The 72,089-nt window shown below is 42.7% G+C and overlaps 3 pseudogenes across 1 annotated transcript; 2 read left to right on the plus strand and 1 right to left on the minus strand.

Annotated features, from left to right (window-relative positions):
- Positions 1-13,529: 13,529 nt before the first annotated feature.
- Positions 13,530-15,702, minus strand: LOC147887583 (uncharacterized; annotated as a pseudogene).
- A 234-nt stretch (positions 15,703-15,936) lies between these two features.
- On the plus strand, positions 15,937-17,739 carry LOC147887584 (uncharacterized; annotated as a pseudogene). Its single transcript, XR_015543167.1, has 4 exons — positions 15,937-16,608; positions 16,675-16,760; positions 16,874-17,052; positions 17,175-17,739. The product of XR_015543167.1 is annotated as an uncharacterized LOC147887584 (transcript).
- Positions 17,740-22,482: 4,743 nt separating this feature from the next.
- On the plus strand, positions 22,483-32,062 carry LOC147887585 (brassinosteroid LRR receptor kinase BRL2-like; annotated as a pseudogene).
- Positions 32,063-72,089: the final 40,027 nt, after the last annotated feature.

Genomic DNA, 72,089 nt, shown 5'->3' on the forward strand with positions numbered 1-72,089 from the left:
TGGAAGACATCAAACCATGGGTCTCCTCCACAATTAGAGAAATTTGGAGAAAATAATCTCTAGAATATGACTTTAAAAAAACTATGCAAGTTTTGAATGGCCATCTTGGTTGATCTTGTTAATAGTTGCCATTTCGAAGTGAGTGTAGACCATGTTCACCTATGAATAAATATTCAATATTAAATTGGACACAATTGAATATCCAAACTTTTTAAATAATGCATCTAGTTTTGATTAGCATCCAAGACCCGTTTCTTCCCCATGGACATCCTCTTTAGACATATTATGTGGATTTTGTTTCAAATCATGTCTACCAATTTGGGAGAAACTTCTTTCTCATTCTGAAAGTTATTTGGAACAAAATATTCTTGATCTACAAAATTATTTTGTACTCTTTTTGTAATGCCAGTAGATAAAATGAATGATACACATCATGCACACAATCTAGTTCCCAAGGTCAAACATTCAATAAAAAGACTAATCACTAGTAATAAAACTCATCAAAGAAGGCAATGCAAGTCTTGCGAGGTTAGTTTCTCATGAGGCCCAATTCTTATGGCATCTCTTGACTTCATCATTGGGCTCAAATGTTAGTTTGAGCCTGTTTACACATGTTTTAAATGAAGGAAAGTGTGGTGCACCATGTGTTCATGAGTCGGTCACACCAAGGATGAATGCCCCACCAAATCATGCAATACCTGTGAAATTTTTAGAGGACATGAAACTTACTCAAATTAATACACGTGCAAAGTTGCATATCTATCTAACACTTGAACCTTCCATGAAAGTCTAGAGATGCATTTTTTTTTTTGGACCTATGCACCATGCATGTGATGAACTAGGAAATTTCCAAAGCCCACCCACCCATACGTAATTGACATGAAACTTTTCAAGGACATGAGAAATACTTAAACTAAGATGTGAACCCTCTTGTTATATGTATATACAAATTTTGCTAGAAGGTTTTCTTTTCAAATTCATGTGTAAGGATATATGATACCTTAGGTATTCTTTGTACATTCAAAATCCTTTTTAATGTTCTTCAAAAATGACAAAATCTTTCTTTTGTGTTATTCACAAATGATAGAATCCTTACATTATTTTATATGCATGCATCTTGGATCAAATATAAATGAAGCTTTATTCCATATCTATTTTTATGGTAGCATAAGCGTGGGTAAAGGCTAAATAACAATTGATGTAGACTAATCACCCTTTCAATATTATGCCACTATTATGCCCAATAAGAAAAACAAGAAGAAGAAGGTTTCTGTGTCTATTGGTTTTCCTTGGATCCCCATAACTCATAGGGCTTTCCTCAGTTTTGCCTTCAGCCCATCTTTCTTGGTATTTTTGGGTCCCTCATTGGACACCTAGATCTTCTTCTTCGACTTACATTTTATGGCCCCGTACTTCTCCATAGCTACTACTCGATCGAGTAAGTCCTTGTATGTTTTTGTTGGCTTTACCACCTTGTGAGAGCACACATCCAATTGTGTACACCGTATGATCAACCAAGATCTTAATGATTTATCATTAGGTGGGTTGCTTAGTTGATTCACCAGTGCCCGTATTTTGAGAATGAAGTCCTGCATTGACTCGGTCTCTTTTTACTTGAGCTCAATCAATTTTGTCCACACATCCCCCTCGTTGATCTCTTGGCAAAATCTCAAAAGGAATGACTTGGACATATACTGCTAATCCTAGAAATAGTCAATTAGAAAGTGATTGAACCATCTCTGAGAAGTTTTGATTAGAGTACACGGGAAATACTTTATGTACTTGTCGTTTGTTCTTGCCCCTTGGATGTGGCACACTTGTAGAAAACTCTGCAAGTGGCTATAGGGTTCTTCATCCTTTGCTCCTCAAAATTCGTGAAATTTTACTTTTATAGGCATCTTCGAGCTTACTTGTAATGCTTTCGGACTCGAGACCACTCCCACTGGTCTAGAGCTTCTTGTATCGAGGATCCTTTTTCTTGCACCCCTTCGAGTTTCTATTTTTTAGTGGAATTCCCACTAGTAGCTCCTCTCATGGTACTCTCTCCTTAGTTTTCTCTCCACTATGATTCTCCTTGGTTCTTCATGAACCGCAGTTCATCTTGTTTTCCCATCAGACAACCTCCTTGAGACTCATGTTGCTGGTATCCTTACTGGCCTCGCTTCCTCGTGCTGGCTTCAATGGTACCCATCGTTTGTACCATTCGTGGATTTCACTTTGTTTTCATTGATTTCTTGGGTGACACCAGAATTTTCTCGTATGCCTCTTCCTCGTACTCAAACACTGGTTCGCTATTCCTTGGTTTCCTTGTTGAAACTTTCTTCACCCGAGTTGTTTTTGGCTCGACGTTATGTTCAAGGTTTTATGTCATTGTGATGAGCATGTAGACTCTAAAATACAAGCAAATCATCTATTTGAAGCTGGGTCCGTGGTTAAGGTTGAATAGAATAGGACCTTTAAGTTTCAATTCTTCATCCTCAATTGTTGGTGCCATTTTTGGAATGTTCTACAACAACAAAATGATGAGTCTATTGAAGTGCATGGTGGCGACATAAGCTGGATCTAGCACATCGGCATATTTGTCATTGAAGTTGGTCAACTGTTGCAACATGCCTTCTGTGATCTTTGGGGTGAATGAGTAGAACATCATAAATTTAGATCTGATATTTTCATTTCGTTCTCTCATCTTCTGAAAATTTTTCCAATACCACTAACGTCCTGATGACATTGACAAGGGATGGATTCTTCTTTCTTGTATGTCATCACAATACCACTTCCAAGCTAGATGGGTGCTTGTTAGGTATTTCTTTCACCGTTCGAGTTGTAAGCCCATCTGCTCATCCGTTGGAGGGAAGTGATTTCTGTTTGGCAATGATCCATTTTTTGTAATCCTTGGACACAAACTTGGTAAGTGTTCGTGTATCCATTAGAATAACTTTGCATCTGTCCTGTCCATCGGCTCAAATCCTGAATATTTTCTAGAGCTCTAAAAGTGAATAATTCTTTGTGTATTGTATCTGGTGTTGCTATGATTTGGCTTGGATTTACATCTTCATTTTCATCAATCGGAAACCTCACGGCATTGAAGTGTTCTTTCTCCTACATCTCAGGAAATTCCATGTGCTGTAGCGGTTGAAGTAGTACCCTACGGTAGCCCCAGAGACCGGTAGGTCCTCTTTTTGTTGGCCTAGTGAATGTAGGTCCCTGCTTGGCAAGTTGTCCTTAGGTGAGTGCTTTGTGGTGGAAGGGTTGGGTGTTGTGGATAGTGTAGTTACTGTGGAGTGGGAACTAGTCGGATAAGTGCTAGTGGTTTGTTTTTTGGCTTGATGAATGCTTTGAATTGTTTATGGTGGTGGGGGTTTAGCAGAATAAATAGGGCTAGAGCCATGTAAGCCTCCTTCTCCATTAAGGTTTTGGGGTAGGCTACATGCGTCGTGTACTCATTTAGGTGCATTGTGCACATAGCACTTAGTGCCTCTATAATACAACATAGCACCAAAATACCAGTGGGAGGGTATTGTCTTTCATTGCGGCTACTCAAAAAATTGTAAGTAGCATTTGTCTCTAAGCATCCGATGTGTTGTAGCCAAATATGGAACTCGCCGAGTACATTTATTGAAACTGGGTAATGTGCAAGATCTTTTGGCTTGGCTAGGTCTAGGATGGGCTCGATAGGGGGGAAAATTTGTGATTCTTGTATAATCCTACACCATGCCCTGAAGTTAAGTACTATGTAAGGGCAGGTGGTAGATATCCTCTAAGTATTCTAAGGCAAAATCGCCACTATAAAAAGCCGGTGTACGCGGAATGTTTTTCTGGGAGGGAAATGATGTATTGTGGGGGTAGTGGTGAAGTGAGGTCTAAATGATGTTGTACGGATGCGGCTGTGATGGATGTGAAATAGTAGTGAAAGGTTTGTGAGACAGTACGTGGGTGTAGGGCCAAACTTGCCAAGTCGGTTACCACATTCAATAACCCTTCATGTTCTTCTTCATAGAGGCCACTTACCTCCGGGGCTAACCGTGGCGCTGCCGTTGCTGTTGCGAGCTCTTCTCTGACCTTTAGCACCTCCCTGTCCTTCAATGCCATTTTCTCATTGATTTCTGCCGTTGATCTGGTAAGATCTTGAGCATGCTTCTCAGCATCATCTTTTATCTTCAAGGATATTGTGGTTGTTAGCCGGCTCAATCCAAGTGAGCAGCCTTAACACCCTTGCTGGCTTCACAAGCACTGGCCTTCTGATATCTTTAAATGGAATGCCGCCTCTGTGTTTTTGCATGTTATACCACACCATACCTGCTAGTGCTTTATCAATATTGCGGAGGTAATGGAATGGTTTTTTAACCATCGAAAAGTTATAGGCACTTCTTACTGAATCTATCTCCATCGTAAATTCTTTCACCTGTACTTTTGATCCTTCTATTCTAGTGGTGTTGTTGAGGCTGTTGTAATTGTGGATAAATTGTGAGGTCATCTTCAAATCTAGGTGACACGAAAGTTTCCACCGCAGTGTTGACAAACCAAGTTCTTGTAAATGAAGCACAACCTCTGGATCTTGCAAAGCCTTATAACAATTGGCATTATGATAAATTACTTTAAAGTCTTAGGGCCTCTCTGTTATGAACTTGCTGTGGATGACCACACCGTCCAAAGCATTTACCCATTCTGACCCAAGCGAAGAATGTGTCTCCCTTCTCAGCTGGTGCTCTCTGTAAGGTGTAGGGGCTTTTGCCTACGGGTGGGGCCTCTTCTTCAACTTTTTGCCGCTAAATGGCTAGACATCTGTGGTGCATTCGTATCTTATGTCTGTTGCTGGGTAGGCTGTGTCTCCTCTAATTTCTCAATGTCGATCTGGCCTGGGAAACTTACTGTAGGGGTGCGGGATGAAGAAGGTTGGCTATCCACCTCAACCACAGGTGGCTGAGATGGTTCTCCAATGGGTGGGTTCTCAAGTGGATTGCCCTCCGTATCATATTGCACAAACAGATGGGACATGGAGTCACCATTGTTGTGAGACATGACGGGCAGGATTATGGAAATTGGAGGTTGTGGGGGCTGGAAATGGTTAAGTGTTGGGCAGTTGAGATTTTGACAGAGTTTTGTGTGCATCGATAAAGCGACATCCTACAGTTAGGCTATTTTATAGGGGGTGGGCTGGTATAGCAGCATGCTACTATAGCTTTTGCCTTGTTTTGGTTCTGGTGACATCTAGCCTTGTCCTGAATGTGATCCTGAACATCTTTTGTAAAAACTTCCTGTACACTTTGATGATGTGGCACCTACTATGATTGATTACTTGTCGGGCTATAGCAGCATTATAGTTGTCAGGGTCACTAATGTGGGAACTGATGACAACTGGTCTTCAATACTGAGAAAACAAGTAATATTGAACTATACTGAAGACCTATGACTTGATGATTTTTGCTGATGTGGACTTTTGGCCCAGGTTGCTACTATAGCTATAGCAGCACTCTATCAATTTGTACTTCTTGAAGATATTTCTGAAGTGAAGTAAGTATAGATCTGGCAATAAATGATGAGATCTGTGGCAATTGGCAGGAGACACATGACTTTAGATGATTTGCTATAGCAGTGTGCTGCTATAGCCTATGACAGCATTTTGACAAGTTTGGACTGGGAGTGAGGCTTGTTGGAGATAAATTGATGTCCTAAGGAATGTGCCTAGAGGACATGGTCATGTGGTCAGTGTGTGCTAAGAGTCAGTGCCTGTGTAGGACATGAGAAAGTTTAGGGGCTTGGTGGATTGGTAGATGGAAGACTTGGGGGTGTTACTGATGGAGATAATCAGGGAGTTGATTGTGGATCTGAAGCCACCTACTCAGGGGCATTCTTCTATATGTATCTCTCTCTAAGAATGAAAGATAACCACTCATTGCCCACACTTGTGTACTTGTCCATTGCCTCCATATTGCTCATAACCCCTTTCCCAACATGGTATCAGAGCCATGGAATCCTCCTTGAGCCTATCCTAGCCTAGATTCTTCTAGATTCCATTAGATTCTTCATCTTCTCCAAGCTTCCTCATTCTTTCCCCTTTTTAACCCGACCTTGTATCTTCGAATTCTCCACATCTGACCGTTAACTTTTGGAGTCCTCTTAGCTGGAGCTTCCCTGTACTTGGGTGACCTTCACTGGAGGGATCTTTAACATTACGCTTATGCTTCCTGTGCCGACCACTTCTTCGCCAGCACTGTTTTGCAAAATTCCGGATCTGTGCTAAACCATTACCAAAACCCTTTTACATGAGCATGGGCGACCTCAAGATGAAGAGAATGAACCAGTTTGCAAGCCATTTGGTTAAGAATTGAGGGAGATATCGCCATTTTACTGTTTAGACTTGTTGCTTCTCTCCCGGGCGACAGTGTATAGAATTTTGCCTCTGCTCTCTGCTGTTTGTTGGCTACTATAGGGGAAATTATTTGCCACCAAAAGCCCCTTGATTGTTGCTTCCATGAGGGCGAATTTCGGCCTACAGCTCTTGATTGCTCAGTTTGGGGACAACGATCAAAATCGAGGTCAACAGTCAAAATCCTGAAGGGGCAAATAGGTTAAAAGTTTCCTTGTTATTCATATTACACTTTCTCTGTTGACCATCTACTCATATAAGGTATTCTAGCATAGATTCAAGTTGAGTCTTTGGGGTGCTGTCCTAGTTTGACCATGTTTGACTATGCATATGCTTGGATGATGAGCTTCATTGACAACTATAATGTTGCTTACTTGATATTCGAAGCATGTTCAGAGATGTTTACAATTCCTATCATGATGTATGAAGTATATTTACATTTGGATGATTGCATTTTGCCATACATTTATAAGATATATGAGCTTCAATGTACAAGAGTAGACACTGCCCTTGTTTTATCAACAAGTGGTAAGACCCTCTTCCCTGTGAGTGCCTTTTTTGGATTACAACATGAGGATACATTTAATGTTGATCAAGGAAGGTATGCATATGCATATGCATTTGAGGCTAACTTACTGGAGGCTATTCTTTTGGTATCATACTTCACTAAGAAAGGAGCAGTAAAGATCAAGGAGCAAAGAAGCCACCTTGATATGCTTGTGCTTTCGTAGTGTGTTACTACAACTATGAAGACCAAGAAGAAAGGACTAGATTTGAAGGCCAAGATGATTAAGAAGACTACATCAATATTGAAGATCAAGAAGAAAGTCAATGACGCTACAATGACCTCTATCAGTGAGGCATGGACCACGGAGAATTTCATCAAGGGGGCATTGGTCCTACCATCTAGAACCAAGAATGTGTGATTGAGTCAATAAGGTACTCTGCAATGGATAGTCTATCCTAAAATGATATGTTTTCATTTTGAGTTTGTTGAGTCAGTCATGTGTGTTTAGACCAGATGTCCTAGAGGTCTATTTCCAATGGCACAATAGGAGAAGTCATTGAGACCCACTTATTGTAAACCGAGGGAACCAAATTTGGGGTAAGGACATATTGGAGCTAGAAACTGCCAAATGCCTACTACCAATGCAATTGAAGTGAGTACAGGGTTGGGAGCATGAGTATTGACACATGAAAGTGGGCAAACCATGTGGTGTCCCATGGTCTACTGTCAGGGTTGAAGGTCATCAATTGAAGGGGGGTATGTTGGAGATAAATTGATGTCCTAAGGAATGTGCCTAGAGGACATGGTCATGTGGTCAGTGTGTGCTAAGAGTCAGTGCCTATGTAGGACATGGTGTAAGTGTGTGGTAGCACATGTGGTAGGTATGTCAGGTGACTCATTAGTTAGGTGTCACCTAGTTTGGTGTGATGAGAAAGTTTAGGGGCTTGGTGGATTGGTAGATCGAAGACTTGGGGGTGTTACCGATGGAGATAATCAGGGAGTTGATTGTGGATTTGAAGCCACCTACTCAAGGGCATTCTTCTATATGTATCTCTCTCTATGAATGAAAGGTAACCACTCATTGCCCACACTTGTGTACTTGTCCATTGCCTGCATATTGCTCATACCCCCTTTCCCAACAAGGCTTTCGACTGGAATTAGAGTTTTCTAGGGCACAATCATGCAATTAGGGGACTTACTGGGGCTTTCTGGCATGTAACTTAGGCACTATTATAGCAATGCGTTGCTATAGGAAATGGCCTATATGGGCTTGAAATTGGACTTTAGGGTCACAAATGGCTTGCACTAGACCTAAACATGACATGTGGCATGATAGATGCTGATCCACACTTACTGGGGGCCATTGGTATAGCAGCATGCTACTATAGCCAGGGGGAGCTTTGATTGTAAGAATTGTCCCTAGGGTGTACCTTGACCGTGTGAAGATAGACTAAATTTTGGACTTGAGGAAATGTGTTTTCTGAGCTCTGTTGATGCTTTAGCCCATGTGTCCAGACTGTCGAGGACTAACCATATTAGAGTGGAATGAACCCTAGATTGGTGCCTAGACTCTCTAGTTAGTGTGTTTGTAGGACTTGCCCCCTTTTTTGAATGTGACATGGACCAACATAGATGCTTTATCGACACATGACCGAACCTATCCTAGGTTGTACGAGGGTTGTACACACCTATCTAGATGCATTGTTGATATAATCATGAGCCACGGAGTTGTACATGGAAGTGAGCCATGATGAATACTTGATGTATGTGTCTTTGAATTGTTGCTTTACTCAATGTTGACTTGCTGATGAGAAGATATTGTTGGTGAGATCAAAGTGCAGCTTCTCTTGCATCTTGATAGTTGAATGCCTTGAAGTTGATGCTTTCACCTGAATTGATTTAGTTTGTCGAGTAAATGGTTCTTGTGTGCCTAATCCTTTTTTCGAACTAGATTCTTATGGTTCTTCCTCTCTCTTCGGTGTTTGTCTTCGGTGTTGTCTAGGGTTTTTGATAGTATCCTTGGGCCTTGAGGAGGTCCTTGGGTATCCATCGGGTAGAAACGGTCCTTGTCTTTTGAGAGGTTTCCCTTCTTTTATAGCGGGGCTTACGGGTGTGGTTTGTTGATCGACGAGGTTGACAAGGTTTGCAGGGTAGCCATACTTGGTAGTTACCCTTGTAGTAACCTTGAGCTTTTAATAGATCCTTCTAATCCAATGTTGCTTTGGGGTCCTTGAATTGACTGGAGTCGGTGGTACTTGGTCAGTTTGAAGGCACATCTCTATTGGCTTATCTGTCAGAACTAACACAGTGGTTGGTTCATCTTCCTTGATTAGCTCGATCACCGATGTCTGACCATCATTTGTAAGAGTTGCTGTTCTATTCCACCAATCAATTTGACGGTTGACTTGGTAAGACCAAGTCCTTCCCAATACTATGTTCTCATTAAGCATACTTGTAGGCATAACATGGAATTTGCAAGTTAGCTTGTGATTATTCACACAGATTGGTAATTCTATCACTTTTAAAGTATTTCCATTAATTGAACGTACTGGAACAGACATAGAGGTGAGAGGTACTTGAGGTAGGCTTTCCCAAACCTCTTGTGATATGAAGTTGCTGCTGGCTCTCGGGTCGATTAGTGTGTCGAAGCTTACCATTGATTTGCTAGAAACGTGTAACTCAACCATTAGTTTGGCAGGATTAAGAACAGGTTCTTCTAGTGGTTTTGTAACTTGTAGAGTTGCTTTATATAGGGTCATCCTTTTGTTTTGTTGGTTTTTTGCCATCCTTCTTTTGGCTTTATTTTGAGCTTTTTCTTTCAATTCCTTCTCTTGTTTCTTTTCCTCTTGGTCACGATGAATAGCCTGCAAGGCTTGAAGTGTGAGTGGACCATAGAATCTTTTCAATTTGCTTATGTTTAAGTAGCCATCCAGGATCACTCCATCTAAAGTGGCAATCCTTACTGCCTCTTGTGGCATTATTTCCACCGCCTTATATGGTCCCATGCCTTGATAATTCAATTTCGTGTTCCAAACACTAAACAACAAGGCAAGGTCACCTTCTTGAAGGTCCTTGTTCTTCAAATTCCTATCAAACCATCGCTTATGCCTTAATTTCTCGACACGCATGTCATAGGCTGCTCGTAAGCAGGTTTCCTCCAATTGTTCTAAGTCCTCTAATCGATCAACTAGGGCCTCTTCTGTAAGTCATTCCTTTACTTCTACCCTTAAGCTCGGCACTAGGTATTCCATGGGCATTACTGCCTCAACACCAAAGGCTAAACTAAAAGGCATACAGTTAGTGGCAACCTTATACGTAGTTCTATAAGCCCAGAGAGCAGCTGCTAGCTTGTGCTCACAATCTGTTCGACTAGATTCCTAACATATTCTCTCTCTACATGTAGAAGTCGTATGTAGAAGTTGTAACACATTCTCTTTCTACATGTAGAAGTCGTATGTAGAAGTCATAACACATTCTCTTTCTACATGTAGAAGTCATATGTAGAAGTTGTAACACATTCTCTTTCTACATGTAGAAGTCGTATATAGAAGTTGTAACACAAAGTTGTAACACATTCTCTTTCTACATAAGTCCATGTTGGCATAGAGTCAACATATTCCCGGATCCATTTTATTACCCGTCCCCGAGTTATGGCTGATTGCGAGCATGTACCTAGGTTGCCATGCTTTTTGTCCAGTGGCTGTGGAACTTGTGTTGTGCCAGTTGCGATCCTGCTGTAAAACCTTAGTGCCATACAATGTTTGCACAGTTTCTAGGTAGCGTGTATCTACCATTTGCTCGAACAGAGATATGTGGCATGCTTCGAAGAAGATCACTCTTTGATAGAGCCGGCTTGTAATCCGAGCATCAACCCTTTCATTGGGATTAAAGCTGAGTGGAGGCAAATGGGAATCAAAGTAACATGGGACCTCCAGAATGAATTCCAATGTTTTACAGAATATAGGACTTTGGCGAAGGAAGCGATCAATGTTGCCGCGCATTATTTGCTCATGCTGATGAAGTGCTCGGACCATTGTGCCTTGGATATTCCATTCTACACCAGAGTAGGGTTCGATCATTAGCCAATTAATGACTCGATCTTCAGCCAAAGTGTGTATGTTGGATTCCCATTTTTTACACCGTGAAACGGACATCTGAAACGTGAGATTACTTTCTCATACAAGAATTTGGCTGTAGAGCGAGCATCATTTTTCTTTGTTGCTCGAGTTTCTACTTGCTTGGTGAAGTAATCACTCGCAGCAATAATATATCGTGCTTGAGTATTTTTGGCAGCGGGACTGATGGGTCCTACAAAGTCTATCCCCCACTTCTCAAATGGCTGAGTAGCTAGGACTGCTTGCAGTGGCATCATATCCCATTTTTGCAGTTTAGCCGTTCGTTGGCACAGGTCACATCTTTTCACAAATTCTACCGTGTCACCAAACAAAGTAGGCTACCATAAATCGGCTTGCATAATCTTCTTTGCGATCGTGTCGGCTACGAAATGACTTCCAGCTATACCTGAGTGTGCTTCCTCTAAGATGCTTAAAAAGTCATTTTCACCTACACACCTCCAAAGGATTCCATCCTTCCCAATCTTGTATAGCTAGCCCGCGATTAAATGATAAGGGGCTGCATTCCTAATCAATCCTCTAGCTCTTGCTTGGTCTAAGGGCCTATCCTAGGGTAATCCATTAGTGAGGCAGCGTCCTATCTCATCCACCCACTCTAGAATCAAATCAATTTGGAACCGTGGTGCATCGGGAAGATCATCCTCCACACCTATCGGTGGTTCCCCATTCAGTATCCTAGAAAGGTGATCTGAAAGAATATGAGTTTTACCCTTCCTAATTGCAACCATCCATCTCTGATGCATCCCGTCATGCATGGTTTGTTCACTAAGTACAATAAGGCTTGATGGTCAACGAAGAACACAAATTTATTGGGCAAATAATGCCTAAACTTTTTAACGGCATACACCATTGCTAAACCCTCTCGTTTTGTTGTTGTGTAATTCCGTTTAGCCTCATTCAATTGATGACTTGCGAAGTAGATTGGATGATCAATGTTGTGATCACTAGGCTGTGCTAGCACACAACCCACCGCATAATTCGAAGCATCTATGTGAACATGGAATACTAGATCCCAATTCGGTGCTCTCAATGTGGATTAAGTACCTTGGGATTGGTTTTCTTGGTCTTCTTTAAGTTCTTTTCCGAAACCCTTGAAGATCTCGATGGCTCTTCTGCCTGGACTACTCCCACCAGTACAGTGAACTCATGGTCAACGGTGGTAGCTTTTATGCGGTGTAACCATTGTAGATTAGAATCTACTAGCACCACCCTATCTCTTCCTTTCATGTCCCTGCTTATGATGTTTATCATCATCAAGGGTACCGATGGATTTAACGGTTTTCGTGGGGTCTCCTTGACAATCTCCGTACCACACTTATCCAGCAAGTCTATGGTTGCAAGTAAATGCATCCAATTATGTGAGAATTTTGGTTTTGGTAGTGGCGTGTACCATCAACCATCTTGGTCACCTCCTTCAATTCTGTCATTTGTTGCCTCAACTCCATTTATCGGAGCGGTTCTAGCTATGGTGTATTATTCGGCAGCAAACAGTTGACCACCCATGGGATGTTCTTTCCATGTTTCTAAGTCAACTCTTACAACTTGGCTATCCTTGCAAAGATAGATATAATTGTTCCGCCAGTTGTGCACTAATCTTGCTATTCTCATGAAGGGCCTGGTCTTCCTAGGATCACATCATAGGAATCATGTTGGTTCTGGAAATCCATAACCACAAACCATATTTTGTAAGAGAGTTCGAAGGTTTTGATCTTAAGGTCCTTGACTACTCCCACTGGTCGCGTGGTGGTTCCATTTGCCAATTTGACAATCAATGACGTACTATCCATGGGAGGTCTTCCCCATTTTTCCCAACATTGCTTGGTCATTATGCTAACTCCTGTTCTCCATCTAATATGGCTTCCACCTTTTGATTTCTATAGGAGATAGGAATTACTAAATTGGAATCGTCGCCTTCAAAGTACTGACCCAATTGGTTGATCGGTACTGCGGGCATGACTAAAGACCCTTTGCATTCTCGGGTTCTCGAAGCTCCTCCGACTTATGTGGTACTCTTGCCATTGAATCAAGGTTACCAATCATCCAACCTGACAAATCGTACCATAGCATAGGGTTCCCTCTCAAGAGCGTCGCGATAGGCATTTTTACCTCTATTGGTAGAAATGCAGCTAAGCCAAATACATCTCTAGGTCCATTTGCCTAGGTGATGGACTCTGAGTTCTTGTCCATGTTATCAAATAGACAGGCGAGACCTTCTTCCCTTATCAAATAGATAGGCCCTGTCATTGACATCTTAAAGATAAAGCGTCTGCTTTCATCATCAACAAATTGGCCCGGGAAGAGGCCCCCATGGAAAAATCTATAAGCGCATCTTTGCTTCAGTTTTAGGAGTCAGGACTCCATGCCTTCCCCACTTTTGACATGAGCATCGTGAACCATATGCTTGAACCTGAGCCATAGTGTCTATTCTAATACTTGTTATGATGCTTCTAAGAATGCATAGAACACACAGTTTGGGGTAACAAGTACTGTAAGGGCCATCAAGCATGGTGTACCTGTTCCTTTAGATGAGAAGCTCTAGCTCCTCAAGCATTGTCACCAACTTAGTGTCCTTAAGGGTGATGCCTGGGGCATAGATGAGGGCATTCGTCGCTATTTTTTTTGCCACTGTCATTTGAATGCACCTTGGTCCTACTACACTAAAGTCCTTCACCATCTCTTTGACCGTACTCTGTAGCTCTTTCACATGGGCTGTGCAGGTGCCTGTTTGCACCTCGTGCATGTGCGTGCCCATGTGGATAAAGAGCCTTGTCATTTCAGGCCCCAACATCACATAGTATGCCAAACATTCACATTTCTTTTGAAGAATGGGGGATCGTTTGCAATAGAAGCATGCCAAGGTTCCAAAGCTAGTAGTAGACATTCCAACAACAGGAATGATGTTGTTCATTTTGCCTGCACCCAATGATAGACACATTATAACATGCACAGAAGCAAGAAACTGATTTGTATAAGAAATTAGGGGCAATGGGAGTGCAATTGACCAACCTGTCCATGCTGTGCAATTTGGCAATCCGCTGATCGATTACCAAGAGCAAAGGAGTTTGGGCACTCAAACCCCCACACACACCTACTACGATGCACCGTGTCAGGAAATATCATTGATGTCGATAAGGGTTTTGTCCAGCAATGCCCATCGTACTTTTGCTCCATTCCATCCATTGGTTGCACAAGCTTCGGCATGGGGGGCAGCTCGAACACGACATTCCCATTGTACATAGTTGGAACTTCCATCACCTTTTCCACTACGGCTGAATTCTCCAATAGTTGATGAAGAACCCGATGACACCCCCCCGCAAACCTTATGTACGACACCATGCTGACCATTGCGCGCCCCCCTTCCATTGCCAATGTTGGATCATTGTCATCCTCGATTTCTAACGTGCCTTCACCTCCCAATAATGGTTCAACCTCGCTTGAACTTGGCATCTTTGTTCCTGGGCTACCCGTGAGATCTATTGTAGGTGTGACTCTCACTCAGAATGATAGATCAAACTCACATGTTCTCCGTTTCAGATTGACTGAGCTCCTTGTGAGATCAATCGTGCGTGTTGCTTGAGCAGGCGCTACCTTTCCTCTCTCTAAGACATAATCACGCGACACCTCCGTGTTCAACATGTACAGCTTCCCCGAGCCATTTGCACAGTCGCCTTGCAACTGTTTAGTTTGTACATGGCCATTTTCATACGTGATGGCCATCACACAAATTCCCTTTCCGACTAACACCACTTTAAACTTATTAACACACTTTAATTAATTAACGAACTCTAATTAATTAACACCACTCATTAATTAATTAAACTATCCTAAACACATTAACAAAAAAATTTGATTAAATAAAAATGCGAGAAAAAAAGTCAATTTTTGGTGCCCAGAAGGGGGCACCAACTTTGCCCTCTAGGCGCCAAAAATTGACTTTTTTTTCAAATTTTGCTTAATTAATCTATTAATTTTTTAAATTAGTTAATTAATTTAAGTAATCTAATTAACACTTTCAATTAATTAAAACAACTTAATTATTTAATTATTTAAGTATTTAATAAAATTGTATGTTAGTTAATTGATTAATTAAGCTTTATAAATGTATTTTAAATTAAATAATTAGTTTAATTAATGTGTTCAGTTAATTAAACAATTTATTTAATTAAAAAATACATTTTAACTAACACTTTAGATTGATTAACACACTTTAATTTTTACATTAAACTAATTAACACTTTAATCTAATTAAACTAGCACGTTAAATAAATTAACACACTTTAATTATTTAATTATTAAATAATTAAACAATTTACTTAATTAGAAAATAACACTTTAGATTAATCAACACACTTCAATTTTTTATTAAACTAATTAAACAACACCACTTTAAATTAATAAACACACTTTAACTAATGAACTAACACTCTAATAAATTAACACCACATATTAATTAATTAAAGTATCCTAAACACATTAATAAATTAAATTGATTAATTAAAAATGCAAGAAAAAAAGTTCAACATGGACTCTACATTTGTGTTTAAGTTATGAGTGATGTCCTTGCAAACGATGAAGGTCCGGATTTATGTTCCAGAAGGACTTCACTCGACAATTATGGTGTTGCATGAGCTAGTGACACAAGGCAGTGCATTGGGACCGTCAGCAATCGACCCTCAATTCACCAGTGCAGTCATGAATAGAACTGAATCCATCCATCCACCAATCCCAACAAGCAAGTAACATGTACCTCTGTTTGTTTATGCTTGAAAAAAAGGACATTCTAATAAGGAATTCTCATTTGCAGTCGCAGCCACAATACAAGACACTGAAGCATTACGTGGAGACCAAGACAACGAGAAGGACCAACAAGGAGATCCCGAACCATCCACTTGTAAGTATAGTTGGCCAGCAGTAAAACATGCATAAGTATGGTTTGCATGGGAAACAATCCATGCATCTCACCATTTTGTTGTTAAAGCACTATTAACAATATGTTTCATAAACATAGCTAGAGGCGAGGATCAAGAGAGGCCGCTTCATGTTGAATACCCAGCGCATACACACATGGGGAAACGTACAGAGCATATTTTGCCCCAATGGCGGGTCCTTACATGCGATCCATTTGAGGCACGTGAAGCAGTAAAGGACGAGCAGGCATGCCCTGAATTGAACTAGTTATTGGAGTCCCTAGAGGAGGTGAACCACGAAAAGTGCTTTGAGGTAGATGGTCAGAGCACAGACAGTAGATGCAATATTATGGTGGTTCAGCTTCCTAGCGCACTTCCAGTATTTGGGCTGTAGGCTGCCGTGCCATGGTGGAACACATTCCACACGAGGCATTTCTGCAACGCATTTCATCTTGTTAATCGAGTGCTTGCAGATAATGGTATTGTTATATTCATAGGGACACCGATATCAGTGTTTAGCCTTTTGACAAACTTCAAGGATGATGAGCGCCTGTGTGAAGCTAAAGGATGCATACAATGGAGATTACATTGTGAGCAAACCGTACACTCGAAGACACCAATATGTGTGGGGCAGAATAGAGAGGTATGCACTTTGTTCATGAGAGGAGAATATGAAAGGGCTTAACGTGGTGCGTATGCTAGTTGCAAATGTTCTAATTTGTTTGTGTATGTGTCTTATGCAGGTCCACGTAATGCAAGTATTGGTATACATGCGTGTGCACATGCATTACAGGTTCACCCCCTTGGATGACTTTGTGGAGGACAGTATCAGCACCGCAGACTGGGTGCACAATGGGGACAACAAACCTGTGCAAGGTATTGCTTGGCAATTATGTAGTGGCTTTGTCTTAATTCAAAACACAAGTGGTCTTGTAATTATTATTTGATGTTGTGGTAGGTGGCATGCAACGTGGGCGTCTATTTTGGACGAGGTTGTTACAGACCTCAGAACATGGGGACACACTCCTCGATTGCAATGCGGGGTGTGGGGATTTAGTGGAACCCACAGTGTAGGAGGGGCATAGAGTCCTGTGTCTTGTCAAATCGCATGCTGAGGCGCTATTTGTAAGAGGAAAGGTATGGATTCAAAATTGTCAAGTGCATCAATCTTTGCTGAAATTTGATTTATGTACAGTATGTTTCTCCATCTACGCAATCTAGCACTTCTGTAAACTCATCGAGCTTGTGGTTGTGAACAGTTGCCCACAGCTTCAGAAAGCTAGTGATTTTGATTTGAATGGGGTGTTGCTCCATAGGAGGCTGAAGAGTCAAGGTGCCTTGCCGGTCAAGGCATTCGAGGTAGGGTATCATTTGGTCCTACTGAGGCCTGGTGTAGCAGAGTTCCTACTCGAGGTGGGGAAGTAGTTTGATGTGGTGATCTGGAGCTCGGTACAGGAAGACAATCTGCAGAGATTTTGGGCCTCCTAAAGACAGAATGTCGCAAATCAACCAGCCACATGCCCTTCTTTGTCTTTGAGTACAGCCAAAGTAAATGTACCGCACAGGTTACAGATGCAAGAAGACCTAGGGGGCGTGCAAAGGGGAAAGGACTGATGACCAAATATGGGAAATGCTTGACCGCCATCGAGTGGTGACACTTCGATCCATCAACAACATTGTTTGTGGATGATAGTGCAGAGAAGATGGATCAAAATGCCGCAAACACGTACATAATCCCCCCCACCTTTTTGAGAAATCCCATGGACACAACTCTCCTATCAAACATGTTGCCTTATCTACGAGGATTAGCAATGTATGTTGGAATAGTGCATGATTTTGTATCCAAAAATCCCTTCCATGTACCACCCGTGGAAGAATAAATAGAATTGTAATTATCTTTGAAACTATGAATTTAACAATTTTGTATGTACCTGCAAGTACTACGATAATGTTTAAAAGCAAGTAGCATGCACTTGTATCCAGTGTTTGCAAATTGCTTCAAAATGCACGTGTATTACTTGATGGTCTGCATTCATGAACAATGGAATGTAGTACACACATCATCTATGGGATCATGAAAATTCAACATGCATTGTGAGAAAGAGAATAGAGGTTATGCTGAGAGAGAAAGCGAGGGAGGGAGGGAGAGGGAGAGGGAGAGAGAGAGAGAGAGAGAGAGAGAGAGAGAGAGAGAGAGAGAGAGATTATCGGTCTATGTGGTCTTGTAGATTCCATCAGATGAGTAGTGGGTCTTGGGACTTGATTCATAGGGGGCCTTGGAATAGGCATTGTAATCCCTGTAATTGGTATGAAATTTGGGTAAGGAATATATGGCCTGTAACTGGGTACCATCGAAGGTCTTCCCATGTTTTGGACATTGGGCATTTGTCCCTCTGTGAAACTAGGGTACCATGATTCTTCATAAGTAGCCCTCCATTATTGCTCAAAACCAAGATAAGCCTGAGCATTACGGTAGGGGTTTGGGTTTGTCCCCTCTTCCCTTCTCTGTGAGGCACTTGGTTGATCTAGATTCACCTCTTGACGGCTCCAAGAAGTTGGAGGTTGCCAATTTGGTCTTCGAGGTGGTGCTTCAAAAGAGAACCATAAAGGTTCCGTTCTGGTTGGATTATTAGCTCCCAAGGTGGAAATATTCACTTCTTCTCCTTGTTTACTCTAGCCTTGTGTTTGGATAGTGGTGGGAACTGAATCCCTACTCATCGGTTTTGTGATTGGTGGTAATGTCATGTCTCTAGGGTTCCAATTCACAGTGGTTTGCCCTGCAAATGGGTTAACCGTTTTCATTTGATCCGCTAACCCTATCCTTCCCATGAAATTCAACAAAGACCTATAGAGTCTCACCGCTCTAGATGGTGTAGGTGATTGACTTTCAATTGAGGTAGTGTTAGGAGCAATTGTGACCCTAATCTTTGCCGTGTTCTCCATGTTGCTATCAAGACTCATAGAGTCGTCCGTGCTTGTGTCGTCTTCTTGTCTAGGTCCTTGTATAGAAGTGGAACTCCAATCATAAGCTCCTGATCTCAAGGCCGCAAAGCTAGGCAAAAAGCTAGATATACCGTTGTTCGAAGCACTGTCACTAGGTCCAACCTCAATCCTAAGACCTTACCATTTCTAAGTTGCATGAGAAGTCTTCAGGCAAGATTCGAGGTATTGACGCTTGGCACTGGATATAATATTCCTTGCACACTGGGTAGACTAGTATAGTAGCGCACTACTATAGGCTATGGCAACACCCTGGCTAATGTGATCAAGTTTTTGGCAGTTTTAAGTTCTAATTGGTGGCACTGATGCTTCACTATGCAAATTCAGGGTCTTCTGGAGGTACTACACCCAAGAGACAGGCACCTGGCTAAAGCAACGCGCTACTATGGCAGGGGTCCTGTTTGGCAAGTTTTGGTCACTTTGGCAATTGTTCAGGGTTTATGACAAGTTCTAGGCAATTTTGACAGTAGCTAGGCTAGTTGGCTATGGTAGCAACTTGCAATTTTCTCTGACTTTTGGGGGCTGTTGGGTAATTTCTCAAGGTAATTAGGATTTTTTACAATTTTGACATCAATTTAGGCCTTGGGCTAAAGCAACCCGTTGCTATAGCCTTGCCCTATTTTCTTGATTTTTGTAATTTTTGGGGTTTTTCAAGCAATTTTGGAAAAATTTTGATTTTATGAAAATTTTCACTAATTAGTGTCGGTGGTAAAGCAGCGCACTGCTTTAGAGATTATTTTGTCTGACAGCCAGGCTGGCATAATAAATGCTGTCAGAGGTGGCAAGTAATAGCTTGCAGGTGACTGCTAAAGCGGCGCACTGCTTTACTATACTAGCACCCTCTAGGCAGTTCACTGTTTTTCTATGCCGACACACTTTTGGACTCTGTCAAGAGGATTGACTCACATGTCATTGGGGACCATCCAAGCATGCCGCAAGAGAGTGCTCAACTCCTTGCTACTTTCGAGTAGGAGCCAATTGCGCAATCGGTGCTACGAATGTCATTGTCGCAGCCCTCAGCTTATTGCAAATGCGATTCCACAAGAGGAGAGGGAGAGGGGAACGAGAGTAGATGGCGTACTCATGAGCATGGGTGAAGGGGAAATCGTGGATGTAGCAATCGCAAGAGACCATGAAAGGAAAGAAGCATGCGAGGGATCCAACACAAGGGAGTGGAGGGAAGCTTGAGGTTTTTGTATTCAACTTGGTAATCAACAAGTGAAGACCAAAGTCAACAAACTTGGCCTTTATAACTAACCCTCTCTCCTTTTAGCACTCTCTCAGCTCTCTTTTTCTCCCAGTAGCTAGTAGCACAATGTGTGACCCTACTCTAGCTTCCCTCATTTTCTTTTAAGCTCTCTATTTACACGGTCAAATCAGCAAAAATGTAATTAGATAAGTTACAACATCGGGTGGGCAGCCCAAGAGTTAACAGTTGAATATGCAAAAGATAGGAATTTTGGAAGCTTTAAAACAGTGTCGGGCCGAGAGTATATGGAGTGGTCTGAAATGAGAGACAAGATGAACCTTGCTGAAGTAGTGCATGAATCCCAATTTACTTGGTCAGGTCCTTATGTCACAATTCTACATGATCATACAAGAGAGAATTCATGTGTTTAAAGAAAGAAAAAAGGTCTTGGGTATGTTAAGGAATGAAACTCACTCTAGTTCTTTTCTTCATGTTGTGCGTTTGAATGTGTCATTAGAGACATAAATTGAAACCATGACATTAGATTTTCTTACAAACTGATGGACATATGATATCAATCACAAGGAGATAAGTATCCCTAATCTAATCTTATACATGGGATCGTGTTGCTTTTTGTTATTACCAAGAATTTTGGGTTGTTAAAAATCTTATTCAATCTGTAACCTTGGAATATTCTTGCAACAAAATAATATGGTTGGTTAAACCCTCTTCACCCTAACATCATTGATTTGGAATTTAAACTATGAGTGTGTTGCCTTGCTATCTTGAAAAGATTAATAAACTCATGGACTTGCCCTCATATAACCATGCACTCTAGGAGAGTGTGATGCTAATTAGTTCTCGTGTGTACCTTCCCTGAACTTGAAACTACCTTGACTGATTTTTGTCTCCACCCTGGCTAGAACTAAATAACCCTCTGAAAAAGGATATTTATTCCTCTATATCAATTTGGTTAAGAGAAAGATAGCTACTGCCCTAGCTACATGTTTGCGATGCCAGGCACATGCGGAGACAGTACCACACTTGTTATGGTTTTGCCCATGCTCCAAGTTCTTGACTCACAAGATCTCCATGTTTTTATGCCTTAGATTCCTGAATACCAGGTTTGGGAAACTTTTTTGGCTTTCTGGCAAATGTCCTAATCCATTGAGACCTTTTTGTCTCCTCCTTCACTAGATTAGATATTGGGCTCTATGGACCCTCTGGACCGAACACAATATGGCATACTTGCACAAGCAATTCAATCAGCCCTATGACTTCTTCAGAGCTTCCTTACGACAATCTGTTTATGATGCTTGTAAGGAAGGTGGTCTTGATAGGTCCTGCGTGGAGATAGTTTCTTTGTGTTTTTGATTGTGGCTCTCTGATTTTAGGAGTCAGCCTCTCTTTGTATAATCTTAATCCTATAATATAAGCCTCTGGAATTACCCCAATAAAAAAAAAAGTGTGTGTGTGTACATATACATATACTAGATGTTAGATGTTGGAATCTATCTTGCATTCTGATTTATCTTAGGTCAAAATGCAATGGGTGAGCTACATAACCGTGTGCATGCTGCTGCAGCTGCAGCCTCCCGCCGCTCAAACCTCCCCCCCCCTATCTCCCTCGCCACCCCCCCTACCCATCTCTCCCGTCCTTCCCCCTTGCTGTTGCACCACCATCAGGGCAGCTTGTTCAAGCCACTACCTCCCCCCCCCCTTCCTCTCCTCCCTCCTTGCAGCTTCACTCCACCCCCCATCCCTTTTTAGCCGCTCCAACTTGTCTGTCTTATCCCTGCCACTCTGGCCCCGTATCTACTTCCCGTCCCCACAATCCCCCCCCGCCTTGCCACTCCTCGTCCTTCCCCGTCTCTTGCATCTGTCCACTCCTCTTCTCCCGGGGCACTCGGCATCAAGCATTAAGAAGCGATATGGTGGCCTCGGGTTGGAACCGGAGCCCTCTCAGGGCGCTCCCACTCCAAATGCCTATCGCGTGGAACTTTTCGAGCAATAGATTGCATTGGTGAAGGAGAAGGTGGCCAATTACTCGCGTTCAGCAATGTATGGGCGCATTGTCGGCCACTCACCTTCCAGGTAAGAGCTCGGCAACTGGCTTTAGGCCAATCTGGTACTACAGGACAGCCACATCACGGAGGCAGTCCTCATGGGTCGTGGGATCTTGCTGTTGAAGTGCTCTGTGCCAGAGGGGGCGGCTTCCGTTGTGTCCTTCTCCCTCATCTTAGTGGGGGAGAAGCTGATCAGTCTCATCCCATGGTATTGGGGCTTCAACACCTCCGGTTTTGACACACAGCATCACATTCCACGTTACCCCATTACTCTCCTATTTCTTGTCTTAGTTGCTAAGCTGAAGCCCCTGCATGGCAGACTTCGAGGCTCACTTTGGCACAATACTTTCGCATTCCTTCGCAGATGTCATCATCAGTGCCGGAGTTCCGAGAGTGCGGGTAGCCGTGGAGGACCTCTCTGGGCTTCCCTCAGCACTGGAGATAGTTACAGATATGGGAGTTGTCACCCAGCGGGTGATTGTGACTACGGTGCCATGAGTTTGGTCACCAGGCGAGGGGTTGCCCTCCTTGCAGCAAAAGGGAGGACCCTGCCCCTCCTAAGGCACCCTCAGTCGCACCACAGTCCCATGCAGGGGAACCCCCTGCAGTGGAAGGGGGGTGGACGAAGGTCGTGAGCAAGAGAAAGAAAAAGAAAAAGGCGGCCGAAAAAGAGACAGGGAAGGAGAGGGACTCAAAGGAACCCCCAAAGGAAAACCTCGAAGCAGAAGGAGAAGGGCAAGGAACCTCCGAGGAGTGGAAGCAGGGAAGAGGTCACACATGCTGGACATCGGCACCTCCTCTCTCAAAGCCTACACCACCTTCTGATCCCCCACCACCTTCAGACACCCCTGCCCCCGCAAATCCTCCACCACCCACCCTTCAGTCCTCTCGACCAACGCACCCATCCTCGCACCCTACCTCTCCACCATCCCAGATTACCGCTCCACCTCAGCAGCCAGCTACAGCGACTCCGGCACAAGCAGAGAGTTCGAGCGCCACGAGGGAGCATAGTGGCAACACAAAGCGATGACAGTTGAGGCTGCATATTCGTCACTTGAAGCAACTAATGGATGCTTTCCATTACCCCTGTGAGGCTAATTGCAAAAGTGTTGTTATTTGCCCTTGTGAGGCGTTTGTTGTGTTTATAGGCTGCTGTTACAATTCATTTATTTGCAAAATGTCTGAGAATCTATCAACCATTGTCAATGAGAAGCTTGACAAGAATAACTTTCAAGCATGGAAGTTTAGGATGACAAACTTCTTTATGGAAAAGGGAGTTTGGGAGTACATGAGTGGTGAAAATGCAAAACCGGTCTTAGGTGATGTTCCCACTGTTGTTGAGTTAAAGACCTTTATGAGAATGGAATTAAAAAGCTAAGAAATTCATATATTGGTTGTTTGTCAGTGTTTCATACTCCATGATTGTGCATATACAAGATGTAGAGACGCCTAAGGAGGCATGGGATACATTGGTGAAACTGTATAGCACTAATACCAATCCACAAAAAATGCAGATTAAGTAGGAGTTGAATAATGTGCATAGGAAAAATTTGAATGTAAATGAGTATTCCTTGAAGGTGAAAGGTCTTTCACATTCTCTTGGATCAATTGGAGCACCTATTGATGATAAAGACTTTGTGTTTGTGAACTTAAATGGTCTTGGGAAGGATTATGCACAGTTTTGGACATCCATTGGAGTCCGTGAAACATTTCTTGATTTGTAGGAACTTATTGCTCTCTTGTTAAGTGAAGAGCAAAGGAATGGTGGTTCATCCACATCAACTTCTCAAGAGTTTGCCTTCTGCTCGAATACAGGTAGAGGCCATTTTGGTGGCCGCTTAGGCAATCAAAACCAACAATAACAATAGGATTACCAGTCCTGTGGAGGAGGACGTGGTAGTTCTAGAGGAAGGGGGAGCCAAAGAGGCCGTAGTTCAAGGAAAAGGAACCAACAAGTAGATAGCAACATATAATGCTATTATTGTGGAAAACCTGGACACAAGGAGAAGACCTACTATAAAAAGTAGAGTGACATAAAGAGTGGCAAGTTGCAACAAAACAACTTTGTTTTATCAAGCGAGCATGCTAATGATAGAAATGAACATCTTTTTGTGATGCAGCATATGTTTAACTCCATGACAGGCAATACTACAGGTTGCAGTAATGTTTGGTATGTTGATTCAGGTGCTTCTAACCACATGACCAGTCATGGTGAGTGGTTTCCTAATGTCATAAATTTGAATAAGCCAAGTTATGTTTAAATAGGTGGTGATACTATACATCCAATTATGCGGGTTGGTAAAGTGTTGCTGGCTGTGTAGGATCGCAAAACAAAGTACTTGGCAACTATTCTTTATATTCCAAATATCACCAAGAACCTAGTTTCAGTTAGTCAGATGGTTGAGCAAGGTGTCCAAGCCAACGGCGGATGCTTTGTTGAGGACTTGACAAATCAATGCCACTTTTGCACAAAAGGCAACAAAAATGTCAGAATGTTTACCTTGGATGTAGATATGCCTGAGGTGAAAGATGTTATGTTTGCGCATAGGAGAGATTCCATTGTAGATATTGAGATATGGCACAAGCGCATTGGGCATGTGAATATATAAAGGCAAAAATCTATGCAAAACGAAAAACATTGTGGCAGGTTTGCCCAAATTCAGCGTTGATGAAATGCAAAAGGTATGTGAAGCATTCCAAATGGGTAAGCAGGCGAGATATGCATTTCCATAAAATGTTGAGGTAAGCAAAAGAGCTTTGGAAGTGATCCACTCAAATGTGTGGACAACCAAAACCGCTTCTATTGGTGCAAGCCACTACTATGTGAGCTTTATTGATGACCACGCTAGGAAGGTGTGGGTTTACTTTATGAAGCAAAAAAGTGAAGTATTCCAACACTTCAAGTCTTTTAAGACCATGGTTGAAAAAGAGAAAGGTGTGCACATTAAGGTGCTAAGATCTGATGGAGGGGGGGAGTACTTTGCAGAAGAGTTCAATGATTATCTGAAATAACATGGAATTCAAAGGAAGTACTCATTTAGGTCTACCCCTCATCAGAATGGGATTGCAGAAAGGAAGAATAGGCATATTGTAGAAGTAGCACAAGCGATGCTAAATGAGAAAAATTTTCCTGACTACTTTTGGGCTGAAGAAGTAGCAATTGCTGTTTATATTATGAACAGAACCCCCATTGTAGCTATCCATGGCATGATGCCTGAAGAAAAGTAGATAGGCAAGAAACCAAATATTTCTACCTTGAAGGTATTTGGTTGCATATCTTATGTTCATGTTCCTAATGAGAAAAGAACAAAGCTAGATCCAAAGGTAGAAAAATGCATCTTTATTGGATAGGCTCTACAACAAAAAGGGTATCAATGTTATAACCCTTCCACTCACAAATGCAAGTAAGTAGAGATGTTGTGTTTGATGAAATGAGCTGGGAGTATGCACCACATGTAGCGTTAGTAGATGGAGATGCGGGAAATGGTAATGATGCACCAAATGTAGAGCAGCAATCTCAAGTCTTGAGTGGACCTGGAGAGTCCTCTAGTGGTGGATCTAATGCATGGACAAGGAGACTGAGATCTAGTGAATTGTCTCATGGCAGTCATGATGGTGGTGTGCAAGTATCACGCAATGGAAAAGAAAAGATGGACCATGCTCTAGTGTTTGATGCTTGATTTGGTAGCTCTCATGTTGATGGAGAGTCAAGTGTCTCTAAAATGATCCTTGATGAGGAACTTGGGATTCCCTTTGGTGTTACCCCTAGTGCAAGAAAAAGAAGGCATGCTTTAAAGACTCCTGCAAGTGATCCAGTTGTACACGTGTCAAGTATCTAGTTGACAGGCTGAAATATCATGGGTATAAAGCACATCACTATGCTTATATGGTTAAGGTTCTAGAGAAACAAGAGCCCACATGCTTTGAGGATGCAGTAGGGCATAAAATTTGGGAGCAAGTATGGATGAAGAGATGGTTGCCTTGGATGCAAACCACACTTGGAATCTTTGCCTCACGATAAGAAGGCTATTGGCTTCAAGTGGGTTTACAAAGTAAAGCACAATGCTAATGGGTTTGTGAAGATGGTACAAGGAAATATCGGTTGCCAAGGGTCTTGCATAGACATATGGAATTGATTATAATGAAACTGTAAAGAAAGCAAGAGAGAGGGAGGAGACTCGATTGCAGCTTCTTCACAACATACACAAGAGAGGAGACACAAGATGTGGAGGTTGAAACATCCCCTTCATCAAGGCTCATCTCATAGCCACTTGACTCTCCATCAACAGGAGAGCTACCAGCGAAAACATCAAACTCTGGAGCATGGACCACTTTTTCTTTCCCCTTGCGTGATACCTACACGACACCATCAGGACTACCATGTGACAATTCACTAGATCTAAATCTCCCTATCCATGTATTAGATCCACTAGTAAAGGATCCTCCTGGTGCACTCAAGGCTTGAGATTGCCTCTCTACATTTGTTGCAACATTACCATTTCCTGCATCTGCATCTCCTAACACAACTGTTGGTGCATACCAACTGCTTCTTGCATCAAAAACATCTTTTCTCACTTGCATTTTGCGAGTGGAAGGGTTATAACAACAATACCCTTTCTGCAAGAAATATACGTGTGGATCTAGGCCTCGAGATTTGCGCGTAAAACAATGAGATCTGCATGTGGAAGAGAGAGTTCTACCCGTGGATCTGTGAGTTTTATGCAAGGAACTTGACTTCCCCATTGATCGAGTAGACTTTTCGTGGCTCTCTCCCACCTGCGTCGCCGACTATGTTTGGGTGTGTTTTTGGTGTTTTTCAAAATATGTGATGTGCTAGGGGGGAAGGGGAAGACTTGATCTAACTACGAAGCATGAAAAATTATGAAAAACATACGAAACAAGATTTTTGTGATTTTTGCCCCACTTTCCCCCTTTCTTCCATCACAAATCCTACTCTAATCTCTCTTTTTTGACGTTTTTGTTGGTGTTTGGCTACCCTACCACCTCACCAGCATGTAGTATACGGTTGAGAAGGCATGTATATTAATTCACCTTTGCGGATTAAACGGTGCACACTTGGGAATGTCGCGGATGGTGAGTGGTTAGAGTGATAGGTGAGAGTGAGATAGCAAGTAGTATATATATACATGATAGGGTGAGGGTGAGCTACCCTACCACATGTTGTACTATAAGTCACTCACCTTTTTATGACTTAAATGGTGACATGATAGATAGCTCAGGAGTGCTATAACTACTGCCGCGCCCCTATCCCACGGTGGCGCCTCGGGCTCCCGGGTCGGGTCGGGAAGACTCAAACTTACGTCCGGTAAAGCTTTGGTGAAGATGTCTACCAAGTTGCATTGAGTGACCACATAAGACAATTGGATATCCCTTGCTGGCAATCACTCTCTGACATGATGATAGTGTATCTCAATGTGCTTAGTACGCGCACGAAACAGTAGGTTTATGTGTGACGGCCAAGGCACTCGGTGCAGATGATAGTAGAAGAAGTCTAGACAACTACAAGATCTGCAAGCAGTTGTCGGCATTGTGGCTATGAAGGCTGCCAAGTACTTTCATGTGCACACCAATGCCCAGTGACACCCAGCTGCATCATCATTCAGTCATGTGGAGTGAGAACTACCTATCCACCTATTAATTCACCGTTTTTGTTGGTATTTTTTAAACTTCTTGGACTTGTTTTCAATTAATGTGTTATAATAATAATACTGGGTCCTTTGGGATCAAGGGTTTCTTGTGGGGTTTCATGAAATATTTCTCGTGAGAGGGGAAGTAAAGTAGTGATTCTACCAAGGAGCCACGGGCACTTGATTGCATGCTATTGCCGATGATCTTTCAAGTGTAACAAGCAGCCTTTTTTAAGGACCTCACTGCTTGGCAACAACCTTGCTAAACAAATGAGGGGTGTGGCTAGCACTTTTCTAGCCTAGGATCTATAACCTTCAGGCAGGCATTGATCTAAAACTATGACGTGGCTACACAAAATGAAAATGCATCTACTTCTTTCATCGATGTCAACGTTCCTGAGGTACGCATCTCTAACCCTTCTCCTAATTTTGTTGCTAGACATGCACATAATTCTTACAGAGAGAGGTTTAACTTTTTAGCTAGATCTAATTTAAACTCTTTGCATGATTTTGGAGAGGGTCCTATTCGTTGGGCAAATTTCAAGTCTACATTAGTAAGTACTCACTATACTAATAATTCCTTCAAAGCTCTTAAGCGTCCAAGACGTTTAAGAAAGAAACATCTTTCAACGGACCGCCCATGTTCACATGTCTTAGGTTATTTATGTTATTTATAACATCCATGATAGTTCCTTAGTGTATGTTGGCCAAACTTTTAGAACATGTTAGGGAAGCCAGAAGAGTCCTTATAAGAAGCACTTCATGAGAGAATGTCAAACCTCTTTATGCAGCCATTGCTAAATTTGGCTTTGATTCTTTCCGTTGTTTTCCTATTGAGTATATAGAATGCTCTTTCTGAAACTCTAGAGATTTTACAAAGTGGCTTGGCCTCGAGAGCTTTTGTGGATAAGAACTTTGCAACCTTCTTTCCTTAAGGCTATAATTTGGATGACAAAACTTCTTTTCATAAAACCCCTATGTTATGGAAAAGATATCATAAACATCCTTCTCTTCCTATTCCTTCTTTGACTGTTCCTAGAGTTTCATCCTTAAAACAAGTCAATCCTCTTGGCATAGTTGTAGCAAACTCTTATATCCCTAAGGTAGATGTTGTTAGTTCTTCAAACCATAGAGTTTTTGCCTATAGAGACTATAAATGAAGATTAGTGTTCTTAGATAGACTCATGAGTTCAAGCAAGTTCTCTTATAAAGCTTTTGACATGTATAATGTTAAAATTCTTTTAAACTCTTTATACCCTTGAGAACTTTTCTCTTTTGCATTGATCTAGATATTAGTAGTTCTCATAGTACCCAATTGAGATTATTGTTAGGCAAGGTTTTAAATTCTAAATGCTCTACCCCTAACCATCCCTTGATTTTGAGGAAAAATTTGTTTATTACTATCTTTACCTCTCCCGATCTAGATAAAATAGGATCGAGCTCTATTTTACGATCCCTTGAGGTTATGGAAGCTCTTCCCCCTAGTGTCAGGAAAGTTTGGAATTATGGTATAGTAGCCTTCAAATGTGTTAAAACAACCTTGGGACAAAAAGCTTTCAATTATAGTGATATTGGGAGAAACTTGAAAGAGCACAATAAATCAACCATCCTTAAAAGTAAATGCCCTTGTAGGAAGGTTGTCTTCTCTTCATTTGTGGAAGGACATGTGGTTACAGCAGATTGCACCATTCCCCCTAATCCTACACTAAAAAATCTCTTTTCTAAAGGCACTAAATTTAGACTTTCTTCTACAGTTGACTCGTCTTATTAAGGCCATAGAAAAATACATAAATAGTTTTGTAGTCAAACTAGAAGAATCTTTAGGAGTTCAAGGCATTTTTTCTCATTGGAAAGCTACTATTTTGAAAAAGGTATCTGAGAAACTTACAAAATTGTGTTCAAAGAGTACTTCCTCAGTCCAGTAATTCTTTGTCTTCCAGTGATTTAGTTACTCTCAAAAAAATTCATGGAGATTTTGTTATTTCCTACGAAGAAAAGTGCTCTAATAATTTTATTTTTACTTGTAAAAAAATTTACTTAGAATGTTTGTTAGGTGAAGTAAATTCTTCCTCTCAAACTTACTCTAGGTGTTCTCTTTCTTCTCAAGATGTTCTCTTGAAACACCAAGACTTTTGTAATTCTTTTGGTTTTAAATGCAACCCTACTTTGCCTTTTTTGTATACAGTTTGGAAGTTTCATAAGAATCCTATAAAGCCTAGGTTCATAGCTGCTTCTTGCAATACTTCTCTTACGGATGTTTCTAAATGTCTTAGTCATTGCTTCAAAGTTTGTGAAGTTCCACTTGTAGTTTTTAAAAAAATGCAATTGAGTTGCTTCCTTTTACGGAGGTCATCCTCCAACTTAGCTAAAATTGCATTTTAATAGACTACTTTTTCCTTCACATCCAAAATTGCTCTATACTCTATACTAAGAGATAGTGCTTTCGGGCACTTGTGCACTCTTGTTCAAGTATTGTTTTTCTTTGTTTGTGTTTTGTTTTTGTGTTTTGTTAGCACTGCCTCGCTAGAGGCCGCTAGAGGCATTGGTATAGTGGAGAATTGTTAGGTCCTTTGTGAATTTCCAAGTGTAGTTTTGTTAAAAATTCAATGCTTTAGTGCACTTGTGCACTGTTGTTATTTTACCTTTCAATTGCTTTCTATCAAACTTTTCTGCTCTTATGAAGGTATATAATCAGCTCGTGGGCAACATTCCCAAGAGTTTCTGAAATCTCAGGAACATCGGGGTGCTGGATCTGTCATGTAACAAGCTTGAAGGGGATATTTTGCGCTTGGCAAAGTGTGGCTTCAGTGATAACTGACATAACTCTTATTGTCTCACTCTAGCTGCAAGAGTTTATCAAAGCCCCTGATTATGGGCCGATCTGCACTTCACACACCGGATCTTGAAAACCAGGATGAGTTTTTGGTAAACCAGTTGGGCCTTATGCCTATGCTTTCAGGTGTGGCAAAGACATGCAAGGTCAGATGTTCGATTTCTGTTGACTGCAGGCACAACCTAGCAATCTTCAAAGTGGAAAGTCTAGTTCAGGTGCTTGTTTCCGGATCGTCCTGTGGCAATGCATCCGATGATTGCACCCACAAATGCATCGGCCAGGATGGGTTAACAGTCTTGCCATGGGGGAACATCATTGTCCTCAGAATTCTGAACTTTCAAGCATTTGTGTGTATGCTGATTTTGTGGTTGACCATAATAGGCAAACACAAGGATACGGATGTGCTAGGTAGTCTTCAAAAGTCTTGTCACGGCAACAGCATCTGCAATTTCGCGGCAGAAAAAGAGCCACTCAGCATCAATGTTGCGACTTTTGAAAGCCCTTGAGAAAACTTACATTTACGCAGCTCATCCGAGGCCATCAACAGATTCGGCAAGGAAAGTCTGATAGGAATTGGGGATTTTGGGGAGTTTTACAAGGCAGAGCTAGGAGATGGGTTGGCTGTGGCAATCAAGAAGCTACTCCAGTTCAGTTTCCAAGGGGACAGAGAATTCCCCAGAGATGGAGACAGTGGGAAAGATCAAGCATCGGCACTTGGTACCTCTTTTGGGCTACTGCAAGGTGGGAGCCGAGAGGTTGCTGGTGTACGGGTATATGTATGGACTAAGCTTAGACGACATGCTCCACGGGGAAGGTGGGAAAGAGAAGCTGACATGGGATTTGAGGAAGCAAATAGCCAAGGTTGTAGCTGGGGGACTGGCATTTCTGCACCCAAATTGCATCCCTCAGATTATCCACAGGGACATGAAGTTTAGCAATGTGCTTCTGGACAAGAAGCTTGAAGCCCGGGTGTCTGATTTTGGAATGGCGAGGCCGATCAGTGCACTGGATACTCACCTCAGTGTGAGCACTTTAGCAGGGACACCAGGCTAGATCCCCCCTGTGTATTACCAGAGAGGAAGATGTCTACTCATTTGGAGTGATATTGTTGGAGCTTTTGAGTGGCAAGAGGCCAACTGACAACGATGAGTTTGAAGACAGCAATCTGGTAGGTTGGGTGAGGCAGAATGTGAAAGAGAATTGGTGCATGGAGATGCAAGATAGAGTTTGGGCTGAAGGTGTGTAGATTTTCTGTTGCAAAAGTTGCGGCTGATTGCTTCATGTACTTCCTCTCAGATTAAGAGGGAAAAATAGAGCTGGTTCTTGAAGGTTATATTTCTCCTGCAGAAGTTAATGTGACTACTGCTGATTGCTTCATGTCACTAGTTACAAACCTGCTTTGGCCACTACAGATGGAATATGAAATAACTGTGTACTCTTGTGAGCTTCTATGGGGTGAACTAATTTCAAAGGGCAAAGAGGCTGATCATTCTGCTTGATCTGATTTGCTTGTTTGCTTCCGGGCAATGCTGTAGCACCCCCCCGCCTCTTGTGAGGTTTCCGATTGATGAAAATGAAGATGTAAATCCAAGCCAAATCATAGCAACACCAGATACAGTACACAAAGAATTATTCACTTTTAGAGCTCTAGACAATATTGAGGATTTGAGCCGATGGACAGGACAGATGCAAAGTTATGACTTAAGGTTAGTTATTCTGATGGATACACGTGTGAACACTCACCAAGTTTGTGTCCAAGGATTACAAAAAATGGATCATTGCCAAACAGAAATCACTTCCCTCCAACGGACGAGCAGACGGGCTTACAACTCGAACGGTGAAAGAAATACCTAACAAGCACCCATCTAGCTTGGAAGTGGTATTGTGACGACATACAAGAAAGAAGAATCCATCCCTTGTCAATGTCATCAGGACGTTAGTGGTATTGGAAAAATTTTCAGAAGATGAGAGAACAAAATGAAAATATCAGATCTAAATTTCTGATGTTCTACTCATTCACCCCGAAGACCACAGAAGGCATGTTGCAGCAGTTGACCAAATTCAACGACGAATATGCCGATGTGCTAGATCCAGCTTATGTCGCCACCATGCACTTCAATAGACTCATCATTTTGTTGTTGTAGAACATTCCGAAAATGGCACCAACAGTTGAGGATGAAGAATTGAAACTTAAAGGTCCTATTCTATTCAACCTTGACCACGGACCCAGCTTCAAATAGATGATTCGCTTGTATTTTAGAGTCTACATGCTCATCACAACGACATAAAACCTTGAACAGAACGTTGAGCAAAAAACAACTCGGGTGAAGAAAGTTTCAACAAGGAAACCAAGGAATAGCGAACCGGTGTCGGAGTACGAGGAAGAGGCATACGAGAAAATTCTGTTGTCACCCAAGAAATCAATGAAAACAAAGTGATTGGGAAAACACTCCACTGAAGGGGGAGGTGCCTCATAAATAAAGGCAGCAGAAGGAATCTCAATGCAAGCGCTCCTGATGTTACATTCAATAGGACGAGCAAAGAGCATTGAGCGAGCTACCCATATTGACTACAATTTTGAAGACGCAGCAGTGCAGGTCCAAATTTTGGTAGAGACAATAGACATAGGGGTGCAGACGGAGCAAACAATTGAGATCGAGGCCATTTTGCGATCCCAGGGTCTCCCCACCAACCACATAAGTTTTGTGTTGTCTTTTGGGTTGATACACCGAAGAGATAGAGATGTTTGCTACCCCACATTCTATGAGCCAAGGCATTTTGGAACCCATGAAGTCGGGAGTCATTGAAGCCGGCACGAGGAAGCGAGGCCAGTAAGGATACCAGCAACATGAGTCTCAAGGAGGTTGTCTGATGGGAAAACAAGATGAACTGCGGTTCATGAAGAACCAAGGAGAATCATAGTGGAGAGAAAACTAAGGAGAGAGTACCATGAGAGGAGCTACTAGTGGGAATTCCACTCAAAATACTCGAAGGGGTCCAAGAAAAAGGATCCTCGATACAGGAAGCTCTAGACCAGTGGGAGTGGTCTCGAGTCCGAAAGCATTACAAGTAAGCTCGACGATGCCTATAAAAGTAAAATTTCAAGAATTTTGAGGAGCAAAGGATGAAGAACCCTACAGCCACTTGCAGAGTTTTCTACGAGTGTGCCACATCCAGGGGGCAAGAACAAAAGACAAGTACATAAACTATTTCCCATGTACTCTAATCAAAACTTCTCAGAGATGGTTCAATCACTTTCAAATTGACTATTTCTAGGATTAGCAGTATATGTCCAAGTCATTCCTTTTGAGATTTTGCCCAGAGATCAACGAGGAGGATGTGTGGACAAAATTGACCGAGCTCAAGTAAAAAGAGACCGAGTCAATGCAGGACTTCATTCTCAAAATACGGGCACTGGTGAATCAACTAAGCAACCCACCTAATTATAAATCATTAAGATCTTGGTTGATCATACGGTGTACACAATTGGATGTGTGCTCTCACAAGGTGGTAAAGCCAACAAAAACATACAAGGACTTGCTCGATCGAGTAGTAGCTATGGAGAAGTACGGGGCCATAAAATGCAAGTCGAAGAAGAAGATCTAGGTGTCCAATGAGGGACCCAAAAATACCAAGAAAGATGGGCTGAAGGCAAAACTGAGGAAAGCCCTACGGGTTATGGGGATCCGAGGAAAACCAATAGACACAGAAACCTTCTTCTTGTTGTTTTTCTTATTGGGCATAATAGCAATCTTGAGAGGGTGATTAGTCTACATCAATTGTTATTTAGCCTTTACCCGCGCTTATGCTACCACAAAAATAGATATGGAATAAAGCTTCATTTATATTTGATCCAAGATGCATGCATATAAAATAATGTAAGGATTCTATCATTTGTGAATAACACAAAAGAAAGATTTTGTCATTTTTGAAGAACATTAAAAAGGATTTTGAATGTACAAAGAATACCTAGGGTATCATATATCCTTACACATGAATTTGAAAAGAAAACCTTCTAGCAAAATTTGTATATACATATAACAAGAGGGTTTATTTAACACAAAAATAAAACAAGAAGAAGAAGGTTCGCAAAACCTTCCTGTGTGGCAGTTTAGTCAATGTATTGCACAAATTTTTCATCAAGGCATTTCTAGTCAAAATGAGGTTAACTATGGTGGGCCTCCAAATCATGATAGGAAACCTACACAATGGTATCCAACTTGCACATGTTCAGGTGTTGGATTGGGACGTTTGGGACCAAACTTTGCAAGGGTCTTAATTTTTGTGACTTTTATACATTTTAAAACTCTCATGTGCATCGAATACCAATTGTGAGGGAATCAATTAGGTCAAATGCCCCAAGTTTGCATGTGCAAATGTGTACATATAGGAAAAATATGTGTCAATCGACCGTTTTCATACCAAGAAGCATGAAGATGATGCCAAAATTTGCACAGGTGTTGTTCCATGTCACTTAAATAGAAAATTATCAAGTACATCATACATTGATTCTATGGTCGAGAAGGTCCAATGCCCCAATTTCGCATGTACATGTGCATATGTGTAGGAAAAATACACAATGGTGTCTGACTTGCATATGTCTAGGTGTCAAATTTGAACCAAGCTTTGCATGGGTCTTAATCTTAGTGACTCTCATGCCCTTGAAAATTTTTATGTGCATTGGACACCGATTGTGCAGGTGGAGAGGACAAAGGCCTCAATTTTGTCCATGCACGTAGTATGTAGGAAAAATACGCAATGACGATCAACTTGCACATGTAACTTGCATGCACTTTCAAAGTTTCAAATGCATCATACATTGATTGTCCAGGCAGGAAGGTCAAATGCCCCATATTCGCATGTGCGCGTGCGTACATGTAGGAAAAGTGTGCAACAATGACCGACTTGCAAATGTAGATATGTCATAGTGCAACAAAAACTTGCATAGGTCTTAAAATTAGTGACTTGCATGCACTTGCAAAGTTTCATGTGCATCAAAAATTTATTGTGTGGGTGGCAAGGATAAATGCCCAATTTTTCATGTGCAAATGCATATATATGGGAAAAATACGCAACTCTACATGGGTCTTAACTTGATTATTTCTCATTTACTAAAAAATGCTCGTGTTGATTAGGGACCGTTTGCATAAATGGGCATGCGAACTTCCCAATTTTGTGCATGCATGGTGCGATGTGCACTAAAATTTATATCGGTGGACCAATAATGAATGTCTAAGTTTGAGAGTGGTATGCCACTTTGCATGGGTGTTAAGTTGAGTATTGTTCAATTTCTCACAAAGTTTCATGTCAATCAGGTACCATTTGCATTGATAGGCCTCTGAACTTCCCTAGTTTTGCACATGTGTGGTTTGTCTAAGGTCTAAAAAAATCACATCCATGGACCATCATGGAATGTTTAACTATTAGATGGGTATGAAACTTTGCACGGGTCTTAATTTTAGAAGATTTTATGTCCTCACAGAGTTTCATGTTAGTCAACTTAGGACCATTTGGGTGGATGGGCATGTGAAATTCCCAATTTTGCACATGCATGGTGTGGTGTGCAATAAAAATAGTAGCAATGGACCAATCTTGAATGTTCAAGTGTAAAAGGTCTATGGTACTTTGCACATTTGTTAAGCTGATTATTTTTCATGTCCTCACAAAGTTCCATGTTGATCGTCGACCATTTGTATAGATGGGAATTCGAAATTCCCCCTTTGTGCACATGTACATTCATAGGTGCAAAAAATTTGCATTGACAGACCATCATCAAATGTTCAAGTGTCAATTGGGTATGTAACTCTGCACATCTTAGTTTAAGTATTTCTCATGTCCTTGAAAAGTTTCATGTCAATTGGGGACCGTATGGGTGGGTGGGCTTTGGAAATTTCCTAGTTCATCACATGCATGGTGCATAGGTTTAAAAAAAAAAGCATCTCTAGACTTTCATAGAAGGTTCAAGTGTTAGATAGATATGCAACTTTGCACATGTATTAATTGAGTAAGTTTCATGTCCTCTAAAAATTTCACAGGTATTGCATGATTTGGTGGGGCATTCATCCTTGGTGTGATCGACTCATGAACACATGGTGCACCACACATTCCTTCATCTAAAACATTTGTAAACAGGCTCAAACTAACATTTGAGCCCAATGATGAAGTCAAGAGATGCCATAAGAATTGAGCCTCATGAGAAACTAACCTCGCAAGACTTGCATTGCCTTCTTTGATGAGTTTTATTACTAGTGATTAGTCTTTTTATTGAATGTTTAACCTTGGGAACTGGATTGTGTGCATGATGTGTATCATTCATCTTATCTACTGGCATTACAAAAAGAGTACAAAATAATTTTGTAGATCAAGAAGATTTTGTTCCAAGTAACTTTCAGAATGAGAAAGAAGTTTCTCCCAAATTGGTGGACATGATTTGAAACAAAATCCACATAATATGTCTAAAGAGGATGTCCATGGGGAAGAAACGGGTCTTGGATGCTAATCAAAACTAGATGCATTATTTAAAAAGTTTGGATATTCAATTGTGTTCAATTTAATATTGAATATTTATTCATAGGTGAACATGGTCTGCACTCACCTTGAAATGGCAATTATCAACAAGATCAACCAAGATGGCCATTCGAAACTTGCATAGTTTTTTTTAAGTCATATTCTAGAGATTATTTTCTCCAAAGTTCTCTAATTGTGGAGGAGACCCATGATTTGATGTCTTCCATCATTGAGTATCTCGGAGGCATCCTCATATCTACTATCACACAAGCCCCTCTACAGATCCTTAGTCTTGGCTTTGGCATGCTCAAAGATCCTGTTATGTCAGTTATGAGTTTGCATTTTTTTGCATAAAGGGGGAGAAACACTTTATTAGAAGGGGGGAAAACAGTGAAATAGAGGGTCTAGAGTGTGGCGATTCCTCAATTTGAAAGCGTCCTATTAAAGGAAGTCATGAGAAATCTCAATGAGGTAAAAGATATGAAAGTGTATGCTTAGATAAATGTTTCCTAATAATGTTATAGGCATATAGATTATTGTTGCTGAGAAAAGAGCATTGCAAACTACAAAATCTCAAGAGTCTTGCAAACTATCGAGGATCTAATGATCTAGATTTGTAAAGATCTACCTCTGTATATGGAAACACAACTACTATACTTACCCATTTGTGATGTTGCAATTCATGAAGTGCATGCATTGCTATTTGCACCACCCTTCTACAATCCCTCAATCTCCAGAGTTCATCCTCCTCTATAACCTCCATTTGGAAAGGAATGCCCCTCAAAATGTCCAACTTATACTAGAAAGTGCTTGGAAATGCCATGCTCATGCAAGTAAGTCAAGATCTGGAAATCATGCATGCTTGTAAGTGGTAAGGGCTCTGTATTGCAAGGAGAGGGAGAGACGTAGGTGAGGGGAACCAATTGGGGGGGAAAGAGGGCAAGAGAACAATTGAGAAAGGGTCACCAAATTATCTTGCTCAATTGTTAACCAAATCAACAATTGTACATCTTAGCCACATAAATGGTTTACAAGCATACTTGGAATATTGTTATCATCCATAACCAAAAGGCTAGCGTATGGCTTCCTCTATAATATCTCCATTTCTCTTGCCCAATGCTTTCCACATTAAGCAAGTAACATTTATACTACAAAAAGTAGTTTGCTATCATACTTGTAATATCATTATAACCTAGTAATGAAAAGGCTTACATCAAATATATCAAAACATCAATAGTTTATAAGGATCCTTTCCATTTTATTTTATTTTTAATATTTACAAGGATTTTGGGGGTGCTGGAGGAGAACCTGGGGGGTTCAAGCGAGGGATTTGGGGGCAGGAGGGGGGTTGGGGTTGGGAAGCGGCTCGTGTCCCTGTGTTTCAATCATCCCTTGTAGCACGTGGCATCCTCTGTAATCTCTTCATCAGTCTTTCCCTTGTCTTATGGATCCATGTCAAAACCATACAATTTGGGGATAAGGTGTGACCTAGGTCCTTCTACATCTTTGAAGAGCAACCATCTAAAGGCCTAGAAAAGATAGGACCAAGAGATATTGTAGGATTAGCTGCTACCTTCTTGTCCATAGAAAATTCAAATTGCGATAATCCTTCAAAACAATCCCATCCTATGGAGGGATGTCACTGATTGGATGAATGGATAGATTGCAACACAAGAAACCTTAGTGCTAGAAATAGTTCAGCCCATCCAAGAGTCTCCTGAAGATCCAAGTGTATCACTATACAAACTTGGCCAATACTTCAAGAGCGATGAAACAAACACCATGTTACCTATTCGTACCACGACCAAAGAGTCACGAACATTCTTGATGGAGGTGAGGGTATAAGTATTATCAATAAGAGGTGTTTGGAAAATGGGGAAAGCTGAAAATGGAAGCTACTTCATTGGTGGTGAAATTGGTCGATGGTGGCACCACGAGAGCAATGGGAGTTCTTACAAGAATCTCGTTTTCAAAAAGGGAGGAATGTGTCACTTTGTCTCGCGGCTCGCCCAATGTCAAGCGCTTAGAAAGTTAGCAGAGAGATTGGAATACATGAGCCAAGACTCCCAATGCTCATTGGTACGCATGCATAGGTAACAAGTTTGCCTTGTTGATTCATGAACTCGATGTGGCCACTGTTGTTGTATCGAAAATCCACATAGTGTTTGTTGCATGCCACATGGGTAAGTTGAGCCTCGCTTTTGTTTGTTAGCATTGCCTCCCTAGAGGCAGTGCTATAGTGGAGAATTGTGAGGTCCTTTGTGAATTTTCACATAATTTTTTTTTTAATTTTAATTTAGTTGTTGCCTTTTATGGAGATCATCTTATAAATTAATCTAAAATTGCCTTTTAATGGACTGCTTTTTCCTTTGCATCCAAAAATGCTCTATACTCTATACTATGAGGCAGTGCTTTAGTGCACTTGTGCACTCTTGTTACATGTACATGAAAGAGAGAAATAGACAAGGGAGACCATCGTGAGTCATGCTTTTCAGTGTTTGGGCCTGACCAATTGAATTGCCTAATCGACTGGCACTGATCCACCCTTGATATTCTCTCCAATCTTGGGGGGCGCATGGATTCCTTCCTCTTCATTTATGGGTTGACCAATTCTATCGAAGTGCATTATTTGTTTGTGTCTGTTAGGATACAGGTATATGGTTGACATTGTGCATCGCAGTCTAGTTAAAAGATAGAAGCTTTGGATGAGTTTTTTTGGGCAAGAGTTGGCCTATTATGTGAGCTTCGTGTTGGCTATGGCAGCTATCCATTGAAATAAGTGAGTTTATAGCTTCTATCTTCATTCATTTAGAAGAGCTCGTTGTTGAATAGCAATTTCATAGATACGCCTTTTTGGACTAGCGTTGTGGTTAGAAATTCTTTGTATACAATTGACTCTCGAGCATTATGTGCATATGCTTGTATGTGCATATTCAAGTATGAGATATTTGTCATAGATTCAGTCAGACAAGAGTGTCATAGATTCAGTCGGACAAGAGTCAATGGTTATGTTTTAGGAAAGGGAGCTTCTGTGAGACTAAAGAGTAATGTGGTTAACTTTGGCTCTCTTCTATAAAGGGCATTCGGTTGTCTTGGGACCTGCAATTTGATTATGCACACATTTTAAACCACACGGTCGGGAGTCCCATGTCCATCAATGATCATCGTCGAAAACTCAAAGTGCTTATCATATCATCAAGCCAACTAGACATATGTTGTAAGTTGTGAGACACAAACTACTCTTGCAATAAGCGTAACACGCTTTTTGATAAAGGACGAGCTTACTAGTTTATGGCAAAATGAGAGTAAAAGAGTTGTTACCCATTGTTAGTGATTTCAAAACTTTTATGTGGTTTGTTAACAATATATCGATAGGTGCAATGTTCATTGGGCAGAAGGCTATCCAGGAGAATCTATCGAAGTATAGTTGTCTTCTTACAAGTTTGGAGCTCCTTGTTGTGGTCCGATGAACTTAAATGAGAGAATCCCAACCATCGCACTTACAAGAGGGATTCCATAGGAATGACAAAGGGCATGGCAACCACGTGGAAATCAAGTTGAAATGCAAAGCTTGCCACCTCGAGGAATTAGACGATTGGCAAAATACAAGGGATCTGTTCTAATCCCAAACTAGTGCTTGGAGCTCAATTTTTGATAGCTTCAATATCTATAGCAATTGTGAAGAAATTTTTTAACCCAATTTCAAGTAGTCCCAAAGAAGATTGCCTCACACTTCAACCTTTTAATGCCTCAGTAAAGTGTGAGGAATGCCTCTTTGAGTCAGAACAAGCATCCTTGGTAAGGTCTCAAGTCTCGGCGTACTGTTAGAAATCAGGATTTAGAAGTTAAAAATTGGCAAATGCCTCTTTGAGTTCTTTTAAATCATAGTATTGATTGGTCGAAATTAGTATTGATTGGTCTAAATTCCCAAATGTGCCCTTTTAGAACGTGCATTTCCTATCGTAGTTTGAGAGCATTGGCTCCTCTACCTCGTCATTCCTAAATTTTATTTGTGTCTTCAATCCTTTCCATGACCTTGGGTTGCTATGCATGCCAAAGTTATCTATTGTAAATGGAAAATATATGCACAATAATCTCTAGAAGAATGAATTGCCATTGAAACAAAGGTTGTTTCTCTATTTGTTAATTGTGCTTCAAGTAAGCAGAAACAAGGTTTGTCCAAGCATCACATAGCTACTCGGTTTTTGTCCTGAATTCAGTTTGATCAAGATTCAAGAGCATAATTCATACCTATTGCCAACACATTGTATAAACTCAAGAGCATATCTCATACCTCTTGACTCCTAAATTTCCCAAAAGTGTGAAGTTGCCCTGGCCATGGTGAAGGGTGCTCTATCTTCAATCTCAATCTTTTTGTTTCATCAATCTATTCATCCAGAGGAAGTAATCAATCAACTTAAACATAAGTTTACCCTAAAATCTACCACCATCAAGTTCTTGGTTCTTCCCATAGTTATAATGCTATGATGCATGAAGCAATTCTTTGACATGTTGCAATTATACTTACTCAAATCCAAAACTAAATCAATGTGGAATTGTGGAATAAGATTTGAATCATTTGCAAATCCATATGCATGAATTGCTCTTGCTCTATTTCTCTATTCCACTCCCACCCACAAATTCTTTGCTAAGAGTCCTCTCAACTTTAGAGTGTTGATTTGAACATGTGTTCCAAGAGGGGTTTGTGGATACAACTGAGAGTAGCAACACAATGCTTTGACAATTGAGTCACATTCTTCACAGATGTTTGTTCTGTCTTTTGCTTAGTCTCCTATTTCTTCTCTTTGCACTACCATTCATCTGTTCTTGATTTACAACCTTCCATACAAAAGGTGCACTACTCCATTCATCCATTCTTGATTTGTATTCATACATATGTAAAGATGTGCTTTGCATGTTATATGAACATATGTGAATACCCATGTGCATGTCGTCTATTTTGTTCAATTAGACATCATTTTGCTACAAATATTCACAATGTATTGCTTGTGTATATACATCTATCTAAATTGTGTGAGTTAATGGAGGAAAAATTTGTGTGTAGTAGTTATTGCTACTTACTTTACAGAGTTGATGAATTTGGGCATGTTCATGGGTATAGATAGATTTAGGTAATGTCAAAGAGTGTGAAACACATATGTAAAATAGGAGCTTTTCAACTAGCCTTTATTTCTTGAGGGGATAGTGTTTAGAGACAGTAGCCATTTGCTATAAGTTGTAGTGTGATGGGTATGTTACAGCCTAGAACCTTGGGGAGGAATGTCATCATAAGGGAATGTAGTTTATGAGAAGCTTGCCATCGACAAGCTTAAAGGAAACTAGAGCCTATTCATAAGGAGGCTCTAAAGATCTATGCAGGTTATGTAAGGGTCAATCCTTAAGGAAGGTGGAGCATCCTCATAAGGAGGCTTTAATGATCCTTGCAGGGTATAGGCCTAATGCAAATAGCTTTTTTGTTACATGTTCATCCATTTCTCCCATGGATTGATGTAGCTGGTTGCAAGGTATATGGATCATTGCAAATATCTTTTTTGTGACATGTTTCACTATTTTTCCCCATGGATCAATGAAATAAGTTGAGTTACATTTCAAGCCCAAGCCTCGAGTGGCCTCCTCTCTTTGCACCAAATGTGCCACAAGCTTAGCCCAAACATAGGCAAAAGACATACTCTTGGCACTCAACCATCTAGTGTAACAATCCCTGTTGCTACATGTTTTGCCTCTTCAAAGGGTGTCCAATACTTGGACTATCATGACATTCAAAAAGAATTCGGTGCCTAATGTCATCATTGTCCGGGACACATACTCTACCTTTGTAGAGTAGGTAGCCATCCTCAATACTATATTTTTTCCATTTGAGTCCTTGATCACCAACCTGTGGTGTGTCACCATTACCTTGTGACTCCTCAGTGAAAGCCTCTTTTCCTATTAGATCCCTTATCTTAATGGCTTTCCATACTTCAGAAAAGTGAGGATCAAACTCACATTTTCCTTTTAATGACTCTAGGAAATTACTTTTCAGCTGAGTAAAACTCAATTCACTTACAATTGGCATTCGACTTAGGGAATATGCTACCACATTGAATTTCCCCTTTCGATATGTCAATTGAATATCAAACTCCTGCATCAATTCAACCCATCGAGCTTTTCTTCCTTTAAGCTCTGGCTGATTACAAAGCCACTTAATGCTTTCTTGATAAAAAATGATCTCAAATTTAGCACCATATAAATAGTGCCTCCATTTCTTCAAAGCATATACTATGGCATACAACTCCTCATATGCTGAATAATTCTGCTGGGCACGGTCTAACTTTTTGCTTCCAAAAGCCACTGGTCGACCCTATTGTATTAGAGCCCCAATTGCAAAATTACTAGCATCTGTTTCAACCACAAAAGGTTCATTGGGATCTACTACTTTTTAAATTGGAGCCGTAGCTATAGGCACTTTTAATTTTTCAATACTTATTCTTTGAGGTTCATCCCATGTGAAGGTACTTCCCTTCCCCTTAAGCTGATCCGTCATTGGAACAGCTATCTTAGCATAGTTTTGGATGAACTTCCTATAGAATCTAGATAATCCTAAGAATATTTATAATTCTTCCAAATTGGTTGGATGTGGCCATTTTAATATAGCCCTTACTTTTTTTGGATCCATACGAATCCCTTCTTGGGAAATAATATGTCCCAAGTATTTCACTTCTTTTGCAAAAAATTCACACTTGGATTCTTTTGCGAAAAGAGAGTGACTTCGAAGCAATTGAAACACTTTACGCAAATGTTCAATATGCTTTCTCTTGGTTTTATTGTAGATAAGAATATCATCCAAAAATACAACAAACTTTCCTAAATATGGCCTCAAGACACTATTCATAAGTGTCATGAAAGTTGCTGGAGCATTGGTTAAACCAAATGGCATCACTCTAAATTGATAATGCCCATGTTTAGTACGGAAGGTTGTCTTAGGAACATCTGGTTCACTAATCCGTACTTGGTGATATCCAGATCTTAAATCCAATTTAGTAAAATATTTTGCCCCTTGAAGCTGATCAAAGAGCTCATCAATACAAGGCATAGGGTATTTATTCTTTATGGTGATTTTATGTAATGCTCAATAATCTATGCATAAACGCATAGATCCATCTTTCTTCTTTACCAGTAAACCTAGGGAAGACCAAGGTGAATTACTAGGTTGAATTTGGCCTTTTCTAAGATATTCAGTTAATTGTCTTTCAACCTCATGTTGTTCCGTTTGACTAAGTCTATAAGGAGGTTTGCATACAGGAGTAGATCTTGGAACTATTTCTATTTTATGATCTACTTCTCTCCCGGTGGCAAAGCATCAGGCAAATCAGACAGAAAAACATCTTTAAATTCAACCAGTAAATTATCAAAAGCCATTTTATGCTTTTCAACATTACTTAATAGAAATTTATCTTTTTCAAACTAAGCATAAACATCATCACCAAAAAACTCACAAAGATATACCTCATATTCTTCTGGCTGATGTAAAAGCCTTTCCAATTCCATTGAACAAATAAGTGGAGAGTTAGGTACACGGTGTTTCCCTAGGATCTCAAAGACTCTACCATACTTCTTAACAATAACTCCGTTGAAGACTATGCCCAAGCCCATACAGCCATTCCCGGCCTAAGACAACATCTATCCTATCCAGGTGCATGATTTGAAAATCTAAGGTTTCTTTATACCCTTGAATATCCACCTCAATAACATGAATCATGGTATCCCACACTTTTTTGTCACTGCCCTTTGTGAGAGAGACCACATATTTGTGGGCACTTGGGCATTCAGGCAACTTTAATTTCTTAACTAAATAATAGTTTAAGAAATTAGGGGTTGCACAATCATCGACCATAATTCGAACATTTTGTCCCTTGATATTTCCATGCATCCTCATCAAATCATGAGGACCAAAAGTGAGCTGCCACATTGCCGATGACAAACACATATGGGAGCTATCCTCATGGTAGACCTCTACCTCAGTGTACTTTTCCGTACCTTTAAGCGGCGAAACTTGCACCGCATGCACTTGTTTGTGTTGAGGTTTATCCGGGGCTTTAGTTCCCGCCTTGTGATTCTTAGGGCAGTTCCAAGCAGAATGTTCTTTGCCCATACATCGAAAGCAAAGCTTTTCCTGCTTGGCCTTTTCATAATCTTCCTTTTTGAGAAGTGGATACTTCTGAGTTTGGATTTTCTTGGGTATTTCTTGTGAAGTTCCCTGTTTATAAGGGTACCTTCCTTTTAAAGCCAGAACACTTGGTGAACTTAGGAACTCAACTGCTTTGTTCCGTTGTTCCTACCTTAGACTTTGCCGTTGTATCATCATAGATTTGGGCAAACTTTATAGCTTCTTCAATAGTCTTGGGAGAATTTCTTCTCACCTCGACTTTATAGGTGTCCTGAAGACCTCTAACAAAACCCCCGATCTTTTGAAATTCATCAATGCCTTTTAATTTAAGGACTACCTTTCGATAATTAGAAATATATTGAATTAAACTATTTTTGCCCATTTCACACTTATCCCAAGCTTTCCAAGCTCTTTTTAGCTCATTTTTTGGCAAGAATTCTTTCAGGAAAGCTTGTTCAAACTCAGGCCAATATTTGGGAATTTTATTAGCTTCCCAGAGGCTCATCCACCACTTATATGCTTTATTGCCCAATGAGAGGCTGGCTTCCACGACTTGATTTTCAGGAGGGGTATTCTTAAGTCTGTGAAAATCTTGCCACTTCTGTAAGAACGTATTAATAGCGTCCTTATTTCTTTCTTTGTGGTTTCAAGTCCTTAAGAATGTTAGAGGTCTCTTTCAATCGAGAAACTGACACCTCAATGTGACTTGGAGGAGTTGGGGATTTTGGGCCCTGGGCTATCGATTGAGTATCGGATAATTTATTCAAGGTCTCAGCTAGAGTTTTCAAAGAGCTATTAATAATGGTTAACTGTTCTTCTATATTAGCTGTTCTAGACTCTAACTTAGTGAAATCCTCATATGGAATTCCATAATCCCCGTAATCAATGTCCTCTAAATCCATTTCCTCGTCCTGAGGATCTCGAGCTATACTTTTACCTTTATCTAGGGTCTAATGAACTTCAGGTTCTATTTCCTGAGGTTCCGGGCTTGCCATTTTTGTAAATTTCTAAAACCAAAATTATAAAGCAATTAGCTTTACCAACGCGAAACAAAAATGTAAACCTACTTCCCTATATTTGTTCAAGGTGCTGGAGTCTTCTCTTCGACGATGATACCGTAAGGGATGGAGATGGCTACCGTTCCGTTCCAATCAACTGCATAACCGCAACAAGAACAAAAGACTAGTGTTGCATCTCAGTCTTCCAGTATGCAGCTCTAAAGACAGCTTGTCATCCACCAAAGGTACAGATTCTGTCAACGATATGCAGTGTCTGAAATAATTCGTGCCTTCAATACTTAATTTCTGAAAATGGCGGCCTGAAATATTTTCGGTTCAAATTCCACCTATTGTTCAAAAGCATACATCTATTATTCCAAGTCACGTGCTATACAAATCTGCCTGCTATCTTCAAGTTTACGTGCTGTCAAAAAGCCATGCGCTTAAGTTTACAGCCATTTCTGAACCGTATCTCAAAATCACTCCTTACGCATTTCTTTCACGGCCTATTCAGAATCGGCGTCACTTAACCACGATCACGCTCTCAAAATTCGCCTGCTGAAAAATAAGACGTCACTTCTGAATTTGCCAGCCTGTTCTACTTCGTTACATGCTATCCAAAATTGCAGCCTACTCGTAACTGCGCCATCGAAATTACGTGCGGTCGTGAACTGTCCAGAATTACATGCGAAATAACTCCGATGCAATCTGCCCGCTCTACCACTGTCCTCCAATTGTACCCGCTCTGATACCAATGTAACAATCCCTGTTGCTACGTGTTTTGGCTTAACTTCATACGGAGGGCTTCTTCCTGGTTTCTCCACCCAGCCACGAATCTTGAAGGTCAGCTATAAACCTGCTCAATAAGCATGTACGTGGGTTTCTCCCTCAACCGCCTTCTAATTAGCTTCCTTCTAGATTCTCCCACACAACCCAACACTCACCAAGTGGCCATTTCCCAAGGTGCCATATGTCCCAGTGGACCTTGCTATCAAACCCCTCTTTAGGTTCTCCTAGTGCACCTTTTAACTAATTGCCTAGGCCTAGGTTTTCCTCCTAGACCCTAGCCCTCATTAGCCACACATGCAAGTGTTGTCAAGCCCTCATGGTTTCCCCCTTTATACCGATGTCACGGTATTACAGGTGACGTAACATCTAGCCTCTCTCCAGGGGGGCACATTGACAATGAAGGCACTCTCTCTAGCTACAGACAGCAAATGCACACAATGTTAACACCCCCTCTCAGATCCTGGATGTAGCAACAATCCCAAGGAGTTGGGTGTGCCACTAGAACATCTACAAAAATCCGTAGCATGAACCACCATTGCTAAAAGCCGCCACCATTCGAGAAAGGCCCTCTCAATACCAACCACCTCGGCAAGTCCACCAGAATCGCATGCCATGGGTACAACTAGAGGATATCTCCTTGTGTCTACTCCTCGATCCTTTGATCATCATTATCCTCGGTCAATGTCACAATCCAACCGATGTTGCCAATGCTGTAAGATCTGCTCTCTTGCACGGCCATGGCATCCTTGAGTTCTACAACACCCTCTAAGGTCCAAGCTATTAGACCGAGATCACAACAATAGAGACTTCTAGGCTCTAGAAACAAGGCTTCTATCTACTCACTAGGATCAAAATCTGTGGTGTTTGAGGTCCCTCCTTGGCATCATCCGATCGCTGGGTCTCCAGAAGCTCATCACACAACTGCTGAAGCAAAACATCAAGAAACCCCCCACTACATCAGCCAAGCCCCTACGTCCGAACAAAAACAAAATGGTATGCATAGGCCCACCTGAATTAGTGGGAAACAACTCTTCTGGCTTGAGGACATACCTAGAAGCCTGCCTCGAACAAGAACTCCTATGCCACTACACCCTACTGCAAGTATCGCTACCATCCACATGCAAGCAATCCTCCATTTGAAACTAGAATGCATGTTGGCAACACATCCTACCACGTGACACTAGAACGCAGGAACATGTAGGGGGGCGGCTACGGAATCCGCCTTGGTCTAAACTATCCGCTCACTAGTCCTCTCTAGTCTACGCTGAGGACACTGCCGCCAATGGTGACCCTTCTAGCCATAATGATTACACGTCATGTTGGCTCGCAAGGCATCACAAGCTATATCTGACTTTGCCGTTCATTAGGATGTTAGTCTAGAACTCTAATAACCACTACGTCTCACCAATCAAGGCCTCAGATCCACCAAGGCATAAGGACCGCTCTTGCTGGTCTAGGACCATCGGCACTAACTCTTTCCAGGTGATAGGACTCAACTGTCCACTCGTGATTATCGACAAATAAAATGCGGAGTACTTCCATGTCAAATGAGTGAGCAGAGTAATCGCCATATCCTTTGATGAGATAGCCAGCTATCTCGAGAATCACCCGCTGAAGAGCTTACATCTTGTTCATCTGATTTCGTATAGAAGAAAACGGGGTGGGGTTCAATATGCGAAGCTAGACTTGTATGCAATCATACACTGAGGATAAACGTACCCAAATCCCACATGTCGCCGTCGTATGCTTCACGTGGTTAATCAACCGAAGGGTAAAATTGAGAAAAATAAAGGAATGTACTCGAGCATTAAGCCGATGCCAAAGCTGGACCTGAGCCTATCATGTCTACTTCTCTGCTACGGATAGATCTTCCTCCTGTAGATCGAGTCTAGAAAAATCAACGGTGACAAGCTCTGCCAAAACATATGATTCCACTGCACACTCCATAATGACCTTCTAAGTCTCATAATTCTTTCCGTTAAGCTGGTAGTCTAGTGGGAATGTGGGAAGGGTTGGGAATCCCTCCATGGCTCCAATCGAGTCCGCACTGCCTTTTCCCTTCTATGTATCCCCTAACGTGGGTTGTCACGAGTCTTGTGAAAAGGGGAGGGTGGGGGGAAAAGAGAAGGGAAGAGAAGCCTGGAACAGCAAGTACACCTGCTCCTCACAAAATACCCTATTCAGCACCACGAATCATTGACCTTCATGGAAGAAGCGCCTGTAAACGTTGGAAGAAAGGGGAGGAGCAAAAAAGAGAAGACAGGTTTATAGCTTGTTGCCTGCTCCTCCTCAGCCCAAACAGCTTGTCAAATCCTCACAAACAACTCCAGAGAAAAACTGTCCAGCAAGGGTCTTCTCCTTCTCCAACATCTCACGCAATTGTGTGCTCTGGTACCATGTCAAAGTACCCAGCCAAAAATGAACAGCAAAACAGCATGCGTGAAAGAAATGAGAATAGTGCGAAAAGACACAAGGAGCAGCTGAACAACTGCTGTATCGCCAGCTCCAATCGGAGGGAGAGAAGCATGAGATACAAGTCCCGAACGGTGGGGGAGAAGACTGCCCAAAGCTGCCTAAAAGAGGCTCCAATTGCTATGGAACATACCATTGTGGTAGCTGATACTGCCGATTCTCCAGCCACTCTGCAGTACCTCGCTCCCCTCAAGGATGCATCGAGTCCACCTGGGCTGGAGAGGGGAGACACCAGAAGCTGCTCCACGAACTGCTTGGAACACCGTTTCTGACACTGCTCCCTTGGAAGCTCCAACTGTGGGCCCTTGGAGGTGGAGAATGCACCTGAAGATGGAGTGGAAGAAGGATGCCACACCTCTGGAGGAGGGGCAGGAGGGCTCCAATGAATGTTCCAATGAATGCATCGAAAAAGGAAGAGGGGACCCTATAAATAGAGCAGGGCACCCCTCCAAATAGCAGACCGGCCCTACGCTGGTCGGCCAGTTGACAAGGCCGACAATGGTCGGCCAAGCTGGTCAGCCAGCCTGTCAGGGCCAACCATGGTCGGCAAGCTAGTCAGCCAGCTGGGCTAATGGGCCCATGTGGCCCCGCTCTAGTAAGGCCCCGAGTTGCCTCCTCTCTCTTCCCCGAATTTGCCCCAAGCTCAGCCCAAACACATGCAAAACACGTGCTCCTGGCACTAGTTGGATCGACATTGAGGGAGCATGATGAAGATCAGACGACCGAGGATCAGAGAATTGAGGAGTCGGCACGAGGAGATTGCTGAACCCATGGCCTAGGAGCATGCGATTCCGGTGAGCTTGCTGAGGTGGTTCGCTCCGAGAGGAGCTTCTAGAATGGCAGCTTTCAGCGACAATGGTTCACGCAACAAATTTCTGTAGATGTTCCCGCCGCACACCCAGCTCCCTGGGATTGTTGCTACATCTAGGAGCTGAGAGGTGGAGTTAGCATTAGGTACATCTTCTGTCTGTAGCCATAGAGAGGGCCTTCGTTGTGGGTGTACCCGCCCGGAAGAGGCTAGATGGGGTGGCACGATTTGCTCTCCTGCGCGGCCACAGCGTCACAGAGCTGTATGGCCCCTCTGAAGTCCAAGCCAATAGAACAAGACCAAAACAATGGACTTCTCTGCTCCAGAAAAAACAAGGCTTCCATCTGCTCACAAGGCTCAAAACCTGTGGTATCCTGTTGTCTGAAGAGGGGTGGGTGAGGGGGGGGAAATAGAAGGGAAGACAAGGTTGGAACAGCAAGTACAACTCCTGGTAGCTTCTTTGCGTCCCAACAGCCCACGAAATACCCAATTCAAAACTACAAATCATTGACCGGTGTGGAAGAAGCGCCTGTAAACATTGCAAGGGAGAGGGGGGAGCAAAAAGAGAAGAAGAGAGGAGGTTGTCCACAAAGTACAGCCACTGCCTGCTCCTCCTCAACCCAAACAGCCCATCAAACCCTCGCAAACAACTCCACAAAAAAACTGTCCAACAGGGGTCTTCTCCTTTTCTGGAATCCCACACAACTGTGCGCTCTGATACTATGTCAAAGTACGCATCGAAAAGTGAACAGCGAACAGCATGCATGAAAAAAGATGAGAAGAGTGTGAAAGAACACAAAAGACGGAGCTGAACAGCTGCTATATAACCAGCTCCAATCGGAGGGAGAGAAGCACGACATACAAGCCCCGAACGGCAGCAGAGAAGACTGCCAAACACTTCCTACAAGAGGCTCCACTGAGTTCACCTCGGCTGGAGAGGAAAGAGACCATGAGCTGCTCCACTAACTCCTGGAAACACAAGCTCTGACACTACTCTCCAATTGCTGGACCCTCAAGGTGGAGAATGCACCCAAAGATGGAATGGAGGAAGGCTACCACAAATGTTCAAGGAGGGGCAGGAGTGCTCGCATGAATGCTCCTAGGAATGCACCAAAACGAGGAGAGGGGGCCCTATAAATAGGACAGGACACCCCCCCAAAAAGGAGGTCGGTGTCACGTGCACACCAATGCTCGGTGACATGCTTGACTGCATAGTCATTAGTTTGAGGCAGTTTTGGTGGTCATTAGTGAAGGGAAACCATATAAGAAGACAATGCAGGTCAAACAATGAAGGCTTGACTTTTTGGTCGAAAAGTCAACGCGTTGACTTTTTGTCAACGTTGACTTTTGGCCGACCTAGTCAACTGCCGACCAGCTACAGGCCGACCTCCTACAGCAGCAGCCTATATAATCAGGCCCATTCCTCCTCATTCTGGGATGCAGTCTTGGGCAGTTACTCCAGCTAAGAGCCCAGCATGTAGGCGCAACATTCCAGCATTTAGGCGCAGCAGTACAGCATCAGTTTGGCCTCAGTTTTGGGCAGCATCTCGCATTCTTTGCATCAGCAACAGGCCGCCATCCCTAGGGCAGCAACAGGAGCAGCATTTGAGGACCTTCAGTCAGGCAGTGACCCTCAGCATCGTGCTCAACAGGCTCACCCTTGGGGCAGCAGTTTGCAGCTTTGCATCTGAAGATATCCTAAAAGCCAGATCTGATCCAGATCATCATTGTATTCAGCATCCAGCATCATTATAGCATCTGCAGTTTGCATGCATCCCTATATCGGTGTCTTGTGTCAGATCTATCATCTTCTTCATCTCTTTCTTAGTTCCTTTGCTACTCAGTTGAGTCTTAGTTAGATCTAGTCGGTTGTCCAAGGGTCAAACACATCCCTCATGTTGCATTGGCATCAGAGCTTAGGTCGTGACAACCTCATGTCAGTCAGTCCAGTTGCTTCTGCTCACATTAATCCAGTCCTGAAGATCCCAAAGATCTAGGTCTATGTGTTTCTTACATGAGCATGTAGGAGCATGTAGGTCATTAGGGTTGCATCAGCATAGAGTCAGTCAGTCATGAAAAAGAAAAAAATGTCAGTCAGTCAGTCAATCAGTCAGCCCATGCATTGCAAGATAGGACCATCGGTGACATTTATGGAGTGGTCTGACATCCGTCGACAAAAGGAGAACACGGAGTTTCGTGTAGATCTTGGCATCAGGAAGTCTTCTTCAACATCGCCATCAGTAGCACAGGCCCACAGACCCCGGGTTTTGTGTATGGCACAAGACGTGGGCCTCAGCAATCGTCATGGTTCGTGCGGAGGTTCATGGTTTCCCAGAGAAAGTGGGTGGACGAGTTCTTCCAGCAGGTCATTGGTGAGAGAGTCTTGCAGCAGTTTGTCAAGCACCCCACAGACGCCCAGGCCAAGGTGAAGCAGTTAGGTCGCCAAGGCAAAAGGTTGCAAGGTGTTCAGAACGCAAAGGATTCCAAGCTGTCCACCTAGCAACAATTTTAGCCGAGGGGGATGTCATGTGCACACCAGTGCTCGGGGACATGCTTGACTGCATAGTCATTAGTTTGAGGCAGTTTTGGTGGTCATAAGTGAAGGGAAAACATATCAGAAGACAATGCAGGTCAAACAATGAAGGTTTGACTTTTTGGTCAAAAAGTCAATGCGTTGACTTTTTGTCAACGTTGACTTTTGGCCGACCGAGTCAACTGCCGACCAGCTACAGGCCGACCTCCTACAGCAGCAGCCTATATAATCAGGCCCATTCCTCCTCATTCTGGGATGCAGTCTTGGGCAGTTACTCCAGCTCAGAGCCCAGCATGTAGGCACAGCATTCCAACATTTAGGCGCAGCAGTACAGCATCAGTTCGGCCTCAGTTTTGGGCACATCTCGCATTCTTTGCATCAGCAACAGGTCGCCATCCCTAGGGCAACAACAGGAGCAGCATTTGAGGACCTTCAGTCAGGCAGTGGCCCTCAGCATCGTGCTCAACAGGCTCACCCTCGGGGCAGCAGTTTGCAGCTTTGCATCCGAAGGTATCCTAAAAGCCAGATCTGATCCAGATCATCATTGTATTCAGCATTCAGCATCATTATAGCATCTGCACTTTGCATGCATCCCTATATCGGTGTCTTGTGTCAGATCTATCATCTTCTTCATCTCTTTCTTAGTTCCTTTGCTATTCAGTTGAGTCTCAGTAAGATCTAGTCCGTTGTCCAGCGGTCAAACACATCCCTCATGTTGCAGTCGGCTAGGCTGGTTGGTCCGCTGACAGGGCCGACCATGGTCGTCCACCCTGACTCGGCTGGCCATGGTCATCGTCAACCATGGTCGACCAACTGGCCTGCTAGCCTTGTGTGGCCCCGCTCGTTAGGTCCGAGTTCCCTCCTCTCTCTGACCTGAATGTGCTCAAAGCTTAGCCCAAACATAGGCAAAAGACATGCTCCTGGCACTCACCCATCCAATCTCTCTCCCAGGGGGCACACCCACAACGAAGACCCTCTCTCTCGCTACAAACAACATATGTACTTAATGCTAACACCCCCTCTCAGCTCCTAGATGTAGCAACAATCCCAATGAGCTCGGTGTGCCGCTGGAACATCTGCAAAAATTTGTCACCTGAACTGATGTTCGCTGGAAGCGGCGACTGTTCAAGAGAAGCCCCTGTCGGCACGAACCCTTAGCAAGTCCACCAGAATTGTATGCTCCTAGGCCATGGGTACAATTGAATGATAGCAAATTCCTTGCATCATCCTCATCCTCCGTCAATGTCACAATCCAACCGATGCTGCCACTGCTGCAAGATCTGCTCTCCTGCACGGCCACGGCATCCTTGAGTTCTACAACCCCCTCTGAAGCATCCTCTGAGGTCCAAGCTATTAGGCCGAGATCAGAATAATAAACTATTGTGCTCCAGAAACAAGGCTTCGATCCACTCACTAGGATCAAAATCTGTAGTGTCCAAGGTCCCTCTCTGGCAATCATTGGATGCTTGGCTCTCCAAAAGCTCATCACACAACTACTGAATCAAAACATCAAGAAACCCCCACTAGGTCGGCCAAGCCCCTAGTCCGAACAAAAACAAAATGGTATGCATAGGCCCACCTGAGTTAGCGGGGAACAACTCTTCTTGCTCAAGGACCTACCTAGAAGCCTGCCTCGAACAAGAACTCCTATGCCAGGACACCCTACTGCAGGTACTGCTGCCATCCACATGCAAGAAATCCTCCTTTTGAAACTAGAATGCCTACTGGCAACGCATTCTACCACGTGACACCAGAGCGCAAGAACATGTAGGGTGGCAGGGCTACGGAATCCGCCTCGGTCTCTATTATCCGCTCACTGGTCCTCTCTAGTCTACACTAAGGACACTGCCGCCAATAGCAACCCTTCTGGCGACAATGATTACACGTCTTGTTGGCTCGCAAGGCATCACGATCTGTATCTGACTTTAACATTGACTAGGATGTTAGTCTAGAACCCTGATAACCACTGCGTCCCTTGATCTCTCACCAATCAAGGCCTCCAATCCACTAGGGCGTAAGGATAGCTCATGTTGGTCTAGAACAATGGGCACTAACTCTTTCTAGGTGATAGAACCCAATCGTCCACTTGTGATCATCAACGAATAAAATGTGGAGTACTTCCATGGCAGATGAGTGAGCAGAGTAATCGCCATATCCTCTGATGAGATAGCCTTACCTATCTCGAGAATCACGTGATGAAGAGCTTACATCTTATTCATCTGATCCCATATAGGAAAAACGGGAGTGGGGTTCAACATGCAAAGCTCGACCTCTAAGCGATCATACAGCGAGGATAAATGTACCCAAATCCCACGTGCCACCGTCATATGCTTCACGTGGTTGATCACCTGAGGGATACAATTGAGAAAATAAGGGAACATATCCGAGCATTAAGCCAATCTCAAAGTTGTGCCATGTCCACTTCTCTACTGTAGATAAATCTTCCTCCTCTGGATTGGGTCTGGGAAAATCAACAGTGACAAGCTCTGTTAATCATATGATTCCGGTACAAACTCCATCAAGACCTTCCAGTCCCATAATTGTTCCTGACAAGCTAGCGATCCAGCAGGAATGTGCAAAGGGTTGGAATCTTCTTGAGAGGTCAACTGAATAGAAGCTGAGGGGATGTCACCACAATGTAAATATCCTAAGTCAAAGTACAATTGACCATTTATTTAATCATAATTAAAGAGTTTTATATGTGTTAATTATGGTCAAAGAATTCTTTTAATGGTCAAAGGATTGACTACGGCCAAAGATACTTGACTCTAGTCAGGTAAACCTGACTTCGGTCGGGGAGTAAAACCAAACGGATGGTGAAAGACAGCTATTACCACTCTTAAATGAAGGGATTTACGCTCTCAAAAGCTCTCCCTCACTCCCTCTCTCTGAAGATGGACTAGGGCCTAGGACAAATCGTCGGGCTGGACCCCCCCGAAGGTCTTTATTCATTCAAGAAAATCTGTTACAGAAGTTCAGCGTAGAGCTATCTCGTAAATCTCTCCTCCAAAACGTGAATAATCTCTTCTTTTACAAGAGCTTCAAGCTCCATTCAAATTGGCAACATGCCACTTGTCTAAAATCTAGACTAAATGCCACTAAGGGCCATTCTGGAGTCTTCAAAGCTCTCGGTCACACGAACCGCCTCCTAGATGCTTGTCAGGCTCCCATTTCGCTTAGGAAAAATAATCCTTCCCAGTACCTGCAACAATTAATTAAAGCGCACCACCATGGTACCCATTAATTGTTGGCGCTTTGCATGCAAATAACACACTGTGGACTAATCCTAGTCACGGTGGGCGTCCCCACTGAACACATGTGCACATCTAAACAAATATATATATACAAATAAATATATATATTTTCTCTCGTTGACCGGGGTCAACACTCTTGATTATAATTAAAGAGCTTTGACCAAGGGTCAAGGCGCCTTAATTATAGCCAAGTCTCTCCAACCGAAGTTGGCACATCTTGGTTAACCAGGGTTAACCCTCTTGGCGCATGCCAAGTCTTGTTGACCGAAGTCAACACTCTCTGACCGCAGTCAAGTTTACTTGACTGGAGTCAAGTATCTTTGACCGTAGTCAATCCTTTGACCATTAAAATAACTCTTTGACCATAATTAACACATATAAAACTCTTTAATTATGATCAAATAAATGGTCAACTGTACTTTGACTTAGGATATTTACATTGTGGTGACATTATTTACATTGTGGTGACACCCCCTCGGCTTCTATTCAATTGACCTCAACTGAAAAGCTTCCTTGTAAACATCCAAAAGCTGTGGATGATCGGATAACATGTCTTCGTCCATCCACTTGGCATCTAATGCTGTATAATTCTTGAATTTTACAAGATACCTGTAAAATTCCTTACCCTGAGGGCCTTTACATACAATATGTACACAATTTGCTCTGGCTGAAGGACTTCCTCCAGCTCATCCACTTCTGGTGGATCTTCTGATACTGGTTCTGTAGGCTCTGGTCCCTGGAATTTCTTTAGAAGACTCACATGGAATGCATTGTGAATCCTCCAATGCTCTGGCAATGTTAATCTGTATGCAACCTCATTTATTCTTTCTGTAACCCTGAAAGGGCCATAGTATCTGGGAGATAACTTTGCATACACTTTCTGTTTGCCTTTAAACTTACGGAGCCTAGCTTTTTCAAACCTCAGAAGTACCCAGTCCCCTTCCTTGAGATCTAACTGTCTCCTATGCTTATCTGCAGCTCTTTTATGTTTCTCTTGAGACCTTTCAATTGCTGTCCGGACTTGGCTGTAAGCTGTCTGAAGGTCTCTAACAAACTGATCAGCTGCAAATATTTCATCTTTAGTCCTTAATATAGGTGGCAAAATCACCTTCCCATATATGACTTCAAAAGGGGCTTTCCCTATAGAGCTATGTACTGTATTATTGTAAGCAAACTCTACTAACGGTAGGTACTTTTCCCAGTCTGAGCTTTGGTCACCCACGTAGCATTTCAGCATATCCAAAATGGTAGAATTTGCTACTTCACTTTGACCATCTGTCTGGGGATGGAAAGAAGAAGAAAAATTCAGATTCGTCCCCATGTTATCAAATAAAGCTCTCCAGAATAGACTGGTCATTCTGGGATCTCGATCACTAACAATGGACTTAGGCATACCATGATGTTTAAAAATTTGTGCCATGAACAGCTTAGCCATATGATCTGCCTTTATGGTTTTGCGAACCGGAATGAAATGAGCTTGCTTGCTGAATCTGTCTATGATAGTCCAAATCCCATCATTCCCTGACTTTGATCTCGGCAAATCAAAAATAAAGTCCATTGTAATACTTTCCCATGGTGCCTGAGGGACGGGAAGAGGCATAAGTAGGCCAGGTGCCTTCCGTCTATCGTACTTTATTTTCTGACACGTAAGGCATTCAGTAACAAACTGATGTATATCTTTCCGCATTCCTGGCCAAAAGAAATACCTCTCTAGGGCTAGAGTTGTTGCTGTAATTCCTCTATGTCCAGCATAGGGAGGTGCATGGCATTCCCCCAAAATCTTTTTCCTCATCTCCTGGGTGATGCATAGGCAATCATCTTTCATTAAATACCCATCTTTCAGGGAATAGTGACTGGTGGATTGCCCTTCTTGCATTTGCTGTAAAATTTCACCAAAATCAGAATCATGAGCATATTGTTCCCTCATGCCTTCCAGGTCCTGATGATAAGCAATAGTTACATTATTAACCTGGGGTCTTCGGGACAAGGCATCTGCCACTCTGTTCCGAATTCCTGGAGTATGGACAATCTGAAAATGATACATTGACAGCATGTTTGCCCATTTCATATGCTTCTCGGAAAGCTTGGTCTGAGTCAAAAAGTATCTCAGACTTTGGTGATCTGTTTTGACAGTAAAATCTGCACCCAAAAGATAGTGTTTCCATGTATGGATGGCATGAATTACAGCCAATAACTCTTTCTCATAGATTCCTAAATATCTTTCCGCATCCCGAAGTCGCCTGCTTTCATAGGCTACTACATGACCATTCTGATGCAATGCAGCCCCAACACATTCTCCACAAGCATCGCAATCCACATCAAAAGACTGATAAAGATCCGGAACTACCAGAATAGGCTCTGTAGTCAACTTTTCCTTGAGTGTATTGAATGCTTTCTTCTGTGATAATCCCCATGTGAAGGCTGCATTTTTCTTAGTGAGGTCATGTAATGGAGCTGCGATATCAGCAAAATGTCTAATAAACCTTCTGTAATAAGAACACAAGCCTAAAAAGCTTCGAACTTCATGCACAGTTTTCAGCTCTGGCCATTCCTGAATGGCACGGATCTTCGCTGGATCCATTTGTATCCCATTCTTGGATATTATATGCCCCAGATAGTGGATTTCTTCCAGGAAGAATTCACTTTTCTTGCTGTTTGCATAGAGCTGATGATTTCTCAACTCTTGAAACACTATAGCAAGATGTTCTCTGTGGTCTTCCTCTGTCTTAGAAAAAACTAAGATATCATCAAAGAAAGTACCCGTAAAATGCCTGTACTTCCGGAAGATACGATCCATCATTCTATTGAATGTGGCTGGAGCATTTGTCAACCCAAAAGGCATCACTAAGTATTCATACAACCCGAATGTAGTGCGGAATGCTGTCTTGTGTACATCCTGAGGTTGTATCCTCACTTGGTGGTAGCCACTCTTTAAGTCTATCCTGCTGAAAACTGAAGCTCCATTTGACTGATCCAGGACATCATTAATACGCGGAATAGGGAATCTATTCTTGATGGTCATTTTGTTCAGTGCGCGATAGTCGACGCACATACGGAATGAACCATCTTTCTTCTGTACTAATAGTACAGGGGAACAAAAAGGAGACGAGCTGGGCTGAATCAACCCTTTAGACAGCAAGTCCTGTACCTGAGCCATAATCTCATCTCTCTGAGTCGCACTGACCCTATAAGGGGGTCTGTTTGGTGGCTCACTACCAGGCATTAATTCTATCTAATGATCTTCTGGTCTCTCTGGGGGTAACTCCCCTGGCAAAACATCAGAAAAGCAATCTTTAAAGTTTACAAGAAACTGGAACTTATCTTTGTCTGCATCATTCATTTCAGCATGCATATCATTCTCTTTTTCTTTTACAAAAACCATGTACGCAGAAATTGCAGACTTTATTGCTTTACTGCATGAAACATCAGATACAATGGGGATAGTGTCCCCTTTATTCCTGGCAATTAAACGCTGATTTTTCCCCCTATGCACAAACTCCAGCACTCTTTCAGGAAGAGTCAACTTCACTGCCTTGCGGTGAAACCAAGGCATCCCCAAAACTACATCATAGTGTTTCAGTGGAGAAATGAAGAAGTCTTCTTGATCCACATAACTCTGAACATGAAGACGGAGCTTCCCTATCAAGGGAGTAACTGGCACAGGATTCCCACAAAGCATTTGATCGGCATCCAAAGCCCTGCCTAACTCTTCCGTCTTTATTCCCAGCCTCAGGGCTAGATGCTCTGATATGAAATTATCAGTAGCCCCTAGATCAAATAAAATTAGCGCTTGCTGGTCTCTAACTTTGCCCCATGATAGCAGTAATTCTCGTTCTTCTGGGTTCAAAGCATGACCCAGTATATCAGGAATTCCCCCTGCCATTGGCTTTTGCGGTCCTCGTGGCTTCTCTGCCTCTAATCCCTTCGATGTTGAAGGCTTTTCTGGGCACTGGGCAGCCACATGCCCCTCTTTACCGCACCTGAAGCATTTCCCATCTCTACGGAATTCCGCTATCTGTTCAGGGGTGAATAGAGATTTGCCCTTATAAGTCTTTGAAAACTGAGTACCCCTCGGCTTCTGAGGCTGAAACCCTTTCTTTTCAGCCTTGGGGTACTCTTTCTTTTCTGATTTTGTAAAATCAGTTTTCTTTTTATCAGCACGTCCTGCATGCAAGGATGGCACTGTAGATGGATCTTGTAACGGCACAAGACTCGCTACTGAAGCTGAATGCATAAGATCTTGAATATTCTTTGCCCCCAAAGCATTCACTACTGCCTGAATTCTTGGAGTGAGACCTGCTCTGTACTTCCTCATTTGGGTGCCTTTGGAGATCTTTTTGAACGGTGCAACCTGCAAATAAGCATCCCAGAACTTTTGGTTGTACCCATCCACTGTATCTCCTGCATCCATGTGCAAGCTGTCCCAATCTTGAAGAACACGGTCTCTAAACTGTTTAGGCATGAACTGCTGGTAGAAGGCTTTCTTGAAGCCCTTCCACTTCCTTGGGGCTGACCCATCTGTGGTCAGTGCACTCCACCATGCACTAGCCGTTGCTGTCAAGTGTAAACTGACCATTCTTAACTTGGAGGATTCTGAAAATTTTTCTGTACCAAATGCAGCATCAAACTGTCTGATAAACTGCAATGCTTTGTCTGTATGACCATACTGTCCATTGTAGGTCATAAACTTGACAGATTTTCCTCCCTCTTTAAATTCTTTGGTCGCTTTGGAAGACTTTCTCTTCCTAGACTTCTCGTGTTTCCTTCTTTTCCTGGATGATTTATCTCATAAGGAAGAAGAAGACACAGAGGTCGAACTCGAGGTAGACGGTGATGGACTAGGAGATCGGTGATGATGCCTCGATCTCTTTTTACTATGGGACCGTCTCCTATGAGATCTATGACATCTCTCTCTCTCTCAGGCTGTACACGAGAGTGTGCCTCCGGCATTGGCACGTCATATACTGGATTAGGCATAGCTTCTGCTTGAAACAAATGCTGAGCCCTGGGATCCCTTTTGAGATTTTCCAGCTCTTGTATACCAGTGCGTACCATCTGTTCAAATTCTTGTTGAGTTTGCGGCACATTTCTCTGTCCTGGATGTACAACCCTATCTTGTGAATCCCACTGGATAGGTGATTGATCCATATTCTGAGATCTGTAGATTTCTCACACAGTGCGGGTAACTGATGCACACTACTTTTGCTTTTCCATCCATGTCACCTGTCAGAAGGCCAGGTCATCTCACACGTGCATGCCACGTCAGCAATTGCGCTGTCTGCCACGTGTATTGCCACGTCAGCTGCTGAGCTGTCTGCCACGTGTCAGTGCCACGTCATCAACCCCACCGCTGCATCCGCCATGTCAGCGCCTGCACGTGCGGACGCCACGTCACCTATGTGCCACGTGTTTGCCTAGGTGGCACCCTGGCCACGTCAGCAACAGCCAAAGGTTTCAAACCTTGGCTATGCAGGGGTCGTCGCGCGCCGCGCCTGCGTCGTGTTTACTTCTGCAACACCTAGTGCCCGCACAAGGGATCGACGACGGAACAATTTACGAAAGGAAATCGTCTGCGATCTACTACGCCTTATCAACGATTAGATTCGTCACGCGTAAGGTGTAAGCTGGTCTCTTCCACGCAGATCACCGAGGATCTCCCGTTCTCGGCGGCAAGTGCCAGATGCAGAATCATGGAGTCTCTCCCCTCGATAGTGCTCACAGAGCTATTCATTTGCAAATATGCCACATCGTCGTCTGTTCGCTTTGACTCTCCGTTAGAGGCATCCTTACGCCGTCATAGGCATGAGGCCCCAGGCCTAGTAGCCAGCACCCCTTGTGCCCACGCCATCACCAGCGTTTCTTACCTCGTGTCAGCGCACGCTTCGCCTTCCTTCACACTTGCGTATAGTCTAGCTTCAGCATAATTTACGCTATCTCTGCCAACGAATAACTCTACAGCTGCATCTATGTCACCCATCTTGTTGACATTGTACCAGCAGCTGCAAATCTTTGCTTATCCCAGCTTTGAACAGACCGCCATCTTATTCCTTCCTTTTGAGCAAATTCCCAAGCACCACAGGCATGTGCATCAGTAATTTTCCCTTTGGCTGCAGGCATCTTCTCAGACCGTCATAGCTTCAGAAAGCTACGAAGCTGCGCTCTGATACCAATAAAACCAAACGGATGGTGAAAGACAGCTATTACCACTCTTAAACGAAGGAATTTACGCTCTCAAAAGCTCTCCCTCACTCCCTCTCTCTGAAGATGGACTAGGGCCCAGGACAAATCGTCGGGCTCGACCCCCCCCAAGGTCTTTATTCATTCAAGAAAATCTGTTACAGAAGTTCAGCGTAGAGCTATCTCGTAAATCTCTCCTCCAAAACGTGAATAATCTCTTCTTTTACAAGAGCTTCAAGCTCCATTCAAATTGGCACATGCCACTTGTCTAAAATCTAGACTAAATCCTATTACAAGCCACTAAGGGCCATTCTGGAGTCTTCAAAGCTCTCGGTCACACGAACCGCCTCCTAGATGCTTGTCAGGCTCCCATTTCGCTTAGGAAAAATAATCCTTCCTAGTACCTGCAACAATTAATTAAAGCGCACCACCATGGTACCCATTAATTGTTAGCGCTTTGCATGCAAATAACACACTGTGGACTAATCCTAGTCACGGTGGGCGTCCCCACTGAACACATGTGCACATCTAAACAAATATATATATACAAATAAATATATATATTTTCTCTCGTTGACCGGGGTCAATACTCTTGATTATAATTAAAGAGCTTTGACCAAGGGTTAAGGCGCCTTAATTATAGCCAAGTCTCTCCAACCGAAGTTGGCACATCTTGGTTAACCGGGGTTAACCCTCTTGGCGCATGCCAAGTCTTGTTGACCGAAGTCAACACTCTCTGACCGCAGTCAGGTTTACTTGACTAGAGTCAAGTATCTTTGACCGTAGTCAATCCTTTGACCATTAAAATAACTCTTTGACCATAATTAACACATATAAAACTCTTTAATTATGATCAAATAAATGGTCAACTGTACTTTGACTTAGGATATTTACATTGTGGTGACATTATTTCGTGTGCCTCTCCAGTGCGGCAGCTCTCAGGCCAGCTCACGCTGGCCCTCGTGAGTAATCTATCTTAGGATTGTATTGATGCCTCCATGGCATTCCTAAGATGATGTCCACTCCCTGTAAGGTCCTAGGCCCTTGTGTCTCTGTTGAGAGAGGGAGAGAGGGAGAGCAAATGAGAGTGTCTCTGCTGTCTTTTACGAGAGCTAGTATTGCATGTGGCCACAGCCGAGAGGATGGAGGAGGATTTTGTAAAGACCGTAGCTGCCTCAAAATCAAAGGAAGGTGGTTTGTACTCAAGGAATTCCTAGATTCCGAAACGTGACTTTCAGCCAAAGAAGCCGGGGTGATTCCAGCAGATGTTCAAAAAGAAACGCATGTTTACACGAGCAGAACGAGGCCTTCCGGAAGGAAGTAAAGTGTTTCCGATGTGGAAAAGCGGGGCATGTGGTTGCCAGGTGCCCCGAAAATCCCAAAGGCTCGAGGGAGCAGAAAATACCACAATAACTACCCAAACCAATGGTGGAAGGAGTCTCGGATATTTTGGGTAGTGTAGCCTGTACTAGGCCTAGGAACTTTGCTTAGCTTGGGGCAAAGTTCGTGATGAGCATGCAATCTTTCAATTTGAATTGGGAGCCACAGCAAACTTTATTTCAAAAGATTTGGCTTCACGCTTGAATATTGAAGTAGAAGCTCATGATGCAGAGCAGATTTTCGGTAGTGAGGCAATACTAGTTATGCCGATTATTATCAAGCTATGTATCCATGTTCAGTACTACGTGAATTATGAAGATTTCTATGTATCCCCAATTGTGCACTATGATGTGATATTGAGAGTTCCAAAAGGAGTGCATGTGGCTATGCCTGAAAGAGTTTACCATTTAAGCACAAGGATAAGGGCCTAAAATTGTAACGAAGGGCCGAGGGGAGACTATCCCGGTTGTATCTAACAGTTCAATATCTAAAGGAAAAGTATGATTTTCATTAAGGATAAGAAAGAGGAGGTGCACTTAGATAAACAGGACCAAACAAAGTTTCAATTCCTAAAATCCTTTAGTGATTGTTTTTCCGAAACAATTCCTGGTGAATTACCACCAGAGTGGCCTGAAGATCACACTGTAGAGTTATATCTAGGCAGTGCACCACCCAATAGACCGCCTTATAGGGTAAGTCTCTCAGCGAGAAGAAATCATGAACCAAGTAAATGACCTTTTGACCAAAGGATTAATTAGGCTAAGTTCTTCTCCTTTTTGCTCTCCAATTTTGTTGGTCTAGAAGAAAGACGGGCCATTCCATATGTGTGTGGACTATAGAGCTTTAAACAAGATGACGATAAAGAATCGATTCCCAATTCCTAGAATGGATGACATTATCGACAAATTGAAAGGAGCCAAAATTTTCAATTACATTGACTTAAAAAGTGGCCTTCATCAGATTTGGATTCACCCTCAAGATCTTCACAAGACGGCTTTCAGAATGACTTTTGGCCTTAATGAGTATCTGGTGATGCCTTTTGGCCTCACCAATGCTCTTGCAACGTTCAATCGAATGATGGAACGCATCTTTGGTCCACATAGGGAGTTTACATGCACGTTCTTTGATGACATTATTGTCTTTTCACACACCTTGGAAGAGCATAAAAAGCAATTGACCATTGTTTTTTAGGAACCGTGTACACATAAATTATATGCCAATGGCAAGAAAAGTGAATTTTTCTTGAATGAAATTGACTATTTGGGCGATATTGTTTCAAAGGAAGGTGTACGAATAGATCTTGCAAAGGTTCGTGCCTTTCAAGAATGGCCAGACTTAAAGTCTGTACATGAAGTACGCAGCTTTGTGAGTCTAAGAAGATTCATTAAAGATTTCGCAGCCATAGCTGCTTCTCTCCATGAGCTAACCAAGAAGTTGTCAGTGTCGACAACGAAAGATGAACAAGAAGAAGAAGAAAGAAAAAAGAACAAGCTTGAACTATATGTTGTATATCAGGAAGTACAACCACCCAAAAGACTAGGGGAAACAAGGGGCTGCACCAAGGCTGGAGGAAGAGACTGAATACAGCAAAGGGTGAGGGAACATGAACCAAGGAGAGGGGCGACCAAGGCTAGAGGAGGCAGGGCACACCAGGGGCAGCAGAGAGCAAGACAAGGTGGAGCTGGAAGTGAGGAAGCCACAAGGGGGAAGGGGGGGGGGAGGGGGGTCTATATATAGGGGTTGGGCCACCCCCAAGGTAGGGAGCCGGCCCTAAAGCAAGGTCGGCCAGCTGGCCAAATGGTCGGCCCGTTTAGCTGGCTCACACAAGACACGTGCAGAAAGCTTGAGATTGGGATCCATAGCAGAAGTGACAAACTTGCATCAGTCATGTTGAAGGCTTCCAAGAGCTCCTGAACATAGCATCGTTGTGAGACAAACATCCCCCTCTGCGTCAGCCAGAACTCCAATCCAAGAAAGAAGTGGAGAAGACCCATATCTGTCATCTAAAACTCATGGGAGAGTGCATGCTTTACGAAGGTACAGTGTGCCTGACGACTCCCTTTGAGGATGAGGTCATCGACATAGAGGATGATGGCTGTCAGAAGACCAGAATCTCGGAAGGGATAGAGATTGGGATCAGCCTAGGACCGCTGAAAACCAGAGCAAAGGAAGAATGTGTTGATCCATTGATTCCATGCATGGGGAGTCTGTACACCATCCTTGCAGAATTGGGGGCCTCAAAACCAGGAGGTTGCTCAACATAAACTTGCTCTTTCGTATTGCCATTGAGGAAGCGGACTTGACGTCCATTTGATATATGGGCCACCGGTGATGAGCGGCAAGAGCTATGATCACCCTGATAGTACTCATCCTGGCGGTGGGGGCGAAAGTATCGTCGTAGTCTATGCCGGGTCACTGAGCATAGCCCTTGGCTACAAGGCAAGCCTTATGTTTGTCGAGGGTTCTGTCTGTAGCATATTTGGTCTTGAAGACCCATTTGACACCAATAACAGGCCGGTGTAGGGGACGAGGAACAAGCTGCCAAGTGTCGTTCCGCTCGATTGCATCAATTGCATTGCATTCCTCCAGGAATATTGGGCTAAAGCCTCCTGGTAGGACGTGAGTTCACGATCGCGAAGGATCCGTGACATAAGAGCATATTTCACCTGTAATGCTGCTGAAGATGAATCTCGAAGACGACGAGAGAGTCGAGGGCCCTCAGGAGTGGTCCAGTCCGCAGGTGGAAAATCTATCCTAGAATCACGAAAAGTAGTCCCAAGTGAAACGATTGTAGTCATCGACAAGGAGCATGAAATAGAGAGCACCTCCTAAGGTGGCCGGATGTATGGGGCCACAGAGGTCGGTATGAACAACAGCCAAGGAAATAGAAGCGACAGGAAGCTGTTTTTGGAAAGCGCTCGTGATGAGACTTGCCCAAAATACAGGCAGGACAGCGGCCCTGTCGAGTGCCCACATTGGGAAGTACAAGCACCAACTTGTCACAAAAAGCGCGACGTAAAGCGTCCAACTGTAGGTGGCCATACCTATAGTGCCACAAATCTCCTGTAGGAGTACCGATGAGAGAAGAAAGAGCGGACAATTTGTAGGTACCGTCTTGGACGTGGCCACCCCAAACCACCATGCCAGTAGTCTTATCTTGAATGGCAAGAATATGGCACTATTGTAACCACACTCACCAATATTTGAGAGATAAGTCTGGTAGAAATTGAAGCATCACTCTTGGAGGAGGAGAGAAAGATCAAACAAAGAAGTGATTACAAAGAAGGGGCATATTAGGGCATATTTGGCCAGAAGCAACTTAAGCAACTTCAAGAGTAAAATGAAATGTAACTTTTGTCGCAAACTTGGACACTTTGAAAATGACTGTTATGCCAAGAAGAGATGTTCGGCCAATCTTGTTGAGGAAGTAGGAACTGAAGAAGAAGAAGAACCAAAGAATGTTAAAGCTCTGACTGCTTACAACACCCAAGTCAAATCTGACAAGGGTAAGGATCGATATGTTTTCTAAGTTATGTGTGTGTGAGGTCAATAATGGTTCTCTGCCATGGATAGTCCATCCTTAAAAGATTGTTAGTCTTTTGGGATTTTTCCTTGTTGGACTCATTGGGCTTTACATACATAGTTAATGTCCATCTCCCAGTTGTAAACCAAGAATCCTAAAGAGTGAGTCACAGGTTGGGGTCATGAGTGTTGCCACATGATGGTGGACAAGCCATGGAGCGTCCCATGGACTACTGTTGAGGGATGAGGTCATCAATTTGTGGGGAGGAATGAAAGGGCAAATTGATGTGTGTGTGTGTGTGTGCCTATGGGCTTGGAGTCCTATGCAAGAAGTGTGTGAGTGTAGGTGTGCTAGAAGGTTCTAGTTAGGTGTGTCAGGTTGGTGTGATGAGCGAGTGATCATAGGAGGTGATTGATTGAGATAATCAGGGAGATGATTGTGGATCTGGGATCTACCTACATGGAGGCAGTTGCCTATATATGTAACCACTCTTGGAATAAAGATTTACATTTGTGTCTCATTGCTTCTTCCATGGATTCACAGCAAAGACCATGGGAGGTAACAAAATGTTATAGGTGATCAAAGATCAAATAGGAGTATGAAAAGAAAACTGCTTTAAAGAAATATCTGTAAGAAAATAATACGTCTGTGCTCAACAGATAACAGGATCTCGTATGCAAGAGAGAAAAGCAAATAGTATGGAGAATCAAAAATTTGATTACTGTGAAACTGATACAATTTCACAAGTGCAGTGCACATACTATATCTACATTTCACATGATAGATAACATCACACATTGTCTATCAGGCATGTTTTTCTATTTCACTAAGCACGTCATGGGGTGTTTCAAAACCATCCGAATGACTGAGCTACATAAATTTATAAGTCATTCATTTAGTGGAGATGTTTTCAATCATGAAAGGGAAGTCACGTCTCAAAATTCAAATTCCAAGGTCCAAATAACAAGAAGGCCACCAAAGTGAAAAATTCAATGATAATAAATCATCATATTGGTACCAACCATCATAGGTGAAGAAAACATCAAGATGGTAATTGATCAATGCATGTGTCAAGGAGCTAGTGATAGTGAGGTTTACTAATTATTGGGTGGAGATTACTACTTGAACCCACTTGGTTAGACTTCTTTTTGGGTGGATATCCTCAACTTGTCTACTGTATCTTTACTTCCTTGTTGGGTGGAGGTTCATAATCAATCTGTCCATAGAATTTGTGGAAAATTTTCACTCTCCTCCCCAAAAGTAAGCACAACCAATCTGTCCACCACCGGTTAGGCAATATATGGTGACACAACTTACACCTGATTGTTTCCTTCATGAAGTAAGAAATAATAGTGCAAAAGGCTCAAACAATTTGCCCATCGGATGTGCAATGACTTATGATGTAGCTACTACATATCATGCACTTCTCATCATGTCGCATATTTAGAGAATACCTTTAAGATTTTATATATGTTAATATGAAGATTGATGTCTATCTATTCTCATTAACAAGGTTTTTATAAATTGTTTTTTCCGTGGAAGCTAATTCCCCTGAGCAATGAATCAAGGTTGTCCTTGAGCAAGGTCCTTGCCTTCAAGCTCACTTCTCGTGAACTTCCATCTGGGCTCCGATACTATGTTAGAAATGAAATCCCACCAGACAGTATCCTGCAACAGACTGCTAGAGCGCCCCCAGGAATTACACGCGGAAGTGTTTCACTACGGAATCAAACCTTTTTACTTGTGTGTAGTTCACAACCATATATGTGTTTGCAAGCCACTAAATAGATGATGCATCCAAGACAAATATAGAATCCACACCATCCAAACCAGACACAATACAAAAGAGATGCGGAGTCCCACCAGACAATAGTCCTCTGATCTTACCAAAGTTCTCCTACTATTTGCCTTGCACCAGTAGATCCCTGAGCCCGTGTGCTCCTCTGAGATTATGTAGACTCTCTATCTAGTGATCCTTCCACCTTGCTGCCCGGGTGGTCAGCCTAGGTGGGTAACCCTTGCTGAGCTAAGTCTACGACTTCTCAACTTGGTTCACCTCCTGGATATAGGTCCACAACTGTTGCTGCTCCCTTCTGCTCTCCTGTGGCTGCTTTAAGCGATACGTTATGGAGACCCCAAGGCCCCCTTTTGTAGGGGCAGAGCCCCCCTTCAAAAAACTGACCAGCCAGCCCACTGGGGCCAACTGGAATCCCCCCTACCAGCCGACTAGGGGAGTAGGTGTATAAATGCTCTCTAGGGCTCCCTTTTGCAGGCTCTTGCTGCCCACCTGGCCACGTGGCATCCAGCCACTGGCTCAGGCTGTACCAACCAAGGTTAGGGGCCCTACCCTGCCCCAAACCCTGCCAAAACTTTCTGCGCCTGTTCCGCCTCTCTTCCTACTGATTTCACCTGTTGTGCACCACCCCCAGCCAGCCCACCAGCCTGCACCATAACTGTCCATACATGCTGATGTGGATGTCCATACAGTCCATACCCTCGCTGACATCATCTGCCCTGTCCAAGCAGCCGTTTCTTGCTGTAAACCCTGCGTAAATCTGCCTCTTCCATTTGTGGACAGCCTCTAGAAATGTCTCTAGCAGATTTTCCCTCCATCGTGGCTTTCCTCTAACAGAGATCTCTCTCCTTGTGCTGCCCATGTGGCATCCCCATGACACTTTCTATTGTCCTATGGTCCACCCCCCCAATGCACTCCTCATTTGGGGGCTCATAGGTGGGGAGGTGACCAACCCTAATCCGCGTAGGATGATGCATGGTAAGAAACAAGGATTCAATAATATCCATTCCAAACCATGAAAATGATATTCGATGGTTATGATACTTTGTAAAGGATATTCGATGGTTATGATACTTTGTAAGGCCTAAACAAAGTATCATAACCATTGGATACAACCACAAGGCTAGACGCACACTGATGCAAATGTTTCTACACTCATGCAAGATGCATGTACGAAAGAAGGAAATACTATGGAAATGATATCTGATGGGTATGATACTTTGTATAGGCCTCAATCTAAGAAACTTTAAGGTCTCTTCAAAGTATCCTACCCATTAGAGATATGCACACAGGATAAAAGCACACCGATGCAACTTCTATGCATTTGAGTTGGCTCCACGGCATAGCTGGGTGGAGGAGGAAGAGCTAGCTGACATGAGGGCAATGTAGATCAATGGTGAGAGACAACGCAATGCTCCTGAGCGAGGGACGTAGAGACCACATGACATGGAGACTGACCAAAGTACACAAGATCAAGGTCTGTCCATCTCAACTCTCTTCAGAGGAGACCACCAGAGGAGAGGCGTCACCCGACATAGCCCATTGGATAGGAGATCATGTCCTCCGTCATAGCGAGAGATAGCCTAATAGATGCAAATCTGGCAGCCTTTGCAGCCCACAGGAGAGCCACCATGGCACTGGGTTTTGGATTAGAAATTTCAATTTTCTGTGTTTCATCCTTTTCAGTTTTGATTTTTGAGTTAGCTTAGCATAGCATTCAGCAAGGTCCCTAGCGTGCCCTTTGCTTCAGCCCACAGATGCTTGTATGGGTCTCTTCTTTTGATGTACTCTGTCCCATAGGCCCGTGAGATTTTTTGAGGACCTTAATCTCTGTGTGTGTGTGTGTGCACGCGAGCACGCACGCACGTGCATGTGTGCGTGCCTGTGTTTCAGTAGCTGTTCCACTTTGGACAGCTATGACTGTACATATTCTTGAAAGAAATCTCTTTTACAAAAAAAAATTTGTATGCACCTATGTGTGTGTCCTTGCTGATGCCAACAAATTCATATCTTGAGACTACTTGTTCACCACCTCAAGCTTGAAAGGTATAACTCGGGATGTTTCCTTCCCTCCTCTGCCCTCTGGAATAAGAGGAATATTGTCCACACAAAGAACAAGAATCGAAGATTTGCCACCTATGCGAACAGACTCGGGATGCGGCTTTCTGAAGCAGGGCATGAGATGGAGTCATGTGGCATGAGGCACCACTGTCGAGAATCCATTCCCGTGTGTCTGTAGCAGCAAGGACAGTCGAGTACAAGGTGAAGAGAGGGCAAGATCAATACCCTTAATATGCACAAAGGCAAGGGTGAAGGATATTGATCCTTCGGCAGGGGTGAATGTGGTGGCTTGTGACACAGAGAGCTCGGACCGTTTGTGACTCAAGAGAGGGCGATTCGGCCAAAAATGCCCTGGTTCACCGCAATGGTTGCACGTCTTGTCTATGGCAGTAGTATCCACTTTGGGCTTGGAGTCCGAAGGCTTACCGAAAGAATCCTTGCCCTTGCCCTTGCCCTTGCCCTTCCAATTCTTCCTTGTTTGGCCCAACAGAGCCTCACATCCACCATGTTGTTGGTTGTTACATTCGTCCTGATCCAACAATAAAAGAAACAACTTCTCCCAAGTGCTGCTATCCATCCGTCCACTTGTCAAAAGAGAGAAGTAAAAAATGGAGAACTTATTGTTGTTTTCCAACTAAATTAACAAGGTGATTGCCATATTCTCAAAGGAGATGGCCTTGCCAACCTACAAAATCTCATGTTGTAGCATCTGCATCTTGTTGATGTGTTCTCGTAGAGAAGATGATGACACCGAATTCAGGGTACACAGCTGGATCTCCATAGAGACCCGTTTCATAGGCGTGATCCATCGACACATGGAATCAGGAACATCCAAATCTCGCGAGCAAAGGTCATATTCTTAATTTGGTTGAGAACGTTCGGTTGGCAATTCAAAAAGAGGAATAAACGTACGCAAGCATTCAACTTATCCACAACAGAGCATGCTTTTGAATGACCAGCTTTTGTGAAAGGGT

This window comes from Dipteris shenzhenensis, chromosome 22, assembly GCF_047967505.1.
Source record: "Dipteris shenzhenensis isolate YYH24624 ecotype China chromosome 22, Dip_SZ_1.0, whole genome shotgun sequence".
Classification (NCBI taxonomy): Eukaryota; Viridiplantae; Streptophyta; class Polypodiopsida; order Gleicheniales; family Dipteridaceae; genus Dipteris; species Dipteris shenzhenensis.